This window comes from Pollicipes pollicipes, unplaced genomic scaffold (assembly GCF_011947565.3).
Source record: "Pollicipes pollicipes isolate AB1234 unplaced genomic scaffold, Ppol_2.1 Scaffold_4740;HRSCAF=5597_pilon_pilon_pilon, whole genome shotgun sequence".
Taxonomy (NCBI): Eukaryota; Metazoa; Arthropoda; class Thecostraca; order Pollicipedomorpha; family Pollicipedidae; genus Pollicipes; species Pollicipes pollicipes.
In genome coordinates, this window is record NW_023596545.1 from 11,228,951 (window position 1) to 11,287,595 (window position 58,645).

At 53.5% G+C, this 58,645-nt stretch overlaps 3 protein-coding genes across 9 annotated transcripts; 1 reads left to right on the plus strand and 2 right to left on the minus strand.

Annotated features, from left to right (window-relative positions):
- Positions 1-3,828: 3,828 nt before the first annotated feature.
- On the minus strand, positions 3,829-10,488 carry LOC119098771 (ATP synthase mitochondrial F1 complex assembly factor 1). 7 transcript variants are annotated; one of them, XM_037221807.1, is made up of 8 exons: positions 10,471-10,488; positions 7,954-8,142; positions 7,504-7,645; positions 6,800-6,862; positions 6,077-6,175; positions 5,591-5,686; positions 4,871-4,978; positions 3,829-4,324 (listed from the first exon to the last, which is right to left on the minus strand). In XM_037221807.1, exons 2-8 carry the CDS (start codon positions 8,139-8,141, stop codon positions 4,166-4,168), a joined length of 855 nt encoding a protein of 284 aa, XP_037077702.1. In that variant the 5' UTR covers position 8,142; positions 10,471-10,488; the 3' UTR covers positions 3,829-4,165. The 7 variants fall into 7 exon arrangements, with proteins under 7 accessions (XP_037077702.1, XP_037077698.1, XP_037077701.1 ...); XM_037221803.1 differs by lacking the exon at positions 10,471-10,488 and adding an exon at positions 10,008-10,030; XM_037221806.1 differs by lacking the exon at positions 10,471-10,488 and adding an exon at positions 10,001-10,017.
- Positions 10,489-11,899: 1,411 nt separating this feature from the next.
- On the minus strand, positions 11,900-15,828 carry Arpc3A (Actin-related protein 2/3 complex, subunit 3A). Its single transcript, XM_037222591.1, has 4 exons — positions 15,622-15,828; positions 13,362-13,535; positions 12,925-13,120; positions 11,900-12,494 (listed from the first exon to the last, which is right to left on the minus strand). Exons 1-4 carry the CDS (start codon positions 15,625-15,627, stop codon positions 12,337-12,339), a joined length of 534 nt encoding a protein of 177 aa, XP_037078486.1. The 5' UTR covers positions 15,628-15,828; the 3' UTR covers positions 11,900-12,336.
- Positions 15,829-32,901: 17,073 nt separating this feature from the next.
- Positions 32,902-54,914, plus strand: LOC119099056 (indian hedgehog protein-like; the record flags this gene model as incomplete). The annotated part of the gene is given in 5 exon segments (XM_037222107.1): positions 32,902-33,183; positions 43,391-43,400; positions 47,353-47,604; positions 53,808-54,283; positions 54,285-54,914. Coding segments are annotated over 5 exon segments (1,248 nt in total), but the record flags the coding sequence as incomplete, so codon positions are not given.
- Positions 54,915-58,645: the final 3,731 nt, after the last annotated feature.

Genomic DNA, 58,645 nt, shown 5'->3' on the forward strand with positions numbered 1-58,645 from the left:
ACACACACACACACACACACCACACACACACACACACACACACACACACACACACCACACACACACACACACACACACACACACACACACACACACACACACACACACAACACACACACACACACACACACACACACACACACACACACACACACACACACACACACACACACACACACCACACACACACACACACACACACACACACAACACACCACACACACACACACACACACACACACACACACACACACAACACACACACACACCACACACACACACACACACACACACAAACACACACACACACACACACAACACACACACACACACACACACACACACACACACACACACACACACACAACACACACACACACACACACACACACACAACAACACACACACACCACACACACACACACACACACACACACGCATATATACATATATATATATATATATATATATATGTATATATGTGTATTCATATGGATATTATATTTCTTTCGGAGTTGTTGGCACAGGCATGGCTAAGTCCTTTCAAGGCTGGTTTCAGCTCACTTTTCCCGGCGATCTCCCACACGATCCCTTCCACACTGTGCAGAGCCGTTACAATATCAGAGTGAGGCCGTGTCTCTGTACTGCTCCAAGATGGGGGCCGATTTAACGAATGTTCCAACAAGCGAGCCGCTCCATAGTGGCCTCCATCAGAGCCGCACGAGTGTCAGGGCGATGTCTCGACTATCAGTTTAGTTCTGCTGCTCCTCGGGCACACCCTTTTCCCTTCAGATGAGATATCTTTTCGTTGTGCTGCTCATCCTCCACCAAATGACACCGGTTCCACAACGTTAGTGCCACAGCAAGAACTCCTGCTGAACAGAGTGCTACGAAATTTCTTCTCCTGCCGCGACAAAACCCATGCTTCAAAAAATTACGACCGTGATTACCAACACTGCAAAACATGATACAGTCATTACTTATACGCGATATCTAATGGGAAGACGTATGCGCGAAATTGGCGCTATACGACAAAACTTTCCTTCAGAACTTAAGCCCGTGATTTTTTTTCTGTAAAAGCTTGTTATTTGTTATGCGAAGCATTTCTTCCACTGCAAAGGCTTATGCGCAACATTAGTGATATATGACAAACTTTTAGTTTGAAAGCTTATCCCCGTCAATTTTTCTGCTGCAAAAACCTCGTCATTATGTACACACTGCGTCACTTTTACTGCTAATGCATAGTCGTGGAGTGCAAAATGCGTGGACACCCAGCAGAGGTGTGAGAACAATTTGCAGGGTAAGGGGATATCCAAGTGGGGAATACTGAAATCAAGATTGCGGTGCCGATACGAAACATCACTGATTCATGATGTTGCGTTACTTCGTCGATTTTTCGTGCTTGGCGTATGAGTACAGGCTGCCATTTTGCTGACAGAGTCTCAGTGACAGCTGACGGCTATAGCTTTTTGACGTACCTGTTGACTTGTTCCGTGTAGCACCGAAACCTTAAATAAGTCACTGCAACACAACTTATGTTGCATTTTAGTGATCAGCAGATAGAGGGCGTGGGGAGGGGGGGGGGGGGGCGTAGTTTCACATTCAGCTAGGGGCCCTATTCACCCGTCACTTGTGCTACAAGCATGTCACATTTGGGGCAAGCTCCGTGCTGCACGTATTTTGGCGCAGGCCTGGCGCTTTTCCCAGATTAGCCTCGAAATTGTTTTGCAATACTACGACACTGCACTAGATGCTCTTTTTAGTAGAGGAAATGTGGCGCAGAACTATTGCCGTCGTGGGTCTTCAATAACAATATTTGCAACAGCACTAATGCATCGACACCATGAATTGGGCAACTCTTGTCCGACTACTCCATGCTGGCTGCCCTGTGTCGTTCAGTACAAACGTCACGTAAAGTATTGCTACTGGAAGTAAAATCGCTTATACAGGTTTCGCAACAGGCGCGCTGGATGTAACACATTTTGAGGATATTTTTTGTCGTAAAGCCCTAAGGTCACCTTTAAATTTTTGCAGTAGAGGTAATGCTATGTTTAAGGACAGGCTGCATACATCTTTGCTGTGCAAGTGCTGTCAGGTATATGCTTTTGCAGTTAAAGTTTTGTCAGGTGGAAGTCCCGGTCATAGAAGTGAAATCGCGCAGAAGTAAAACCTGTATGAGTTTTTGCAATGTAAGTAATTGGGAATGTTTTCGAAGAATCAGTTTTGCCATGCAGAACTCATTCATCTCGAGTTTAGTTTTTAATGAGAGTATTAGCACGCACAACTAAGGCACGCAAACATATTGTACTGTAGCTAAGATGGCGTTGAACTAATGTAGCACTAGCGCCCCTGTCAATAGTTCTGCTGTCGCGATAATGTCGCGTCCCTCTAAGGAGCCAACTCATTCATCTGCTCCATCCTTAAGACCAGGCTTTTCCAGCCCGCGGGTTGATTCCCCAAGGGAGAAATACGGGATATCAGGGAGAATTGCGCCCTCAGGCCCAACCACCATCAGGGAGAACTGCGCCGCAGCCAAATCACGTTTGGGTCAAGATGGCCGTCGGCGGCGTCAACAAGAAGGCGCTGACTGTAAGATAACGCGGTCCCAAACCCGTCCTAGGTATCGAATTTCTTCAGATTCGCGGTTGATCGCATTGCGTTTGTTCGTACGTGGCTCACAATGCATCGCATTTTCATGTAAATAGTCTTCCGCCTGAAAGACGAGCTACTGAGTGCCGAATCTCTGGCAACCGGTGATCACTTGCTTTGTGAACAAAGTTGGTTCGTCATAATTGTCGCGTAAACGTTTGGTTTCAACGGTCTGTTATTTCGGGAGGGAATTCGTGTCCCATTCGGAAACACAAAAAGATGACGTCGGTGTTTTCGGCGTCATAGCGGCTTTATCGAAATAAATCGCACCGCATTTGGTAGGGAATCTCTTGTTGAAATTATTATCACACATTCCCTGTGAAGGGATGTACGATACTTTGATGATACTGAAGAAAGCCTCAAATATGGCGAAATAACCTCACTCATAACTATTGGTATACATTTAAGTGAAAAAGGCAGGTCTAAACAACGCAATCCCTGTTTAGTAAGCACGTTCCTCAATGCGGCATTGATTACATCGTCGTACCTTGCAAAACACTGATTGCGAACCAATTGACGGCCGCTATATCTGGAAATCGCGCTCACGTCAGATATGAACGACTCGACGGCCGCATTTTTCTTAGCCTTGGTCGCCACATGGCTGGTGGAATGGAAGAATGCTGATGACGTTATTATGGCGCCACGGATACCTGGGCTACCTTGAAAGTCTCCCCAACAGTCCCCACATCTTCGCGGGCGCGTAGTTCAGAAACTAAAGGGCTTTGGGTCTTCAGAACGGCAGGGCTGTAAACTGCATCGAACGACGTTCAAGATAGCTATTTCAGTTCAAAACCCCACACAAATGTGGAACTCTCCCTTTCCATCGGCTAAGACCGTCGGAACCTCTTCCTTAAACGGACTGCAGTCCGTTTCATTTGCTATATTGCGTCAAAACAAGTCATTTGCTCACAAGCCATATTGCAACATGACGCGTTCACCTTCCGTACGAATGCCGCCTCACATGCACACTCGTCCAATTGGCAGCTGTCCTTGGACATCACGCGCGTGTCGGCCACCCCACCTTGCCGCCGCGCCTGGTCTGCGCTAACGCCCCGACGCGCGACGGCGCTGCGGGCCCGCCGGCTACGACACACAGCCCGACGCACGCCCTGCCGCCGACCGCGGGCGTCTGGAGCCGGGGCCACGAGCCACCGGGCAGGCCGGCCGCCGGTCCCAAGGCGGGTCCGACGGCGGTCCGCGCCGCCGCCAGAGGTGGTCTCCGGTGCAGTGAGGACGCGTCGCGCCGCCCGGCCCGGCTCTCCCCATGCGGCAGAGTCCGTCTCAAGGGCTGGGTGTCCCGCGGCGCCGCGCTGACCCACGGACGAGCGGCGCCACCGCACGCACACCCTGCACTCCCCTCTTGCAGCCGCCTGCCATCAGCACGGCAGCAGCAGCCGACAACGAAGGTCAGGCTGGGACAGCTGCATGAGCTCCGCTCCAGTGCGTTGCACACGGCGGGACGAAAACGACGGGCGCACGTACTGTACAGCCGCTGCCAGCTGACGGCGGGATGAGGCTAAGACAGCTGAATGCTCTCCAGCACGGATATGAGCTCCTGGTAGCGGAAGGCTTCCGGCTGCGTGGTGAACTGGTCCAGCAGCTGGCGGCGCCTCTCGCTCGGCCGGCAGTAATACAGCTGCATCTCGTTCGCCAGGCACTGCGCCTCGCTGGCGTTCTGACGGGGTGGGCCAGGTGTTGGGGCACGCATCGCCAGCGGCGCACAGCAGACATTCAGTGAGTCACACAAAAATGGAGCGTCAGCCCACAATGAATTTTCGCACAGACGTGCAGGGGCCTGTCGGACCTCGACTCCCAACACAGCACCTTACAGGGTGTTCTGAGAAAATTCTGAGGAGTCGGATCGATCGCATGATCCGCTGTATGACTCACTTTCCACATCTGACGCAATGGGGCAGCGCTTCATGGCCAGGAAGAAGCAGCCGCTCACGACAGCCCGGTAAGACCAAAAAGCGCTCACGGAACGCTGACACAAACCGGCAGTTACACATCAGCCGACGGAGAAGCAGGCGCCGCACCGCTTGTCGACATGCGACCCGTCGACATGACAACAACATCCTGTTGGACTAGCAAATGACGGTCCGTCTCCCCCCCCCCCCGCAAGGGATCAAGTCACGTCCATGTGTCGCCCGCACGCCGGCGGCATGCACCAGCGTCCCTGCCATCGTCCGATGCCCCCTCTGTGCGGACGGGCACCACTTACCAGCACGGTGCTGTCGTACTCTGCCGCCATCAGCACCACACCCTTGCTCTCGGCCAGCTCCGGGTAGTGCACCATCGCCATGCACTCTGGTGCGTTTTCCTTGTAGGCCTGGCACACGAGGCATACGCGTCAGCTGGGCGGCAGGGCCGCGCGCGCCGCAGCCCACGTCCGCATCGACGGCCCAGTATTTGGGCGCAGTCCGCCACGTCTCAGCTCTGAAGTCTCACGCGATGCCTAGCGTGAGACTTCAGAGCTGGCACGTGACGGACGAACATCCGCCCCCCCCCCCCCCCCCCCAGTAAATGCATGGTGAGCGCATATTCACTATCAAGGAGAGCACCGTGGAGCCCCAACAGACGAACTTGCGTCGGAGGCGGTACATTCGGTGAATATGTCTGCTTTACCCAGACCCACCGCAAAATAACAGAATGCGACTGCGGAACACCTCCCTAGCCGCGGCAGCAGAAGGGCAGGTGACTTTTTGCCTTTGTCGCTGGAGACTAGATCGCAACATAATGGCAGCACGTGAGCGGATAGAAACGCTTCGAAGTGCCGATCACCTAAGTCACGAGAATGATGATGGCAAGTACGGTTTTGGAGGTCATCGATTGACATGATGCAGCCGCGACGCACCGAGCACAGGCCACTGACCACAGACCAGAGCACAGAACACAGAGCCGGCGACAGGTGCAGCGGCGGCACGGCCAGCCCGCGGCTCACCTGGTAATTGATGAGTGGCGTGAAGTGCGCCTCGTTCCCGGCGAACTGCGCTACCACAAACTCGTAGCCCTGGTCGCGTGGCAACGGGAACAAAAACTGCCGCACAAGCAGACCGGTCCAGTCGCACCTAGCGCAGCTCGGTTACGTGATCCGACGCTGCGCGCTACAACACGCCCTCCTTTCCAGCGACCCGCTGTCGGCTAGCGTGTTAGCACGCTAATGATGCTAATAATATTGCTGGTATCATACCGTTCGTGATCACGACGTTAGCTAAGAACTCGAGGTGACAAGGTAGTCGAGAATGACACCGGGTGAAAAGATGACACACGACCTTTGGTTCCGTGCGATTTTTTGACCCGGGAGCCAACTTTAATAAACTAAGCAGCCCATCGCACACTCGTCTTAATCGATCTTGCGGTCGTCTCAAAACACTACTTGGCAAGTTACACGCGGAGTGAGCGCACATGAAGTACGCCAGAAACTTACCGTCGGGTATTTCGCAGCATTTTGGGCGATATCTTGATAATCTTTCGCCGGTATCACCGCCGACACGCTGTCTTTCGTCTTGAAATACTCTGTCCACAGCTGACATGTAAACCGCACTTATGAGGCGGACGTACATCAAAACACATCCAACACAGAGCGTAGAACGAACACAGAATAAGTGGAATATTACTGGCATACCCAGTATGTCGCAAGGACGGACATATTCGACTTTCTTGCAGTGATTAACACAACCAATTATTATCAGTACTTCACCAAGGGCACACAAAACGGTACCACCCCGGCCACCCGCGAGGCAATACTCGGCAACGTGGCTGAGGGAGAGGTTGATATTTGTTCATGCCCCCGCACCTGCGCTCGTAATTTACTGCCCACTGCTCCTCCTCTCGCTCAAGGACCAGCCAAACAGCATCTCGCCAGACGCCTGTCCGCTTAGTATCGAGGCGCCTCGGTGTCGCCCCGTCGGCCGGGCAGGCCCGAATGTCAGGGTTCGAGCTCGAACGTCAGCGGATTGGAGGCCATCGACACGTGGGCGCGGACGCTGCCGAAGAGCCGGAGGGGTGGCACTGCGGGTGTACGTTTACGTCCTTGACACCTTAGACGATGAACTTCGAAACGATGGCCACTCCACACAACAGATCGTACGAAATGTTTGGACGCGGCCGGGCTCCCCTGCTCAGGCTCAGCTCAGACCCATTCACTCACCTTTCCGATCTCCTCGCTGGACTTGTCCTGGATCAGCTCCAACTTGAGAACATCGTTCAGCATCTGCCGTCACATGCGGCACACACTGTCAGTCCAACAGCCCATACGCGGGCGGTGCCGCTGTTGGCGGCTGGAAGGAAGGGGAGGGGGAGGAGTACAAGACACTTTGGCTGCTTCGCAAAAGTGGCCCTAGTTTCTCCTGAGGATTCAATCACAAAGCGTCAGCAAACGCATTACACATTAATCGGGCATGGTGACATGTCTGGGGACGTTCGTCATGTTCAAAATTGGTAGCGGTAATGTCACACGATTAAAATGTCCAACGTTTATAATACCCACAGTCCACGCTCCGCAATTATGCCCTAATGAGACAGACACAAGCCAAAGATCGTGATCGGAGGCCGAGCAGCATCCTGAAAACACGGTATTTGAGCTCGCCTGGCATTCACCTACGTTGCGGCAAACTAACGACACTTAACAAAGTAAGCTATGGGTTTAGCTCAATGTTGGATCACTGAACAATATCAAAACGTCACGATCATGACGACTACAAAGTACGCACATGTCGCACAAAGCTACACACCAGGGAGCTGGGTCCAGGAGTCACCAGTCACAGAGACGGGCCGTGATCATTGGTCACAGAGCCGGGCCGGGTTCACTGTCCACGGAGCCCGGCCAGGCCGGGCCGGGGAGCGCAGACTCGCCTTAGGCTTGGCCTGGACCACCTCCGCGGCGGCCGGCTTCGGCGCCTTCACGGAGAAGGAGCGGGCGGCGGCCGAGTCTTGGGTGGCGCGGTCGCGCTCGCTCTTCTCCTGCACTCTCCGCTCCAGCTCCTCGGCGGATGTTCTGCAGAGGAGAACGGCACCGGGTGACGGCAGCCACGTGCGGCAGCCCATTCAGTGACAGCAGACTTGAAGATGGGCGGCACAGAACATTCATCTTCACCTCTAAACGTACTGGTGGCGGCAAAACGGGAGGTGACTCGAGAGAAACGTACATGAACAGAAACATGGCAAATGCAGCGGGCACTGCCATAATTATATGGCTTTACAACCGCACAGGTAACATCGTTCACATATGTCTGAAATTGCCAAAAGAGGAAATAAGCAATCCAAGTGTCTTAGTGTATCTGAATATTTACATATAATACTCACTGTTGGAGCTTGGCAATCTTCTCGGCATATTTAGAGAAATAAGGATTTTCATTTTTCAGTTTCTCTATATATTCTTCTGCCATTGTGGGCGTGGTATGTATCAAGCGAGGAGCAGGTAAACGAGGGAGAATGTTAGCAGTCCGGAGCCGCGCAGTCTGGCGCAAGGTCTGGACAAACATCCACCTCATTCTGAAAACCACATGTACTTGTTATTTAGTCTCTTGCTAGGAATCCATGGACAAAATTTTTTGAGGATGCCAGGTTGCTTTGTAAATTTAGGAGAAAAACAAAATACCAATTCAAAAAGTGCAGCCAGGCCTATCTGTCATCTCCAGTAGTGACAAACATGACTGTGAATGCAGTCATAGATCAGCTCACAGATCAACAGCAAGCAATCAACCACTAGTACCACAAGGAACATTACAGGTTAAAACATGGTCAGTAAGTGGTAAATGTTGCAGCTGCGCTTGACAGTTCTTCCTGCCTGGGATACTTTTCACACCCTGCCTTAAAGACATCAGAAACCCCCATAACAGCATGACCCTCATGCTGCAGAAGTAGCATTTCAGCTTCTGAACTATGACATGAACTATGACAGATTGTCTACTTGGGCCTTGGGCCTGCTTGGGCCATACTCAGTCTTAGAGGGCTTTATTACTTGCTGCCAGGTTAAGCCTAGGTCTGCCTGGGCTGCCCATCTGCCTATGTAGGACAAGGTAGGCCTACCCAGACATGTTGTATCAATTTATTCTGTGTTGAGTGCACCACACGCTCAAGATCACACCGATGTGATGCCTAGACCTTTCGAACACCTATCCAAGGTGACTTTGGGGAGTCCCTCTATGTAGGCATGGACCATAGCTGTACATAGGTTTCAGGTCAGAGGATGTTGTCTACATGGGCTTGGAACACATACCTACCTAAACCCTTTTTGAGTCCCACCATATCATGGATTTTGGCCCCACCTCCACCTGTCATGATTGGGACTTTACAACATGCTCAGCTGCTGAGGCTATGTGGAGTCACCTGGCTCTTATCCTGCCAGGAAGGGTGGGCACAAGAAATTAAGCACTGTACCTCTGGTTTCCCAGATGTGTGGTGGTTGACAGGTATGCATTAACTTATGCAATATAAGCAACATCTCTACCAGCTCTTGGTATACCAGGCACTCTACTGACATCTTTCAGGCCTCAATTTCCTCAGATTTTGAGGTTTGCTGCTCAATATGCCTGGACTTCCCACGATCTGCATAAATGGGACATCTGTCCCTTTATTCAGCTTCCCCCCATAGGATTTGGAATACTTGGGCTTGCTTGGGGTTGGTGCATGCTCATTTGCCACCTCTACCCACAAATATCATATGGTATATTTGGGACATCCAGGATTGAGGCTCCTACCAACATAAGCTTATGGCAGCAATATGCTTTACCTGATGTATCACATAACTAGCAGTTTGGGGTGCTTGACTGCCAAGGCCAAGGATATAACCCTACCCTGACTCTAGGGTATCCCTCCTCTGAACTTCGCTCTTCCCTGAAATAATAAATGCCCAATTGCACTTCTGCATGCTGAACTTCTGAATGTTGAGTTAGGTCAAACTTAAATATATATATATATATATATACCAGATAACACACCATGTGTAGTGTATTTAATGATGCACAACATAACCCAGCCAATGGCAGACCTCCCATTTCCTAAAATAGCCACACCAATGGAAGCTGGTGAGCATATCATAATATACTGGTGTCAGTAGATGCATCAGACATTACATAATACCGCTAGATCCCTTCTTTCAATTTATGAGGTACATCATGACAGTGAATGTTTTTCTTCACACCTGTCAATTGTCAGCGGTATCTTCGAAGGTCCAGGACATTTTTAACCACCTGAATCAATCAAATCTAGCACGAAAATCGTCCAATGTGACTATCAATAAATGTAAAAGATATTTATGGATGCCCCCAGCACCTTTGGTTAACTCTATGTGCCATGAAATGACAATCAGCAGCGTCCCCTCTCTCACACGCTAGACAGCCTTGCTCACACCCCACCTAACCAGCGCGCGTCAACAGGCGCATGAAAATGAGGTGCGACAATCAGCTGACTCTGAATCTCATGGGGGGGGAGGGGGGAGGGGGGCTGGAAGCACTTCTAGCTGATTGTCCATTGACGTCACAAAGCCAAGAAATAATCGCTATCCAGGGAAAGTTTCACAGAGTACCGTAGGGCACGGAGCCAGACGGGATCACACGAAACTTGGCAGAGCGTACATTATCGAACAGGATCGGATGGAACCGTATTGAGCGTAATGAAACCAGACGAGGTCGGATGACACCGGATGTGACCGACAGAAAACAGACGGGACAAAACGGAGGCAGACTGAACCGGACGGCGCTGGATGGAATGCGATGAGCCCAGATCGGACGGAACAAGATCGGAAGAAAAAGTCCTAACCGGACAAGGCGGCAAGAGACTGGTCGGCCTTAAACGGGACCTGGCGCGGTGGGACGGAACCTGAAGGAACTGGATATGACTGGGCGTCACTAGAAAGTGATGGACAGGATTGGAAGGAACCGAATGGTACCAAACCAAGGCGGACGGAACCGGATGGGACCAAACGGTGCTGGAACGGAACAGGAAAGAACCAAATGAGGCCAGATAAAACCGCACTTACCGGACGGGACCACACGGGCCTGGTCTGGCCCCGGCCTGCCCCCATTCTAGTCGCACCCAGTCCGTTCCCCGTGGTCACGTCCCTTGCCGTCCGATCCCGTCCCATCGTGTTAAGTCCTGCGTCGCCCCGTCGGGCTGTGTCCGGCTCTAGGTCTCGTCCGGTTCCACCTGATCTACCAGATGTCGTCTTCATCCAGAACCGTACAGAACCATCTAGGCCCATCTAGTCTTATCATGTTCCTTCCGGTGCCGTCCAGCCTCGTCACGTTCCAGTCTGCTCCGTCTGGTCTCGTTCTGTAACGCCCGAATTCATTCAGTAACATCCGTGATCATCCTCTCTCGCGAGAGGGAGCCACTGGTGCGTACCAGACTCGAAGGAAGCACGCGCTTAAAGAATGTGGGTGGGAAAGAGGGTAAAAGCACCACGGGCCAGCACACCCATGTCTCGTGTGAAGGAGGCACCAGCTGTATAACATGTAAAAATAACATTTCGCGGAACATAAAATGCGGATTTGCGGTCATAGATACAAAATGGTGTATAATCAGATCCGCACCAAAAAAGTGTCAGTAAGAGGACCCCCACATGCAGCCGAGCGACGAATCACAGAAAACTGATGAGCGGCGGAGGAGAGTGGCTGATGGAGACGGTGTGGCGCGCTCTGTCGCCCCCCCCCCCCCTTGGTCAGTGGCGGGTTCAGAGGGGGAGGGCATGGAACCATGCCCTTCCCCTTGAAGCGAATTGGCGAATAATCAAAATAGAATGGTGTTGGGGCATTTAACTCCTCATTTCGGATGGCCATTGTCTTAATCTCCATTATGTACCAAATTTCAAGGGCACTACAAATGCTCCCAAGTTCATAGCAGTTGTAGCGCAATAGATGGCGCTAGTTACCGGCTCTGTCGCGCGTCAGAAGCAGCAGACACCGCAGTGCCGCGCCAACATGCATGCGAAGGTTCTGCTAATATTACGCATATCTGTTTCGCTCTCTGCAGGAAACCAGGATCTTGTTTATATTTTGAGAAGTTGCTGTTACATAGGCCAATTGTAGTACCACCGATCATGTGTTGGGCGTTGGTTTTTGGCACACCAAAAGACAAGGAGCGACGCCCTTGCCTGTAAGACAATATCACTGTTCCACTAGCCTGCATCTTAAATCACTTCAATTTCAAACATAGCGCATACAACCATCCCTTGACAGTGCTTATATATGAAATCATGCTCATGCTTATGCTCTATCTCATTTTAAAAATACGTCTTAAACACTATCAATGTTCAGAGCCTCAATGTTTATTTTATTAATGAGACATCACGGTATAAATGAAGGCCATGTGAAACAGTCATGATCACTCTCTTTAAGTGCGCGAAGAGAGTGACCAGATACTGTTCCCTGCGCCAGTTTACACGCTCCTGGTAATACAGACCGCACCACCCCGCAAAAGCTCTCCACGGTCCACGCATTCGTGATGTCCGAGCGCGCACCTCGCCCACACGCATCCCAACAAGCCTTAATAGTCATAAAATAACCGATGGTCGCAGTACCGATACTTTCATCACACTCTGGACACGGCGCGCTATAACAGGGACGTCGCCATAAAACAAGAGCGCCGACACGTGCCGGCGGCAGAGGGCGCCTCAACGCTGGCAGAGCGCCGTCCGGGCAGTGGAGGGCGTCCTCTGGCAATAACGCAGTGCTGACGTGGAACACTTCACTGTCCGCGCACCGCCAGTGACTTGTCCATAAACTTCTTTCGGGAGAAGCAGAGCCACCACTTGGAGGGCTTGCCGTCGTCGGTGCTGAACACCTTCTCGCAGATGCGGAGGCCGGTCTCCTGGCGCAGCTGAGTCAAGTACTGGCGCATCTGGTCTGTAACACCACAGTCCCATTCATGATAGTGCTGTGGCGCCAGCTCATCTGCTCTGTCCAAGCGTCAACACATAATCAATCGAGGCTACGAGCATCCAAATAGCAATTCCGCCACTTTCAGCAACTGCGTGCTTTTTTGTACCGAAAACACTTCACGGTGAAAGACAGCATAAATCACCACTTCCCAGTGTTTTTCATGCAGGTCAATAGTAAAATATGCGCATCTGGACTATCACAAGGACGTGGAGTACGTGAAATCACGACTTCAACGCACAATGTAAGATTACTTCTGTCTCTGCACCCGCCAAACCCACAGCAAAGCGTAGGTCGGGCGAGAAATTGCCACCGGCATTCAGGCTGGGGGGAGGTCTGCGTCGGTATAGAGGTCAGCCGTCGCATTCGGCTGGCACGGCGGTGACCTCTCACTGACCGGCCTCGGCGTCGTCCTTGGGCTTGCCGTACACGGCGTTCAGCGGGAAGCCCGCGTCTCCGGGAATGTCGAACCGCGAGATGGCCAGCGTGTACATCTCCTGCTGGGCGGCGTTCTTGTTGGCGCACTTCTGCAGCCGCTTCAGGCACTCGGTGATGTACAGCGTGATGTAGATCAGCGTGCGGTCCGCCTCGCCCTGGCGGGACAGAAGCGGGCGTGGTGATGCGGGCAGGGTGGGTTACGTCAGATGCTGGATCACCTCACGCTGCAGACGACACACAGCACTCTGACTGTTGTGCACAGCCACAGCAGTCAGACTGAGTGACTGCTGACTGAGTGACTGTCTGACAGCCACAGCAGTCAGATGCTCACTCTGGCCATTGTGCACAGCCACAGCGCCGCTGTGCAGTGGACCAATGTGGCGGGTCTCAGCCCACCTTGATCTCGTACGTCCTGAAGAACACGTTGGCCTTGAAGTAGCCGATGGCCTCGTCGATGATGTCGGCGTCGCCGGTCTCGCGCGGCGCCGGGCCGCGGTACTGCGTGCGCAGCGGCAGCACAGCCATGTTGGCCAGCAGCACCGGCGGGCTCGTGTACTGCGAGTGGTACGCCTGCGGAAGAGGACGACCGCACTCTCAGAGCCCACATAGCATCGCCGACATTTCAGTGTAATTTGGGGTATTTGAGATCCATTAGCTACAAGATGACAGCAGCCCTGCATGTCTTTCAAAAACAAAATGCTTCATGAATACCCGACTAGCAAATTTCTCCCATTAGCATAAGAGAGAAAAACACTGGCAGGTCCTGGAGCTTTCCCAGAGTTTATGCATCTTGCTAGGGGCCCAAACTCCAAAGGATGCTCATTCCATAGTCGCGGGGGAGATGGACAGAGCGCGGTGAAAATGCTGTAGGTTTGAATCTGCGTGTTCAGGAGTTTTGAGTTCTTTGTAAATATGAATGCTAAAGGAGCCAGTGCTGAAGTCTTACAGGATGCTTGTCACATAGGTGGGATGCTACATAATGCATGACTGAACACAACATGAGTGACGGCTTCATCCTCTCTGAGGGTGCACAACTGAATGCAAAGGCAGTGTCAAATACCTGGTGTTCATTAATATGGGTAGCTCAATGCCCACAAATTCATGCATGGACAAGCTACACATTTTGATGTCAAAATTGATTGTCATATAGTCCCATAAGCACCACTGATATGATACTGAGGTATGCAACACGTTTCTAACAATTTGGGTTAGAGCCATGCTGAGAAGAGAACGCAATAATATGCATAATACAATTATGGTTGAAATGTGACAGCTTTGCAAGTCCTTTGCAATGTTTTAGGTGTAGGAAATTTGCACACAAGTGCTGCATTGGAAAGGCTGACATATTTATTATAAATGATAGGCATTTGAACCAACTGCTTCCTTGTGATCAACCATATCCTAAACATAGATGTTCCAACAAGCATTTAAACACACATAATATGCCCAATGATCCCTGAATGATTCAATAATACAGCTAGAGGGACTTGATCAGGGGTACTGAATTAAAGGATCTCATTCACTTATATGTGGCTGTGTGCTATCAATCAAAACATTTTAATCATTTTACGCAAATGGCTGAGAGCTCGCACAACCCTGAATCAACTGCAGAATTTCGAAGCTAAGCCTTGTGCCCCTAAAGTGTGACATTGTGCTTGGTGTGATCCATCCTGCCCTCTGATACCACCTGACCTTTAGCCAAGCCCCTCCTACCACCAGCAGCAGGCCATACCTATCAAGGGCAATCCCCAAATTCAGCAATGTTTGGACACATGAACTTTTGAATGGGCAGTTTTATAGGGTCAGAGCTCAACTGGTTGGAGCTGCAATGTCACAATGACAGAGGTGAGCTGACAGATTAAATAAAATGGCATAACAAAAAACCATCATTGCCCACTCCTGCAACTTCCAAGGACTCAAGGATTACAATAGTCCCTGAGCCAGTGGTTTTAGACTAGCAGTATGAGTTCACCTCAGTACAACATCTAATGTATTACACAGTACTTGTTGAATACACTAACAATGTAACACCAAAGCCATGTCAGGTTACAACCTATAGCAAGATTCAGCAACATTTTGAAACCAGAGACAGCACAACCTGGTTAAAGATAAGGAGAAGTAAAAAAATGCAAGATTTAAAAAAAAAATTTGCTGTTAAACAACATCACATTATTCTTAATTGTAAAACTCAGGCGACAAGCATCTACATTGCCTCCGCCTTATCTACCATCCCTTAAAAGGATGTGATGCTGCTTCAGTACCAGGCATTACAGCCATCCAACATTTTGCAACATCTTTCCCGGGTTTGTATGCTAGAAGCTGTGTGTTTCAAGTTACTACTTTGTACAGGTTAACAACAGCCTAGGATTTGTGTCTAGTGATGTGGCTTGTATATCACAAGTTATGGATGGTCATGCAGACATGGGCACAACAGCTGCTATTCATTTGTTGACCTTATTTGTGTCAGAGCAGACATGGTGCATAACATTCAAATCAAAATGTAAGCATATTTCAATGTAAATGCATACACAATTGTGTGATAGCAACACAATAAAACAAACTGTCAAAAACACACTTATAACTAAGCCCAACTGAACACTAACGTCAAAACAGACAGCAATATGGGGAGGGCAGGTAGAATGCTTGAATGACTCACCGGCATATTTCGAAGCTAAATGTACCGTTTGACAAAGATTTGGTGCGTGTCACACCAAACCACAGTTCTACTGAATGTTCTCTCGTGATCACTCCTAGCCGACTTCCGTAGGCACGTATGTCGGTTAGAAACGCTCCCAGCAATCAATCCCAGCCCGATAACCGGCGTCCCACCCTTCGTCTTATCCAGTGCCCAATGGCCATACGAGACGCCTTATCGCCCTCAACAAACTCGGGCGAGGCCGACTCATGCCCTGTTCGCACTTATTCTTCGCCATTGTTATCGTGCAGGTCACGTATACCCATTGGTTAAGACTGAAAGGTGATTGGACCTGTTTCGTATTTTGGCTAATATAAACAGCAAACGCTTGCTTGGAACAAGTTGAAAATATAAGCTACCAAATTCCTGCCATATTGCATAAAATCCATGATGTGGAGTAGTTTTGTGGGCGAGCTGCTCGTCTCCAGTTTGCTTCCATATCGCTTGCTTAAATCAAAACACGGAAAGTAGCCCCGTCGCTTCCCGAAAGGTCCTGAGTTTTGCAATTTGCATCCCCAAAAATGTAGATGGTGATTATGTTCCCCTGCACAGATATCGAATTTCAAAGTGATTGTGGGAGCAGAGTCGTGGAATCGGCGGAAAGTGGTTCGGCTGAATAAAAAACTTATCGGATTTCACCCAAGAGTACAGGAAGTGGGCGACGCAGAGTGCGTGTCTTTCCATCCTGGGTTTCAATTACCCGAAAGGCTCCTCGAGCGATGGCACCAACGAAGCGCCCGACTGTAGTGCTCAAAAGGCCCAAAAGGCTGGTCGGATCTTGTTTTCAGGGGACCCCGATTTCGGGGCCTTGCCCTCGAATGTCAAGCAGAGTGTCCATGCAACAACGCAAGTCTTTATGTCGCCCATATCCCGGCTCCGTTTCTGTCTGGATTGACCTTGTTGCTGATTTTTCACCAACAGCAACAAGGTCAATGCTTCCCTATGCTGAATGCCCCCTCCCCCCCCCCCCACCAAAATGCCCCTCTGGGACCCCTCAATGTGTGGCCAAGATGCAACACGGAGATAAAGAAACATATCTACATTATTTTCGCTTTTTGTACACCATTGGGTGGGGAGAGTGGGTTGAGGTGCGTCATGTCCAAGAATTATCAGGGTGATTTATTCCAAATCGGTGCGATGTGTCAGCCTTGAGTCTCCCAGCTAACGCACAGCGACTCCCTCTACCCTTCACTTTACTTCCCACCACATACGCGTAAGCGTCTCGGAATAAGAGGGACAAACGTTCTTTTCGCATATCGCTAAAAAACATAGCAATCGATGTAAATATGTGTTTAAGGGCTTACAACATAACAAGGCCAATCTAAATGCTTAATTGAGTTGAAGTGGCGAAGGCAGGGAAAAGGAGGCACAGGGGACATATGCCTCTCCCCCCACACCCTAGGCTCCGAGGGGCCCTTTAGACCCTCGACACCGACGATTAAGGGCGCAGTTGAGCGCCCGAAGGTTCTGAAAGGCTGGCCGGAGGTCGTATTCTGGGGACCCAGCCTGCAGGGCCGGGAGCACCAATGCCAGAAAAATGAACCCTCGCCCCAATCGGGGGCCTCCTGAATTGATAAGGACCTATATGTCGGTCAGACACCGTTAATACCGCACCATCGGCTCCGCGTCGGCATGGGCCTAAGAGCCCATTCCTTTAGCAAGAACAAGGGGGGGGGGGGGCAGCGATTTACATTGGTCGGGCTCCCAGCGTCTGTCAGCGACCCACAGCACTTAACAGGGGCCCTGCGATGGTAAAGGGCCGAGTCAGCCAGAGGCAGCCACCGAGACCGACGATCAAGGGCCCAATTGGGGAGGGGGGGGGGGGGGATTAAGGACACGAGGCGGCGGCCGGAGCCTTCTTCAGGCGCTCGGGCTTGTCGGGACGGAGCCTTGAATGACAGTCAGACGGCCTTTTGCGCCGATCGGGGACCCCCGAGCCGATAAGGGCCTATATGTCAGTCAGGTTCTACCAATACCACACAGTCGGCTCTGGGTTGGTATGGGCCTGAGGGCCCACTTTCCAAGCAGCGACAAAGCCGGGGCTGGCGATTTACACTGGTCGAGGGACCTGTATCCGTCAGGGGCCCACAGTGCCTACCAGGAGGTTCTGTGTTGGCAGGGGCTACATAGTCCATCAAGGGTAGTATTCAATGGGGCCAGAAGAGGAGGTCGAAGAGTCCACCGCAATTGACCACCAAGAGCCTGATTGGGGGGGGGGGGGGCATGAGTGTCTGAACGGCTGGCTGAAGGTCACATAAGGAATTTGGGCTCGTGGGCGGTGACTTTAAATAACCGCTGAGACCCATGAGACAAAGCGGGCATCTATGTCAGCCAGAGACCGCTAACACCGAACAGTTGGCTCCGCGTAGGTCTAAACCCTGGGAGCCCACTTCCCAAGCAAGAGCAAAGCTGGGCCCGCGATTACGGTGTATAACTGGGGGTCATGTGTTGGCAGGTGGCCCCGAGTCTGTCACGGGCTTTGAGGAGACTCGACGAGGAGCCGAAGGGCCCCTCGAAACCAAAGATGAAGGGCACTATGGAAGGCTTAAGGGGCCGAAGGGGCCGACGGACTGGCCGTAGGTCACAACAAAGACGGCCCCTGCCTGCCATGCTGTGACTTCAAGTGCCAGTCAGAGGGCCTCTTGCATCGATTGGGGATTCTTGGGACAGTGCGGGTTCTATTTTGGCTAGAAATCACCAAAGCCGAACAGCCTGCTCCGTGTCGGTCTGAGCCCTGCGCGCTCACTTCCCAAGCACGAGCTTGGCCGTGCCCGCGATGTGCATTGATCGGGTTCTCTGAAACAATGAGGGTATCGGTCAGGGGCCGTAGTGCCTAACAGGGGTCTTGTTTCGATAAGGGGTCTCAAAACGTCAGAGACTGTGTTTGAGGGGGTCAGAATAGGAGCCCCAAGAATCCCTCGGGACCAAAGAACAAGTACCGATTCGACGGTTGAAGGGCCAGGAGGAATGGCTGCAGGTCACATTAAAGACTTCCGCTCGTGGAACCGTTATCTCAAGCGTCAGATAGAAGGCTTCTTCCACCGATTGGGAACCAACGTTTCTCTCTTTCGGCTAGAAATCATCGACACCAAAAGGTCGTCTCCGTGTCCGTCTGAGCTCTGAGGGCACCTTTCCCAGGCAGGGACAAGGCCGAGCCTGCGATTTGCATTGGTCGGGGCCCCTGCAACAATGCGCGGCTCTTGTGTCGGTCAACGGTCCACAGTGCCCAACAGAGTGTTCTGTGTCAACCAGGGGCCTCGATTCGACCAGGAGAACATTTACAAAGTGCATTTGCGAGGAACATTGCATCATCTACAGGTTGAAGTAGAACATCCCCAGTAAAAAAGCAGGTTGTTTTTTTACTTCGATCCTGGCCTTCACTCCTGACCCTAGACCGATGGAATTTGTTGCAATCCTCAATTACATCGTTCGATTGTCAAACAACTATTTCAGAGATATTTGACTTCGTCTAACACAACGTTGTTGCAACAGATTGAATGATTTCATAAAAATGTCCTCCGCTGCTACACACGGCCTGAATTTGACCTGCCATGGATCAGCGACCTTATAATGTCATTGCCCTAGATCAAAATTTGTCCTTTTCAATTGCCTATATCTATGAAATTTTGCGCGGCTACACCACGCCGTTTGAAACTTATTTTGCGGAAACCTTCGGTGGCGGAGCAAATTGATCCGCACCCGAGCGCGTGTTGCGAACGCGCGCGTACTCCAGCCGAACTGGAATTATTGGTCCACCTGCGGCGATCAGGAATCTTATTGCGTCAATGAGGGCTCCTGCGTCAGTCCGGAGCCAAACTTACAGGTCAAAAAACCTCCCGCGTCAGCGAGGGGACCAATGCGGTGTGATGTACGTTTCTAAGGGCCTCTATATCAACCTGAGCACCCCGCCCCCACGTCGCCAGAATGGCAACCGGTAGGCACACCGCGCTGTGATAGAATGACGCTTTAACCATTGACGGGGAACGATAATGGGCCTCCTAGTTTTCTGATCCAGCGGGCTTCTAACCCAGAAAAAGTGAGGGGTCTCATAAGTGTTTAAAAGAGTGGGACAAAATTGGCTAAAAAATGAACAAGGCTAATCCATGTTTGCCTGGGCACGTTCATTCTTTTGCGGACTTGCCAAGTGCAACAGATTGCACCGAAAAGTTGTGAGCCTGCGTGCCCGCAATATAAGGTGCAAGAACAGCGATAGCCTAGTCTGCAGTTTCCGTAAAACCGAACGGCGTTGGTCATTGTAAGTACACCATCCGGCGGGTGCCGTGTGCGCGAGAGCGACCGTCATGAAATTATCATTCCGAGAGCCTTTCAAAACTGATCCGTGCCGTTTAAAGATTAGACTCGGGCATAGCTTTGTTTTAATGATGAGGCTGTCCTCTGAGCGTGTTGTGCTTCAGGATGCGCAATGCTGACTCTGCTGTGGGTCATCGATTGTTTGGAGAATTACATGCGGTGATTCGCCCCATCCTAAATGGGAACGTTGCCTGGAGCTTTTGAAGGTTCGCTGGCTGGTCCACGTCGATGTGGTCCTTGAAGTTACCCACCTATCATAAAGCGCATGGGCGACAGGTCGGGTGAGTGGGAGCACGGTAGCCTAAGCGTGATGTGGACTCCAGTGAAATCATTCTTCAACCACTTCAGGAAAGCCCGTGCTGTGTGCAACCGAACCCCGCCCTGGAGTTTCTCCTCGTCTCGACCAATGCCGTGAAGTCGCCATAGGGCCTCCTAGTGGATATCAAAGCGGTAGCGATGTAGCGTTGTGAGGCGGTATTAACAAGACACTCACTCTCGTCTTCAAAGGGGCAGTTCCTGTAGTGTTATGATTTGGCAAATGTGAAATCACCGGTGACAACCATGTTTCGCATCGCATCGCATGTTTTGTTTTTGGATGGCTATTCGGATGTCATCGCCGTCTTCATTGTGCGATAAATGCACTGGTTACTGTTCTTAATTTTTGTGTATTTTTGCATATACATATATGTATATATATATATATATATATATATATATATATATATATATATATATATATACATTGTACAGGAGACCATGCCGACGCTGGGAGACCCAGCTCAACTTTGGAGACCAGTCGTAAAACATACAAATCGGCATCTATGTTTGGGAGGTTTTGACAAGCTAAAACCGGTATCGGGATGCAACATACCGCATTTTCAGATATACGGCATATTGCAGTCTTAATACACCTGGATCGAAACAAAACATGCAGCAATATGCGGTGGCTGGTTTAATGGGGTTGGTTTTTATCAGAGTTTTATGAGGATTGGCCGTCATTTACCATGAACGTGAATGATGATGAATGAATTTGTTCGTCCCGGTGGCTCAGTTGGTTAGAGCGCCTGCCTTCCGATGCACCCACTCGTGGCGGGGTGGGTTCGAGTCGCTTTAGGGCGCTCGCTATTTGCGCTTGACAGGTATGGCCTGCGGCCGGTGGCAGCGGTCGCGCTAAAGGTCAGTTGACGTCAGAGGGCAGGACGGACCGTGCCGAGCATTGCGGCACTTTAAGCTTTCGCCACCAAATTCTGCCATTGACATGGAATTGCGCGATCGGATAGTAGGGGCCAGGGCTCACACAACAAGCACTGCTTAGCGTGAGATCTGATCCCAGAAATCCATCCATTCAAAGGGTTCGGATCAAATCTTTAAAAAAACATCATACTTCAAGAATATTGCGTAAACATCACCAACATTCCAGTTCAGGCTCCTTCGTCCTGTCACCGAATACACGGTACTGTGCTGGGAGACATATGGTAAAACATTGGTGGCAAAACCGAAGGTCTCGATAACACGTACAATTAAATGACATTGTTCAAAGGACACGTAAAGTTGATCAAATGGGAGAGCCGATGGGAGTTGTTGGGAGTTGCTCAAATGGGAGTTGCTCAAACGTGCGGGAGAGCGGAAGTCCCAAGACGACGTTTGTATTTTTAGACTTGTGAGAAGATTGCGGGTGCGCGCCAATGCTTAAATCCTAAAATCCGCGTGGTGTCCTGCTGCTGTTAAAAATTCCCCTTTAAGTTGGTATATGTGGCACCGTCCTCCATTGCCCCGCATTAGACCACCTTACCTCCTTCTGATGATGTGCATACTCTCCATAAATGAGCGTTTTCCAGCAGCTCATAAAACTGGTAACAAACGTACGTTTCGTTTTACCTTCCCTGAATATGCCTGGGCATCCCTTAAAGTCAGATACCTTACATACTGCGTTGTTCCATGTTCTTTCAGTCCATTAACACTTGTGTGTCCGACCCTTATCCCAGCTGGACACGCTGGGTTCTCGAAGGCTGACTAAGCTGCATGGGCCTGCTAGACTAAAACTGGACTAGCACGACCAATGCTGTGTAAATCACTCGATGGTGCGGAAGCATCCACCTGTTTACACAGCTTGCCATTCATAAGCGAGACTCTCAGTTCCAAACAAGTTGGTCTTTCACCTTTCTATAACTTCGCAAAAACCTGGCGTATTGTAAAACTGAGTACACGCAGACTTCTTCAACTAGGGGTGCCTGGGTGCGGGCACAATTCAAAAATGGAACCAAGCTAAGCGCGCAGCAGGTAACGCCCTGGATGCCGTAAAACAGTGTGACATGCTCTCGATCTTTTTACTTCTGCGCGCCCTCGTGGATTTTTTAAACTCTAGATCAAATCACGTACATATCAATGCATCGCGCATGTTATGAGGGCGTGGGGGGGGGGGGGCAGGAGCACCTACGCGAGCACACCTCTGTTAAATCAAGAACGTGCTACATACGGGGCGAACGTCATTCGATGCTTCGGGTATCCGCTCTCACGGCTATGACGGGAATGTGAGCATGACTTCACTTGCCTAACTGGGGATCAGAAGATGCAGGCATCGTTCTCCTCATTCGTGGTAAAATGGCTGCTCTCTTAGAAGTCGTGGGGAAAAAGTAGAAGAAAATAAGAATACCCTTATGCACAGAAGAGATTGAACTAGTAAAGGGAAAACGTACTCAAATTTCAGCCGCGGGCTTTCCTCAGTTAACGCACATAAAGCAAATATTACATTCAAATCATAAACGTCCTGCGGTAGAGAATTTTAGAAAAGTATCAACACTGCTCTCGGGCCGCATAATATCGAAAACTCTATTGAAGAGAAATTGCATTACCAAACGTTGTCATATCGGACAATTATTAAAAGGCTCCAAGAGGAAGTCGTGGTGTTCAGTAAATGTTGATTTTTATTATTTGAACCGATTCTTCGATTTTTAGCTAAGCAACATCTTTGAGTACTTGCAGGATGGATATTTTAAGCGAGTTTGTGTCGAAGATTTCCGTATAATGTGCGTTAGTGAAGTTGAGTCTTTATCCATCCATCCCTCCGAATCGAGCGCCTTCGTCACCTTTTTTGCATCTCGAATGCGCTCGTCAGAGCGCTTACGGACGGTGCGGCATGCCTCGTCAATGGAGGTGTTTGAGCCGTGTATGCATAGTTGGCAAGTGATGAGGTGAACGACGTATTTTGTGCGACACTTCCCTACCAGCCTCGCTATGCAGAACATGCCTTGCGTTTCCCAGCGGGATGGCGGATCGAGTGCTGAGGTGGTCAGGTGTCCAGCTGATGCTCGCGCTCTTCCAGGCAACGCGTACTGGTAACCCTGGCACTTTTTTTGGTGCGGCTACCTTCCTTGACAAAGTGCCGTCTATGAACGGAGGACTAAGGTATCTGGCGGCAATAGTTTTGAGTTGTGGGTTCGTGGATGTCTGCGTAAGTCGTGTGGAGCATGACTGCACAGAGAGAGAGAGAGAGGGAGAGAGAGAGAGAGAGAGAGAGAGAGAGAGAGAGAGAGAGAGAGAGAGAGAGAGAGAGAGAGAGAGAGAGAGAGAGAGAGAGAGAGAGAGAGAGAGAGAGAGAGAGAGAGAGAGAGATATATATATATATATATGTGTGTGTGTGTGTGTGTGCGTGTGTGTGTGTGTGTATATATATATATATATATATATATATATATATATATATATGCATATATATGTATGCATATATTTACTATATATTTATATATGTAATAATCTTATGTTGGTTGAATTATTCAACTCTGAGTCATCCTACACTGAATTATTCTTTGTTGAATTATCCGATGTTCATTCATCCCACGTTGGATCATCCCATGTTTAATCATCCTATGTTCACCACGACGCAAAACTGTGGGCGCCACATCCAACATTTACCCCATAGACAATACTGTCAAGGAACGTATCCTAAGCGATGTAAATGCCAGGGTTAACCACTACAGGTTGCCTGGAAGAGCGGTAAAACACTAGCTACGCGCCTGACAACCTCAGCACTTGACCTACCACCCTGCCCAGCTGGGAGGCGCCTGACAACCCCAGCACTTGACCTACCACCCTGCCCAGCTGGGAGGCGCCTGACGACCTCAGCACTTGACCTACCACCCTGCCCAGCTGGGAGGCGCCTGACAACCTCAGCACTTGACCTACCACCCTGCCCAGCTGGAAACGGACATGCGATAGCTGCACACTGGGGTGGGTGGGAAAGTGTCACGCACACAAACTGAGCACTTCATCACCTGCCAACTGTGCAAGACCTCCTTCAAGTACCCGCATTGGCGAGGCTTATTTCGCTTTTCTCGGGAACGCTTTTTTATTTCGCTTCGGGAACGCTTTAACGAGACCAGAAACTTTACCTTTGCAGACCAGAAACACTCCATTCGGTGATTTCTCGATTACCACCCATAATGCGGAAATAGTCGAAACAAGGTCGTCCAAGATGTTCATCTTGAAGACATGCAAAGACGATGCTGGGTCAAAAATCGCAGAATCAGTTCAAATAGAAACATCGGGCCTACACTGGACACCACAATTTCCTCCTGGAGCCTTTTGGTCCCTACAGTGGAGTTACTCGATATAATGCTACCCGAGAACAGTGCGTAATACTTTTCTAAAATGTCCTGCTGCAAGACGTTTGTGATTTGAACTGGACGTTCCCGCTGTATGCGTGTACTGAATAGAGCCCATGGCTGAAATATGGTATATATATATATATATATATATATATATATATATATATATATATATATGTGTGTGTGTGTGTGTGTGTGTGTGTGTGTGTGTGCGTTCGTGCGTGCGTGCGTGCGTGCGTGCGTGCGTGCGTGCGTGCGTGCGTGCGTGCGTGCGTGTGTGTGTGTGTGTGTGTGTCTGATCATGTACATAGTTTTGAAACGTCAAATAATTAACCATACGCAAACGCAACCTAACAGTGTGATAGCAATTTGCCTATACACATTCGCGTCTTGCACCGCTGCGTAATACAAACATCCGGAGGAAATCACTGACCATCTGACTATTTATTATACTGGTAGCAAATTAGAGCCACTATTGTCACTGATGAAATGTCACATATGAAATTACATAGCATACTCAAAAAGCATATCATGCGTGCAAACCAAACGGCGTGAAATATCAAACAGCTGTTGGCTACATTTGTCCTCGTCGAATTTCATGAAAAGAGACCGTTGGTGGGTAGAATCCAGCTTGCTAAGGGCCCTGCCAGCGGAGCGTTATACCGCTGGCCTCTGTGCTCAGCATTGCTGAATGCACGCTGGCCCTGGTCAGAGTGACGCATCATATCGTGACGCCTGTAGCACGCGCACGTGGCAGACCTGGTCGGAAGGGGGGGGGGGGGGGGCACAGCACGGGCCGTCGTTGTGTGAGCGGACCAGCTGCCGTCGAGCCGCATCGGCCCAGCAGAGGAGCAGTCCCAGCCTGTTACCGGGGCGAGACGCCTGTGACACGAGGCGAACTATCGCTGGGCATGCGCTTTTCGTGACGCTTAGGACTATTGGAAACGTAGGCTGTTCAGCTGTTATCAGCCCAAACATGCTGTTGACATAACATATGTCTTGGTTTGCTAGTGAATACGCAAATTACTTAAGTGGCCTGTATCTCAGATGATGATACTTGGGTTGATTTGGCCTGTATTCTTACCTAAATCGAAGACATCGAGGTAAAATCAAAGATTGGGCTTTGAGAGTGACATGCAGCTTGCAGAGTGCTGTTGGTAATTTGTCTCTCTGGTGTAGCCTGAAAAAGAAAAACGATTCAAGGCCACTCAGGGCCACGCTAAAACAATGCCACAAAGGTTATCGTATTGACGATTGTGCGGCTCCTGGACTTGAGCAATCTTGATTACAATGGAGATCTTGTCATATGATAGGGTATTTTACATTTCATGTGATAAAAGCTGTGTTTGATTCCACTGAACCAGACTAGATCCGACGCATGGCCTCAGTGATCAGGGATGTTTCCGACTCTGACCCCGAACAGTAGGGTTTAAATTTGACACAACTTCCATTTCGACTGCCGGAGGCATGATTCAACCCCTGACTCGGTTTAGATGAAGTCGTTTCCCGAGCAGCAGTTTAGGGAACAATCTGTTCCAACGACGTCAGAAACCCCACTTAAAACATTTATTTGATAAGAAGATCGATATAGTACTGCGTTGCGGCTGGTGCGCCTTGAGCCGTGTAACGCGAGTCGCAACACGCTTTGCATACTTACGGAAGGATGGCGTGACCACCCACTTAAGCAACCAGAAATGATGCCATATTTCTAGCACGCTGTCTGAATACCAGGCTCCATCATAAACATTCATTTGCAAAAAACATGCTGGCCTCTGATGCAGAGCCCATCGGCAATTCGTTTACCACACTTACAGACAAGATAGGTCCGATTTGCTGGCGACGACCCCTGCGCATGAGCCATTGCCATGACGAGCCGGCGGATGAATTACGGGCCGGTGGATAATCACAATTTTCCATGGGTACATTCGAACATTTTCCGTGTGGAATGGGTGCACTGTGTGCAAAAGTGAAAGAAAGCGTGGACGGATTGTGCGTGCTCTGCGTTAACGATCGTCTGATATGCTCTAGGATGGAAGGCATGCAAGAGGATGTGCTTTGTAAAGTTTTTCGATTGGTGGGAAAGTGTGTGCTACTGGTCTGTTCTTGAGATAGCTGATGTTTAAGATTGCAGAAACATGATGGCGATGGTCATGGAAGTACCAGGTCCGTAGCGTACCGCTCCTGGGTAGTTTTTTAACATAACTTGGAAGGCAAACTTAAATTTCGGGATTTTGAGATCATCTGTACTGTAAAACATGCACCGTCAAGGCCTAATGCCTAATATATAAACTTAATTATAACAAATAATAATAATTATAAAAATAATTAAAAAAATAAATTAGAAGGCTAGTACAGGGCCCCACCGCCCCACCCCCTCCAAAAAGTCCAATCGCGCCCAGATGGATAGGCAATCGGTATCATCTAGGTATGTATGTGCGTGTATATAGAGGTGTAACCATGCCCCTAACATGGGGGAAGATAGGCCAAAATTGAAGGGGTCTACGTGGCATCTGGGCACAAGATGAACTGAAGATGACCTGCTGAATGGGAAGGATAGAAAAAATGTGTACTCTGCGGAAGGGGGAATCTATCTTGTGAAACTTAGAGGGGACCTAAGACTATGCGTCACCCCCCCCCCCCTCCCCCGTCATAGTGGTGACACGTATGTCTATATGAACCTAGGTGGAGGGATGCAGTTTCCTATTTAGATGCAGAATTTATTCCCCCAACGGTAAGAAGAAAAAGGCCCAAATCCGGGAACAGCCCGTTTGCTGGTATGCTCTGGCAAAATTTTCGTCATCTTTCAATTTTCGTCGCCCCCCCCCCCCCCCCGCCTCCTTTCCCAACCATTGTGCGGAGCTGTATTCGTCCTGCGTAACTACTCGCCTATCTAGAGAACTTACCACCACATGGCTGCCTCTGAGTGCGGCTGGTTACCTCCAGTTTTGATGTGCACCTCTTGATGTCCCTAAAGGATTGCTAGTGCGTGCAAATGGAGTAGCTAACGCATGAAAATGTGATACAGAATAGGTTTGGTTTTGGAAACCTTGGCTTTCGAGCTTTCGACTGGTCCATGTTTAGGTCTTTTGGTTTTAATGATAATTATTACTTATGTATTTCATGAAATGACACGAACACAGACCAACTTAAACCCAGCGTGGTTTGTTTTTGTATACGTTGTTTCAGGTTTTATATTCAATTAAATGATCATTACTACTCGTTGAGCTTTCGCCAAAGGGGACAGACCTAATCCGCGTACTTCTCAGACTTCCACCATGTAGCTCCCAGCTGTTTCGAGCTCGTTATTTCATAGTCAATCATTGGGTTATAGGAATATTGCTTATATATATATATATATATATATATATATATATATATATATATATCTCTCTCTCTCTCTCTCTCTCTCTCTCTCTCTCTCTCTCTCTCTCTCTCTCTCTCTCTCTCTCTCTCTCTTTCTAAGCTGCCTCCCACGGCCGTGCGCGGTGGTTCAAACGCCCAACTCCAGCACGTGGTAGGCACCTGTGCTTGAGTCCCAACTCCCAAAGGCGACTGGTTGTTTGACCCGGCATTGGCCAGCTGGTGCAGGTGAAACAGTCCCCGCCGTTATACGGTGTCACCATGCCAAAGCATTGGATGCCACGAAAAAGGCTCCCCTGAACCGATACAGGCAAAATCGTCTGCCCAACCCCAGTACGACAGACACAATACGACCAAGGTAGCAGTCTCAAACTAAAGGCTTATACATTTTCGCGAACCGCTGATATGTATGCTGTAGCTCAGCATAAGCAGCGATCACTAAACATAAAGGAAGGCAACATTATTCTTCTTTTAAACGTTTGCTAGTGTGTGATCAGCAAACTTCGCTGCTTGTCGCAATCTTCTGGTGAACACAGAGCGCGGAATCGTAACATCTAGGCAAACACATTGCGCGCACTTTACTGCACGTGCAGCTCATGGCATCGCATTGCTTTGCCCCTACCCAGCACCCGGACCAGATGAACCCCTGTCCCTGTAACCAGAGCTGTTCACGAAATGCCTCCCGCAAACTAATGGCTTTCTGATCGTCGTTGTTGGCCGCAGTGGCAGCCGGACATGCCCGAACGTGCCTTAAATCGGCATTATCCTAAAGACCTAGGATGTGTTCGCTACGCGCCAATAATGTTCTATTATACGTGACGTCACGTAAAATCTTTGCACGGCGTGCTCGAGAAGCAATAAGCTTTCTGTTTGCATCTTCGCAACTTTCATAACAATTATTATGCGTGCGAGACACTAACTTTATATTCGCACGCACTGCACGTGGTTCTAACAATTGTAAACTGCAAAGTGTGTTGTTTGTAACATGTACCACAACTTTTCATCAGCAATGGTCGGCCCTGGACGCGTAAAATGAATGGTTTATAGCTGAACATGCTGTGCCATTTCTGTCACACTGCGGCTGGGAAACGGGAAAAGGTGTTGCACACCTGGCAAAAATTATACGCGACGTTATGCAGAATCTTTGACGTCTAGGTCGCTGCAAACACTAAAAAGCGAGGGATCTATCAGCTATGACGTCATAAATGACGACGGCATAGGTCATCCGGGTCGTCGCAAATGCAGCCGCACTCTCTGGTGAATCCCTTTCATTGGATCATGCATTGAAACGGCTGAGAGCCGCACATGGCCGACGCGCAGGGAGTAGGTGGAATTATTTATATCCTATAAAGCGGAAGCGCAGTGCATAGCGCTGGTTAGTGAGCGAAAGTGACATAAAACGGTCACACGTCATTTATGCGAGGTATGGTAAGCTTAGCTCGCAGCGTTTAATGATTTTCTCGCGTTTCGTCAAATGTTTAAGCGATATGTCGGCCAGGCAAATAGCGTATCACGTGTACAACTGAGAAGTAGCTTTCCATAGGTCTATGTGTTTAACATGCGCCATGCTGCCGGTTGAACACCGTTCGCTCGGGTGGGTAGGGGTCAGTTTGACCCCCGATATCTCAAAACCATATGAGGTAAAGACACCATATTCACAGGATAGGATGACCCTTTTTAGTTTTAGAGGGCTTTAGGTTCTTTGATATTTTTAAGTGCGTAAGTCATGACCTCCCGGTCAAATAAGATCAAACAAGATCAGACTCCAGATTGGTGTTCAAAGCGCCCCCGGACCACTCCATGCAAGCGCCTTGAATCTAGATACCTGTTCTACGCAAAAGTTGACTGGTGCTCATTCAAGGTCAGTGACCTGTTTTACCTTTAAATGGTGACCAAAAATCCTACGAAATTGTTTTGAATTTTTGCAGTTGAATAGACTTCAAGCATTACGCTAGGCGGTATGCTACTAAAAACCGAATGTCGAGTTAGGCCGTTTTCAGCCAGTAGCCTACTCTGATCTTTCAGAAGTCCTTGGAAGATGTTTGCTGCGGCCCTGTTGTTTAAAATTCAAAATAATCACCAGAAACTACCGCATACGGCAAGGTCTAGCGTAAAAAAACGGGCTGCGTTTGACCTGGGTCTGCTCCTGCGCGCATGCCTCCACGTCAATGGAATTTGTGTAGCTCTGCATCTCATTGCGCTAGTGAGTCAGAAACAGATCCAGAACAGTGAAACAGTGAAAAAGATCCGTCTTTCAACTACCTGCTGTTATGGAATGTTTGGTGCGGCTACGCTGCACCGTTCAAAAATTATTGTGCAAAAACCCTCGCCAGATCAAAGTGGCCCCCACCCGGGCGTACGTTAGGATATTATGCACAAACAAGTGTAGTCGACCTAGTCCATGAACAATCTTTATGAACTGTTTTCGACAGTTCAAAATAACACTATAAGCTTGAAAGGGAGTGCTCTGCATTTTAGTGAAACAGCCATTTTGAAGATTATTTGGAGCAGTTTGGAGCCCTGCCCTTCCTAAAACTCAAAACTCTACTATTTCTGAGCTTGACACCCGCAAGCTTGCACAGACTGCTTTGTGCGGACTGTTTAAGGGTTGCCCAGGTATGTATGACACCACAGAAACGTCACACAAATATTACTATCCCAGTTGCGATGCGGTGCCCTATGGGAATATAAACTTAATGGTAGAAATGTGTTTGCGTGGCGCAGATAAGGCGGATTTCTGGAAATAAGACTAGGAATCGAATAATTTATGGATAACTCGATAACTGAGCATGTCAATGCAGGGAAACAATATAAAATCACGGAGTGATATGCCATAATATCACGAGAAAGAGTAGGTCGCGTGATGTCGCCAATATAACTGCTTGCATTCATCATCTCTAGCTTGATATCGATAATAGCTCTCTATTCTTAAGTATCGATTCTTCTTGCATCGACATGCATGTTTCTCATGTGCACTTTGTTTAGCTATGAACAACAGGGTGTTTTTGTCTTCTTTCAAAAGAAGACTCTTTCGTGTTCAGATGTAAGTACCACTGCCTAGCACTCAGCGCGAGCCCGTCGCGAGAAGTGTTCCCGTCGCTATGGAATTTCAATTTTTGCTGTGTACCCTATCCATCTCGAACTTCATGAACCATTGCTAAAGAGACTGCGGGCAGGCAGACAGAAAAACCAATGCTATATACACAAACAGAAGGGAGCTTTGGGTACTAGTCACATGAAGTTTGCCTCAAAATTAGCCCAATGATTTGCTGTTTATGCGTAGCATGCGGTGCTGCGATTTACATTACGAAGCGATTTTCTCCAACGTGGTTCGAGGAAACTGGCTAGTGAACTGGGCAACAAGGTATGCATGCTTTAAGCGCCTTGAAAAGAAACCAGGCGTAACTTGAGCCCAAGAAAGTGAAGGGAGCAGAGGCATTGCTAGCCTTCAAAGTTGAAGTGTTTGGCCCTCCCTGCTCCTTCACTTTATAAGATGCCCGTTTGATACCAGTCAGCATTGCGTGCATATCAGAAACTTCTATTTATTTTACACGTTTTAAGCCTCAGTCGGGGCCACGGAAGAAAGTGCGATTGCAAATGGATATGACACTTCGTATCCACAGAGCACGCACCATCCATACTTCCGCGACTTCCAGGTAAGGAGATGAACGTGGTTGCAGAGGGTACATTTGGGCTCACCCAGCCTGTGATCTCCCCGACGGGAGGTGAGCTCCCCATGATGACCGAGGGGGCTGTGGTGGCTGAGGCAACGAACCTAGCGGAGCCGCCCATCTTGTCTGCAACGTGCCATGACGTGTTCAATCAAAGGTACGAGCGTTGCACCGGTTCCACCGCGTGGTTCCTGGCGAAGGAGGCCTTTCACTCGACCCGAGACAGCACCATCGACTGAGGCCCGCGAGAACCTGAGGGGCCTCGGTCGCCCGTATGGCGAGAGTGGGACGAGCGACGACCCGGTTTGACCCTGTGGTCCGAATTACACCTTGTCTTGAACGTGTTCCCTTTTTTGGCCTGGCTGTAGGCCTGGTCTGGCCTGGTCTGGGAGATACGTACCTCTAGTGAAATTTGACGACCATGCCAAGATCGTTATCTACACGAAATTACCCACGCTGTGTCGCTTTTACAGGATAAACCTATACTTGTAGTGAATGATACAGATATAACATGGAAGTAGTTCTTACGATATTGCAAACGTAGTGTGTGAGAGTCGGCTCAAGGGCTCGAAAAGAAGGATTTTCCAGTGGTGTGAAATTAATCATGTATCTCCAAAGCAGGAATGTAAGAGATAGTTTTAGTTGCCTGAATACCAGTTTTCATAATTAAAACAATGTGAACATCAACAACTGACATATACAATGACAAGGGCATGTTCAGGTTTTACAAAAGGTGGTGCACAGGACCTAGTTTCAAGCCAGTGAGCGGGACATTCCGCCGCTTCCCGGGGTCTACTGACCCAGACGTGGTCGGCGCGGCGCCGTTGGCCCCAGCCGCTACCGCTGGCGGCGCTCCGCCAATCAGCGGTCGGCTCGGCGAGACCGCCGCCGATGACCGGCCGGCGCGGCGGCGACGCGCCCCGGCCGGCCCACAGACGGTCGCCGGCCGCCGCGCCACCGCTGACCACGCACGCGGCGCCGCACGCCGACCCCGCGCGCCCAGCCGCCCACGCAGAGGCCGTCCCGCCGCGGTATCGCGCGCTGCTCAGATCGTCAGGCGCGCTGGTTCGGAGCGCTGCCAGGTGTAGCGTGCGTCGCCGCTGCCTCCGCCGGACGCGGTGCGCCAGAGGTGCTTCTGTGAGCGGGAGGGGTGTGCGCAGCGGGTCCGCGCCGAACCGTGCGCCGCCGCCGCCGGTCGCCCTGGATCATGCACCGGGCCGGCTGAGGCCGCGGCCGCGATGAGTGCCAGCGACGAGCCGTGCGGCGCGCGCCGGTCCGACTGGCGGGCGCGCCTGCTGACGGCGCTGCTGACCTGGCTGCTGCTCACGGAACCGTCAGCGCGGGCCTGCGCGCCCGGCCGCGGACACTACCGGCGCCGCGCGCCGCGCAAGCTCACGCCGCTCGTGTTCAAGCAGTACGTGCCGAACGTCAGCGAGCAGACGCTGGGCGCGTCCGGCCTGCCCCAAGGCGCCATCAGCCGCGACGACCCGCGCTTCCTGCAGCTGGTGCCCAGCTACAGCGAGGACATCGTCTTCAAGGACGAGGAGGGCACCGGGGAAGACCGCGTGATGTCGCAGGTAAGTCCGCGTCGGCCGACAGCGGCCAGCGGCGCACGGAACCGACAGAGGCGAGAAATGTTCGGGCCCGCCAAGTTGACTCTGATGTCGACTCGTGGTGCATGAAGCCGATTCTGAGTCATCCAGACGCTGCCGTGCTCATCGCATTGAACTCCGTTTCGATCTATTTCGGTGTCGATAACAAATTGCCTGCACACTTTAATGGCACACTTCATAAACAGACTAGTGTATGGGCTACTTTCTATCAATATTTCAGCACGGCGAGAGAAAAGAAAACGTTTCGTTTACTTATCGAGTAATCTGCTGTAATCAGCGGGCTCGTCAGCGCCTCCTTTTAAAGTTATGGCATTACATTCTTCGAACACTTCTACGTATGTAAGTTTTTCAAATAGATAACTTTCGAAATTAGACTGATTCTTGGATCAGTTCCAACTCAACCTTATGTCAAGACAATCGCGACGGTCACTTCGGGGATTTTGAGGTCCCCCTGCCCGCCGCCAGGCTGGCCAGTCTCCAAGCTCGCTCTGTCCCTGCTCTGCCCGGTGTCAGCCTGGTCAGCCGCCGGCGGCCGGTGTCTGAGGTGACGCCCGGGCCACCTGCGGCCGGCCGCTGTCCACCCCGCCGCCTCAGGTGCGCGGCTATCGGAGGCAGACCTCTCGAGTGCGGCGCGCCGCCAGTGGACGCCGTATCGGACCCGGCGAGTGCACCTCGGGCGGTGTTTACCGGCCGATAGGGCCCGCGGCCCGCTCACACCCGGCCGCCGCTATCGCTGTGCAGGCGGCCGACCGGCGCGCTTTGATATCTCAGCTCTCCACGTGTCTTCTGGCAACGGAACCACCGGAGTCCAACCGTTCTCAGAGCCAAGCGGTTACCCACAGGCCGATCGTGGCCTGCCTCTTCTTGCTAATGTGGATGAATGACGCATAAAAAGGCTACTGACGTTATTGGGCATCGCAGCCAGCCGAAATTAAGATTATTCCGCCTGAAAAGACTGAAAGGGGTAGTGCAAATGAATGCGGCGAAAGTTTGGCCTGCTGCTCCGTGCTAGCGGTGGCTTCCGGTGGCACGACACCTGCTGTAACCGGAGCCGGCGACAGGGCTGCGCAGGCCCGGCCGCCGCACGCCGGGGTCCAGGCGACAGCGTGTGAATCGGCCCCGGCCCCGGGCCCCGGCCCCGGGCCCCGGCCCCGGGCCCCGGCCCCGGGCCGACACTGACTCCAGGTCAGCCGTCTGATGTGCAGACCCGGGGGCTGGTCAGATGCTCGGACCCGGACCCGGACCCGGACCCGGACCCGGTCAGGGTCAGAGCCCGGACCCGGGTCAGGTCAGCGGTCTGAAGTCCGGCCTCCGGCTGACGTCAGCCAGCGTCGGTCATCTTCCGGCGAGCATCTGTATCTGGTCATCTTCCGGCGAACAGATAAAGCTCGGAAGGATATCGGGTGACTGTGACGGAAGCCGTGTAACTGTGACACCTATCAGTTGAAGTCTGCTATCCTATAGTCGAGTCGCTCGGGCCGATAAAGCTGACATCTGTAGACTGGGCTGAGCTGTTTTCCACCACCAATCTCAAGGACGGGTCACACGGACAGCACCGTCACTCTCACGTCAGAACGGAGAATGGTGCGGTGAGCGGGCGATCCAGTGCGGTTCCGGAGCTCACCAGAGCGCTGTTGGACAGATACCTTTTTTGGTTGGTCAGGTTCGTGTTCACATTATGCGTATGTTCGCTTCATATCCACATTTTACACATTGGTTCTTCTTTGCAACTGCGTGAAAGCCACAAAGAGGAGAGCTCTAAAGCCATGTGTGTTTTTTTCTACAAAACTAAGAATAACAAAAGCTCGAAATTTAATAGTGCAGCTGATATTGTTCAAATTGAGAGCGGTTACAACATTGATGGTACACTGTGTATTCGCATTTAGTTAAAAAGTACCCAACATTATATCTCCAACGATAAAGGAGCTGTGCACCAAATACTTGGCTGAATATACAGCATTTCAGTTTGCGTGAGCATTTTGGTCTAGTCTCCATAAATATATATATATATATATATATATATATATATATATATATATATATATATGTGTGTGTGTGTGTGTGTGTGTGTTTAGCTGCAGCCCCTGCGCCTGTTCAGACTGGAAACATCTGTGTGAGAGCAACGGTATATCTGTCCGAGAAGCCCCGAGCTGCCTCCGACCCTCCGGTGACTTCTATATTTCCCTATCAGTGAGAAAAGTCGGGAAGCTGCATCCACGCAGTTGACTGATAGCAGTAATTGCGCAGCGGTCGTGTTTGCCCAGGTATAGCGCGGCAGAGCACGATCGTAACAGGTGCGCCGTGTTTGCCGACATTGCGTCACCCGTACGGCTATGTGCCCCGTCATTACACGTGTTTGCGCCCGCCTTACTGCTGCAAACGAAGCGAACCCGCCAGATGGCTATTTCCGCTTATTTGCAGCATTTTTTCGTGACATTTTTTCCTTCAGCGAGCTTTCATAACGTCAATGAAGACAAATTATGTGCTCAACACATTTTCCATGCTTTCGCTCCCGGCCCGACTGACCAGCAGTTCACGGCTGCGAGAAACGCCACGGAGCGCGACGGCGAGACACATTCCGCTGCGGATATGCCGCGGCTGCAGCGGTGGCCGGTCCTGCCGTGGTGCCCCCGTGTCCGCTGTCCTGGGCTCAGCACGCTGTTGTGGACCACAAAGGCGTGTTTGCTCACCGCTCAGATCGCTTTGTCGGCGGCGGTCGCCCTTCCGCTCGGGCTGTTGGCGGCGGTCGCACAGTGTTTGGACGCGGGCGTGAGGTCCAGCCTCCACGCGCCGCCCGCGGTGGCCATGGCCACCTGTTTGGACGGCCGCCGCTGTGCTGGACCTGGCGCGTGAGAGAGCCGCGCGGCGGAGGCGAGCCGCTGCCGGCAGAGGCCGGCGCTGGTGACGATGCCAGCTCGGCCTGACCACGCTGCCGCTCCGGGACCGGCTCGGCTCAGCGTCCCGGATCCAGGTCCAGGCTCCAGATCCAGACTCCAGATCCAGGCTCCAGTTCGCGGCGTTTGTTCGGGTCCGAGTGGTCGGGTGATCCGTCCATGTGAGGGAGAGGGTCAAGTCACGTGCCTCCCATTCACTCCAGCGAAATAACGCGCCAGTGCTAAGACATTCCAGTGGGAGAGGCATTCCCCTGGTGGTGTTGAGAAGAGGGCGGCGCCGACTGTGCGTGTGGTGGGCCGGCTGAACGCTGCGCCCCACTGACCCCGACAGATCAGACGTGCCTGATGTCGAGCTGCGCCTCTACTGCTTCGAAGCAGTCGTGCTGGCCCACCTTTTAAAGGTTCAGACTACGCGTGGCGTCCTAGTGACCAGTCCAAGAAGAAGTTAAGTTTTCAGTGACAGACCACAATGACTCGCGGCTAATCAATGGTCATATCTCACCAGTGCTCGCACCATGGACCTGCTGCAAAACAAGCAAAAGTAAAGTAGCAAAACAGCTCAGCTCAAAACACCTGCAAAGAAGCACAACAGCTCGCACTCCGCGGCCTGCGAGACACCTGCGGCCGCACACCGGCCCCTCGGGCAGCTTTGTGCTCCAGAGCTCGGAGGTGTTGCTCCAGCCGAGGGCGGCCGGAAACGGCAGACCGGGGTCGCCGGCTCACGCGGCGCTCGCGCTCGTACCGCCGGGGAACCTGACACCGGGATGGGCCCACTGGCTCGTGACGAGGCGGCGACAGGTGTGAGGCTGGCCCACGGCACCCGCAGTCAAGGGGCTGCAGGCCGAAGGGTAGGAGGGGGTACCAGCAGTCCTCCCCACTGATGAACGAGCAGGGCTATACATGTCACTTTGGGGGGGGGGGGAGTTTGCCATCCGGTGAATGAAGCCAGAAGCAACAAATGCGGAATTCGACGAAAAATGTCGCAGGTGGTTTTGATCCCGTTAAGGGCAGCAGTGTTACAAGATAATGGCATGACAATGCAGGAATGGGGAACCACCCGGGAAACTAGGAAAACTACTCGGCCGATGGCACTGCAGGCGAATGACGTATAAAACTTGCCGTTTTCCGCAAACACACCGAAGCTCACGCGCGGCTCCGGTTTTGTCCCCATGGAGTTAGCTAGGGAGTACTCTGAAGGTCGACTGTGACATTCTCAGGCTCAACCTCAGGTCATGATGAGTCTATGATGGTACCGCTGGACGTTACATTAGTATGTGCCGAAGGTATCGGGCCGTGCACTGGTCTTTGTCGTAGCCTCCGGGTGGTGTACTGGTCTGTGCCGTAGCTGCCGGGTGGTGTACTGGTCTGTGCCGTGGCCGCCGGGTAGTGACTGGTCTGTGCCGTGGCCGCCGGGTGGTGTACTGGTCTGTGCTGTGGCCGCCGGGTGGTGTACTGGCCTGTGCCGTAGCCGCCGGGTGGTGTACTGGTCTGTGCCGTGGCCGCCGGGTGATGTACTGGCCTGTGCCGTGGCCGCCGGGTAGTGACTGGCCTGTGCCGTGGCCGCCGGGTAGTGTACTGGTCTGTGCCGTGGCCGCCGGGTGGTGTACTGGTCTGTGCCGTGGCCGCTGGGTGGGTGCCGCACTGGTCTGTGCCGTGGCCGCTGGGCGGGTGCCGTACTGGCCTGTGCCGTGGCCGCCGGGTGGTGTACTGGTCTGTGCCGTGGCCGCTGGGTGGGTGCCGCACTGGTCTGTGCCGTGACCGCCGGGTGGTGTACTGGTCTGTGCCGTGGCCGCTGGGCGGGTGCCGTACTGGCCTGTGCCGTGGCCGCCGGGTGGTGTACTGGTCTGTGCCGTGGCCGCTGGGTGGGTGCCGTACTGGCCGCTGCAGCCGCCTCGCTATCTGCCGCCGTCGTCAGGCCCGCTATCAGCTGCTCAACCGAGCGATACTGGCTCTGGCCGACAGCCGGCCGGCTTCCCGCACTCACGTGCAGTGTGCACCTTGTCGCGGCGGCACGCGCACAGCCACCCTGCCCTGGCACCAGGGCTGCTGCCGTCTGACTGTCATCGGAATGTCAGACGGCAGCAATGTAGTTATCCTCCTCCGACGGCGGTATAGATGTTATTTGATAAAGACACACCACTCCCTGAAATAGCTCATAGTCAACTTTGAGACCTCAGTGCTATTGACAGCTTAAGGAGGCTTGCACTCCTACTACCTAGTTACCGAAGAACAACAAGCAGTGCGGGACTACTCGACCGCGTCTGAGGGCTCTGCAGTGCGAAAAACGTACTCTAGATGGTTTTCCACTGTCCGAAAGCGCTCTGCTCCTGTTGGAGCGAATCGTTATCAGAGCCGATGCATAGACATACAGGCATGTAAGCCGAGAGGACATCATTTTTGAAGCAGGTTAAGGGCCTGGTGCTGCGCTGAAATGGTTTGTTGCAGCATGCTTGTGATCCAGCACCTCCACTTCACTAGAAACGTTAATCGCTGTCAGAGAAGCTGTCCAAACAGTCATGTTGACCGTCCACTTACCCAGAAACATAACCTACCGTTCCCCGCACAGAACTTTACGCTGTATCCGGGTCCAGCGTCCGGAACCGGACACAGCGCCGCGTTTTGTTCGCTGAACGGCGCCCAGGATCGGCTCCTGTTTCCAGCGCAGTCGCGCACTTCCGGACCACACGGCGGCTGATGGGGCGGGACACAGCCCCCCTGCACGGGGCGGGACGGCTCCTGGGGTTCCCACGGTCGGTTTACCACCGTGACGGATCTGATGTGCGGCTCTCGGCGGGCGCCGGTGACGGATTTACAAGCGCGACGTGGAGGTCACTGTAGGCCGCTGCCGACGCCGACCGGCCAGCGGCGCGCGAGGCGGCCCGCCTGCCCGGAGCCGTCGGCCGAGGCCCGGTCCGCGACCTCTCCCGCCCCGGGCGCTGGAGGGTCAGCAGCCAGGCGAGGTCCGTTCCCACGGCTGCAGGGGGGGGGGGGGGGGCTGACGGGGCTCGTCACCGGGCCGAATGGTTCCATTGTGTGTCCGGCCGGGGGTCCGCCGCGCTGGGCCCGGCGCTGGTGAGGCCTGTCGCCAGACGGACGCGTTTATGGCGGACAGGTATGCTCCAGTCCGCCGCCGGACCGGACTCTCCCATGACACCGTGCTGGACGGGGGTTGGGCAGGGCTGCCGTCACCGACGCGTCCTTCCACCCAACCTGCCTCAACCCTGCGCGACCAGTACACTGGAATTCAACACTGTAAATAAACCCTGCTGGCCAGTTTGCTAGGTAAAGCAACAGTTTTTATCACGATATTAGGCATGGCACATGAGTGGTGGTATTGCCTTTTTGGATATGCACAACGCCCACATACCAAGACTACCGGGCTCAATCTATCATGAAACACAGGCACGGCGCTTTTTTCCTCGCCATTGGCATGGTCTATAACCAGCTTATTATACGTCGGCGCGCAGTAATGATCGTACTGTGCATAAGAAGCCCGGTTCACGTACCCAAACAGATGGCAAATCAAATATACAGAATGAGCCTGGATTAGCAGAGCGGTTAAGAGGCACGGGAGCTCTGAAAATACGGTGCATGATCACCCCATGTTTTTTTTAAGGTCGGTCCAACGCTCTCTCGTGTCCAGCTTGTGTCATACCATATGAATATTCTTGTTGCATTTTTAAGATTGCCAATTGTGAGGTATATTTCTAATAAGAGGAAACATTGCTGTATTGCTTACATTTTGACACTGGTTCACTCGGATGGCCGAAGACCTTGAAACACTTGTACTAAACCCTGATACCTGAGCTCTTACTGCAAGCCAGTATTGTACCGTCGCGCTCACACCATTTTTGTGAAATCTAAATATAAACAGGCTCAAGGTCGCTTATCTAGTTTTTCGCAAAAGGACCTGGTAAGGATACCTATGGGTATCACAAATCCAAACAACATTTTCAGCATGTTTCTGATGGCACGTTCAACTCCAAGGACAGTAAGTGGTAACAGGGAAGCTCGTAGCCAGGGTCGGGCTTCAAACTTCCCTGTTATGTACTGTATGTAACTGTATACAGTGTGGGCCTCTTCACCCGGGAAGGAGGGTACGTGGCCCCCCTCCCCTTCTCTCTCGCAGTGCGTGGTAACAGTGATGGAACCACCGCTGGTCCGGCCGGAGACTGCAGCGCCAGGCAGGCCGCAGCCGGAGACCTCACCTCCGCACAGGAACGCAGCACCGGCGCGACCGGCGCGCCGACCAGTGGACCTTTCCCACGGCCGATTCCTCTGTTTGCCTACGGCCGACGAGCCGTGTTTGAGCGCCGTCCGACCGTTTGTTTTGGGCGCGCCTGCTGCGTCTGACGACGACCCGAGAGGATCGCGGCCGGCAAATTGTGCTTCGCTGCGGCTACATATCGTACCCACCGTACGGCATCGTGGCGGTCTGTTTCACCAGGCTCTGTACTAACCACACGGTGGCGTGGCGGTCTGTTTCACCAGGCTCTGTGCTAACCACACGGTGGCGTGGCGGTCTGTTTCACCAGGCTCTGTGCTAACCACACGGCAGCGTGGCGGTCTGTTTCATCAGGCTCTGTGCTAACCATACTGTGGCGTGGCGGTCTGTTTCACCAGGCTCTGTGCTAACCACACGGCAGCGTGGCGGTCTGTTTCACCAGGCTCTGTGCTAACCATACGGTGGCGTGGCGGTCTGTTTCACCAGGCTCTGTGCTAACCACACGGCAGCGTGGCGGTCTGTTTCACCAGGCTCTGTGCTAACCACACGGTGGCGTGGCGGTCTGTTTTACCAGGCTCTGTGCTAACCACACGGCAGCGTGGCGGTCTGTTTCACCAGGCTCTGTGCTAACCACACGGCAGCGTGGCGGTCTGTTTCACCAGGCTCTGTGCTAACCACACGGCAGCGTGGCGGTCTGTTTCACCAGGCTCTGTGCTAACCATACGGCAGCGTGGCGGTCTGTTTCACCAGGCTCTGTGCTAACCACACGGCAGCGTGGCGGTCTGTTTCACCAGGCTCTGTGCTAACCACACGGCAGCGTGGCAGTCTGTTTCACCAGGCTCTGTGCTAACCACACGGTGGCGTGGCGGCCTGTTTCACCAGGCTCTGTGCTAACCATACGGCTGCGTAGCGGTCTGTTTCGCTAGGATCTGTGCCAGTGGTGGTGTGGGCCGTGGTTGTTATATTGCTGAGATTGAGGGGACGAATCAGGATTGGTGGTCAAGATGGCACTTGTGGGGACAACTTGACCTGAAAATGGTACTCGAATGGGATATAGTTATATATATATATATATATATATATATATATGTATATATATATATATATATATATACATATATATACTTATCACCAGGTCAGTGCCTTTAGCAATGGTAAAGCCAAGGGGAGCTTTTTGAGTCCGTGCCCTCCCTTAGAGTTTACAGGGGGCTTGGTGCCGCGGTCCCAGTAGGTACCTTTTGGCAGTTCAAGAGAGCCGTAGGGCTTCTAAAACATAAATCAGGTCAAAACATACAGTCTCTAGTCACCGAAAAGGGACATCTTGCCAGGTGCTCTTTTGACGAGATTTGTCCACCTTCCGGACGTAACGTTGGCACGCCCCTAGAGGCAGCGACTCTGTGTTGGACACTAAAGCCAACATCTGTTCGTATGTGTACCTTCGCTCCCGCCAATGTATTTACGCAGTACATCATCCCATGTGGAATCTGTCATTAGGAAAAGGTAGCAGCTGAAGAGTGTCCGCAGAAGAGCCACTTGCTGAGCTCTGCTCATGGGCCTGCCATCGGAGGCACCGAGCGGAGGGACGGGAGAGTGACCCGGGTAGGGGAGCGCAGAGGCCGCGCGCGCCTCGTCCTCATGGAATGCCAATCGAGACGTAAGCTGCGCCTGGTAATGATGGGACGGGGCCAGTCGCCTCCGGCCATTTTATCCCGGGCGCTCGCGGACACACATCTGAGCCAACTGACGCCGCAAGATGGCGCCGGCGGCGGCGCGCGCCGGCCGGCCGCCGGGCGCCGATTGGCCGCCGCCGCCGCCGCGGCCCCGCCCCCTCGGTGCGGGTCCGAGAGGCGCGCGGACGGACCCTGTCGGACCCCCACCGTTCGGCGCGCGGTCCCCTTTTTACCGGCTGCCCCGGCCCGCGGAATGTGCCGGGAACAGGCCGGCTGGCGGCTGGTAATGTGTGCCAGCGACGCAGGCTGCCAGGACAGACTGTCGGCCGGCGCCGCACGTGACGTGGCGAGCCACCGACCGGCGCCGAGTGGGGAGAGCGGCGCTGAAGACGAAGACGAAACACGGCTGAAACGAGCTGAAGACGAAACACGGCTGCTAGTAATGCCGCTCAAAATTCAATGAAAAGCAATGGAGCCGCGTCACGGTTGATTGACAGCTGTCGGTAGCGGCGCCTCTTTCGCTGACGCGCCGGCCTGTGAGTCAGTCTGTGTCATGATTGACACCTGCGCAATACAGCCATCCCAGCGTCTGTGTCCAGAGGCGGTACCCGCGACCGGCGGCTCGACCCAGCCGGGTCTGCTCTCCGCTGATCTACGGCAGGGTGGGAGGGTGTGTGGCACCTGTAACGTGCCGACTCGGTCACGCCCCATCATTACTGCCAATTCATAAATCTCTCAGCCCTTTGCACGCTGCAAATTTATCACCAGCCGTAATCATGCGCAACAGTTATGCAGGTACTCAGGGCGAAAACATGGCGTTTTGCGCCCTTGTTCATAAATCACATGTGATAGCCGGGAGTGGGTCTTGCAGGTGGTCGACAGCCTCCGCACCTAGGTGGTAGAATAGAGAAGTTGCAAGCTGGCTTAGTGATAGACTGCGTCAGAAGGCAAAACTTTGAACTAAGGACGTCCGTACACGTCATATGCTCAACTGTTGTTTCACGTCCCTTCCATATGGAACGCAGGCCCGCACAGGCCATATTAAAACTCATGTTTTAACCGACTTAACAACAAAAAAAGCAGACCGCTTTTACGGAATAGCTGCAGTAGGGGTGCTAGAAGCGTCAGCACCTGCGCCTGGAACGGCGCTCGTGACTGGCCGGCCGCTGACGGGGAGCGCGCTCACCTGCGCCTGGGACGGGGCTCGTGACCAGCCGGCCGCTGACGGGGAGCGTGCTCACCTGTGCAATGAAGCCGGCGGTACTCAGAGGAGCGTGCGTCAACAGACAGACAGACAGGTCGGCCCGTCCGCTGTTCATCATAGCGAACACCGCTGCTGACGTTTGACCAGTCTAGGAAGAGTAGAGTTCAGAAGAGAACAGAAGTGTAGAGGTGTGGAGTAGAGTTCGCCGGACTGTGCACAGGAGGCCTTACCGATACCATGCCGCCGGTGGAATGCAAATGAGGGTCAGTTAGTAAACGCAGAAGTTTTTGCGCGACGCGTCTAGGGTTCCCATATTTTGCCTGGTGCACGTGTGTCGCACCGCCCTGCAGTCGCATTTTGTAATGATAACTTAAGAGTCACACATGAATTACACGCTAGCTTTCGCACCAGCTGACTTAAGAGGGTTGGTTCCCTTGGTCCTGAGTATGCTAAGATGCCCAGGGGATACAGGCTTTGCTGCCGTGATTCTTATCAAATGCGCCCACAATTTTGCCTAAAAAGTGTTCAGTCTTAAGGGGTAGATACCGATGGCCAAAGTAAATTTGAGTGACGAAATTTTCGTAGAATTTGGCGCTTTTGTCAGTACTTCTTTGGTTTCCCTTAGATGATATTTGCATGTGCTGGTAAGTAATAGCTGGTGAGTGCAATTAATCTTACCTCACCAGCATGGGCGCATTGAGCTACCACCAATTACTTAAACTATATAACACTGAACATAACAACTTCAAGAGCGGCATGCAGGCCGAGTGTTGGAGGAATGCGAGTGTGGTACTGTTTAGTACGTTTTGAAGTGCATATTGTATTTATTTCATGGCACTTTTGGCGTAGAAACATGCATACTTCTTAATCTGCTTGTGTTTTAGCGTGAAAGTATATGTATGTGATCATTAAAGTATTTAATGTGTGTGATTTTTAGCGTGAAGTATTTAGTGTATGTGATTTATTTTGAGTGCCTATGCTTGTTTGTGTGCATCTCATAACGCGTTTGATGTACTTGACATAATGTTCATGAAAAATTGCGGCAGCGGATTTAGTGTGTAGATATACTAGTCAACTCGTAGGTGAAGTGACGTCTGAGAAAATGGGGGGGGGGGGGGGCAAATCCATTTGAAGTTGATTCTTGCCACGTGTCGCCACGGGGTTTATGTTGAGCATTTTCGCAAGGATAATGTGCATTGGCACCATTGGCACCATTGGCACCTGCGACCTTTCGTTTCTGCGCCTATAACTCACATAAGCTCACATATTGGATGATAAACTACAGCAATATCCGAGCTTTGGTTGTGTGTGTAGCTTAACATAAGCTAGCGCACAGTCTTCAACAAGTTAAAAATTTGATTTTACCAAAGCATTCTTGTTCGGAGGCCACTCGCTTCCCCGTGCGATTCGGTATGCACTTCCATGTAACGTGCCACAACCACTCCGACAATTCCCACGCTGGGAAAACCGAGTTCTCGTCGACAGAAAGGGAAAGGAGGCGCCGGAAAGCGATCGGCGCGAGGGTGTGCGGCTGGAGTCACTGTCGGCGCGCAGCGGGTGTGCGCCGCCCCTCGGGCGCGGTGGGCAGATCAGCCCGCTCGCGTCGCCAGATGAAGGGCGCCGCGGCGGCCGGTGCCGACACTAAGCCTCGCTCCGTCACAGGATGACGAGGCGGCTGTCAGTGTCTCCCCCGGCCCGCCAGGCGGCCGTCACAGGCGGCCCCGCCCCCCGCCGCACGGCCAGTCAGCGGCGCCGTGTCGCCCCACACGGGCCCCCCGCATACCGGCCCACCTCGAGGCCGCCGCCGACAAGCTGTTTGCAAACACTCAGAGGGACCGGACGCTTAATGACTGAGTGGCGACCGAGCGTCGCGCGCCGCGAATGGAGCGGGTGGGGGACGCGCCGGCGGCCGCTCATCGTGACCAGCCGTGACCAATCTCCTCGGCCCGGTAAAAAAGCCAGCTTCGGGAGGAAGCCCACGACCCATACAGCTGAGGCGGCGTGTTTGTCTCGGCGCGATCGCGACCGAAACGGAGGCGCTTTGAAGCGTGCCGCGCCCCCTCTCTGGCCCCGTGTTGGTCTGCCGCGCGCTGTGTTGTAGTTGATTTGTCGGCTTTGTGGCGTGTTGACGTTCTTTCAAGAGGCCCTCACGTACTGCGAGACCCCGAGCCTACCACAACATTGCGGTATGCTGGCATCCCCGTCGGGACCGGCATTGTGCTCAGTCCGGCATTGACACCGGGGTAACTGAGGGCCGTCAGCCATCCTGGAGGACCACACAAGCGGAGCACGCCCGGTCCGACCTGTTTAACACCGATACAAACTGCTCGACAGCGCGGGCGGTGTTCAATTACCGCTGCTGGCAGCCCCCTGCGGTGTTCCCTCCGCCAAACAAAACCCACCCGGCCGCCATAATGGGACAGAATGCTAATTGATAATTGTAACGAGCGGCCGGGTGCCGGGGGAGGATCGGTATGTCCTGTCGGCCGACCGGCCAGAGCTAGCCGTAAATCGCAACTGCCGGCGGCCGGACGGTTAGGCGAGCCGGCCGGGCGGCCCGCTGGCCGGAGGCCGAGCGACCGGCAGAGCAGCCGTGACTGCTGGCCGGAGCCGGTCAGGGGCCCGCCGTCCGGCTGCGTCGGTGCGAGCGGGACCGGCCGCTGTGACCGGCGCCGCCGGCCCGGGGCCCGGCTGAGTCAGCGCAGCTGCACCTCCTGACCCGGCCCGGCGCTCGGACACAATGGCCGGCGCCGCGCTCTGCCCGCCCGCGCCCGCTAACCGATTGGCTATGAGTGGCCGCGGCCGCCGGAAACGGCGCCGGAAGCAGCGGTCCTGCAGCCGGCGGATTCGAATCAGGCCTGTGCGGCTCTGCAGCCCGGCAGGACCTGCCGATGGAGATCACTGGACCGCCGGGCCGGATCCGGAGCCCCGTTTGTCGGCCCCGCAGCCGGTCTGATCCGCGAGTCTCGTGCCGCCGACTCGGTCCCGGACTCGGAGTCATGGCTGCTGATGGGCTAGGGACGGCTCTGTGGAGACCAAGCGTGTCAGACACGGCCTGCGGCGGCTTGTCACTGGCGCCGCTCACCGCTGTCGCAACCGCGCGCCCCAGGCCAGGCCTGTTGATTTCACACGGGCTGCACGTGCACCAATTGTGCTATATTACGTTGCTGTTCTAAATTGATTTCGCCATGCCTGTGGCCACCATAGCCGCTTCGCGTGCTTCGAATTATGACCTTGCATCAGACGTTATTTATCGGCCATTCGGTCAGCCGTGTAGTCGAAAGGGATGCTTAATTTGGAAGACGATATGGTGTATGGTGATGTAAGCATCATTAACCTATTATTATACGGGGATGTTGTGACTTGATGGTAATGGAAAAGTTATGATGTTATTGTATATGCTCAAACAACATGCTTATCTTATTGTGAGCAATTCCAGCAACGAATTTCAAACAGGTTCAGAATGACGTGCGGGTGTACGCGTCCCCGCGAATCCATTTATAATAAAGGCAACGTCTTGGAGACCTTTCTGCAGATGCATTAAAAGGGCGTGGAGTCTTTCCCCTCAAAGTGGGCGAATGCGTCCGTCTTTGTATTTAGTCAACACTTTAACATTTTTACTCGGAAAACAAGAGCGTGATGGAGAAGCATCCCCACGTGTCCCGACTATGACAAACATGGTTGCCTGCATTAAGCAGTTGATCGCCCGGCCTGGGCAGTCACACTCTTCACTACGGCGGCGGTGCCGTTCCACTGCGCAGAGGCGACTGTCCACTCCAAGCCTTTCCGTCTAGCTACTGTGGTGACTGGACATTGTCTGTGGGTGGTCACCGTGCATTTCAGCGTGAAAAAGCTGGTGGCGGGCGCCCTCAGCCTCGATTATGACCTGCACTTGCCTAATCTTCTGACCTTCCGTGTGCATTGCTCATCGGCTCCCGCAATCCGTTATTTTACAACATCCACAACATCCCGCGCTCCGCACCTCCAGCGCCTAACTCGGGACCTGCTTGCCCGGATGGCTGGACCTCTGGCGGGGTGGCTGGTTGCCATCTGGTTGGTTGCTGTTTGATGGCTGGCCAGCCATCTGCTACCGTGTTGCCGCGCTGCTACACGGCCCGCCCGCCGTTCCAGCGCACCAAGCCAAGCTGGACATGCTGGCGATCTCGGTGATGAACCAGTGGCCGGGCGTGCGGGTGCGCGTCATCGAGAGCTGGGACCTGGGCCGGCTCCACTCGCGCCAGTCGCTGCACTACGAGGGTCGCGCCGTCGACATCACCACCTCGGACCGCGACCGCAGCAAGTACGGCATGCTGGCGCGGCTGGCCGTCGAGGCCGGCTTTGACTGGGTCTACTACGAGTCACGCTTCCACATCCACTGCTCCGTCAAGTCAGGTGGGTGCACTGATGCAGCGCCAGGTCGCAGCGGGCTGCTGTCGTGGTGCGGGCCTGATGCGCTGCGCTACAACGCAGACAGCGCGCGTAGGAAACGGGCGGCAACGTCGCCCTCATATTCAAATGTTCCACGCTCACGGGTGAAGGAGACCGACGCCATTCCTTGTAACCGGCGATCACCCGGTTACGCCCGCACTCCAGACTGATCGGAAACTGGTAAAACACTTTCCAAAGACGATCAGGGGTGCTCTAGCGGTAAATTTGGAGTTCTTAGTCATTTTTCTAGGCACCGTCATAGGCCCAATGTTAAGATTGTAAATTATTTGGGGCTGTTCCCTAAGAGTGCGCAGATAACTACGCCCGCTTGCCCCGGGCCCTGCAGCTGCGGGCCAGAGTAGTCCCGGCCAGCTGCTCAGTCCGCCCGCCCAGTCACCAGCCGGCGGGAGATGGCGCGTGGACGGGGGCTCAGCCCGCCGCGGGTCCCCTGACGTCCCGCTGTCCGTCCACCCAGCCGCCAGTCGAGGCGCGGCCAAATGCAAACAAGCCGCTCAAACAGGAGCGCGATCGGCGCGCAGGTGCCCGCCCCTTCGTCACACAGGCGGGCGCACGGCATTCGTGGGCATCCGGCGAGCGGTGCGGCCGCCGCCAGCCCTGTCATTAGGCCGGCTCGGATTGATTTAAATTGGCGGTTCGGCGGCGGTGGCCGGCGCGGGCCAGTGGAGATACCCCGGGTGGGAGCCGCCGGGGTCAGCGCTGGTGGCGAGCCGCCGCCCGGCGCGCCGCCGCTCGCCGCCGCCCGGCGCCACCCCCGCCGCTGTAATCTCGCCGCCCGCCCGCATAATCACTTATACAATACAAAACCGTTTGGCCGGGTCATTTGTTACCCGCTCCAGCGGAGGGATAATGAGGTATGGCCCACGCGGCGGGCCGTGTCTGCGCCGCTGCCGCCGGACGGTCCTCCCCCGCTGGCGTCCCATGGACTGAGCGGCGGCGCCGGCAGCAAGAGCGATGGCGGCGGCCCGCTGGCCGCCAGACGGGCCCAACCCCATAATGGTCTTACGCTATAATCGGTCATAATCATCCCGCTTTGATTTCTTGGCGCAGGTACCGTTTTTATACTGCCGCGCACGGTGAGCTGGAACTGGCAATTGAGTTTATTGGATATTTTAGGAGGGTTTAACTGTTGAGAGCAGACAGTAAGAGCCGTGTTTTGGCAGTTTTATTTCAATTACGCTGTCGGTAGGAATTTGCAAGTGTTAGCATTTCATTTTGCACTTCATCTGATATAAGCCAACGGTGTCCTGTTGTGTCTGTTTGAAATGCGGGTAAATGTATGTTCAATACATACATGGTTGTTCCGCCAAGAAACATTCCTATCTTAACGGCTAGAGCAGGCACGCAACCAAAAGTTTCTGCAGGCAGGCAGCCAAATCTTCTCCCAGTGCGAAACCACACTTTGTAGTGTAAATCTCTTGGCTCAGGCGGGAGGGGGTGGCGTGGGGGAGGGGGCCCGTCCCTTTAGGCCTTCATTTGGCTACGCCCGTGGGCTAGAGCCGTGTTTACCCCCTTGACGTCTTGAAGTCATTAAAAGGTGTAACTGATGAATTACCTGCCGGAAGCTAAACTTTGATTATGCCGTTCAAAGGCAAGTGCTGCGGACAACAAGTAACCTATGGCATAATTTAATGTGCTGGCAGGAAAGTTGATTGATGATCATGTGGCCTCTTCGGCAACCGCCACCGAGTCAGAGACTTGTGAACATTTCAGGAATAGGTTAGACTGAACACTCCACCTGAGATCTTATTTTTTATAATGGGGCAAGTATCGAGCTTTGTCATAAGATTCAGTAAGTTACCAAAAAATTGACAGTCAGGGCGGGAGGGGGTGGGTTGTGGTGTGCTTCCATAAAGTAAAATATCGAACTAGTAACTATCGACCATTTCATGCGAGACTTTCACGATGAGAGGTGAACTGAATCCACGGATACTGACGGCCCACTGAATCCCTACGGCTCACTAAATCCCTCTTCAAAGCCGATGGTATCCGATAGGCCTTGTATCAGGAACCTTACAATTTGGGAGTAATCCGTTGGTTTGCTAAGGCGTTAGGCGGTAAAGCGGTAAGCGGTCTTCCGTCTCTAAAGTGCTTGGTAGCGGGTGAATACTTTCCAGTGAAATTAAGAAATAAACATAAGTTATATAGGCGAGAGCTTCTTTTCTATTTCACTCGAGCCAGTGTTCATATCAGCTGGTAAGACAGAAGTAATAGCTTTATTCCTCGGAGCAAAACCGGGAGAATGGAGATAAAGCTGGTTTGATATTTCGGCAGCATGCTTTTATCGTAACAATAGCAAAAGGGAATTCTCCAATCACAAAGTTTAATTACCAAGTTTCTTTCGTTGCACGCTTTTGTTACCTTTGTTGACAATACTACGAATATTGCGTTATTGATTACCGGACCGCGTCCAACGGCCATACACAAACATTCGAACGATTCATTTTTTATTCTGCTGAGTAATTACTGATTCTAACCAACGTTTGTGCCCCTTTCAATTCCAGCTACGGGTTAGACTGACCTCAAAACAAATGGGCTGACGTTGGCCCCAAATTCAGCTTTGCTTGCATTGAAATCGGCTCAACGTAAACAAAAACAAACAAAAACCTGCAATAACACCACTGACACACTCACATCTCTTGTAACAAAACTTTTCAGAGTCCGTCTTTGATGGCTTTGAAATGTAGATCCGGTCACATAGCTGATCCTGTTTAAGAGCATCAGCTGACGCGGCTGATCGGATAAGTGAGCACAGCCACGGGCATCACTTGACACTTTCGACCGATGTCATCGTGTGTCAACTGATCGGATAGGTAACCACCACCACGGGTACCACTTGACGCCCTCGACCGGTGTTATCGCGTGTTAACTGATCGATGTTAACACCACTGAACGGGTGTTTGAATGCATCACTTATCCCCCTCGTCCAATGTCAACGTGCATTACTCCATCGGCGTTCACACCCCTGATCGGTGTCACGACCGATAAGTCTCCACTCTGTGGACACGGCACCTCCCAGTGTCGCCCGCATTGTCGCCAGCCATCGTCTCGCGGTCCGGTCAGCTGTGGCCCGGGACAGGTGAGCCGGCGAGGGTACCGCCGGACAGCGAATGTGGCGCAGGGCGCCCCGCTACAACAGCCTCGGGATTCCGAGCCGCGCCTGGCGTTCCAGGCTCATTTGGCCGCCATGATTCGCATTCGCGCTAGATGTATTACAGAGGCCACTGGCGTTGCATTTCGGGACTAATTTGCGTTCATCACTGCGGTCTAAGGCGCCACCCGTGCCGAAGCGCGGCCGAAGTGGGCGACGCGGCGCTCGCGGCCTGCTCGAGGTCCCGCCAGGCTGCCAGTCGTCTCGCTGCCGCTGGTGTGGTACCAATCAAGCGGGACCAACACCAGCAGACCGGCTCGGACGGCACCTCCCACCGGGACCGACACCAGCAGACCGGCTCGGACGGCACCTCCCAGCGGGACCGACACCAGCAGACCGGCTCAGGCAGCACCTCCCAACGGGACCGACACCAGCAGACCAGCTCGACGGCACCTCCCAGCGGGACCGACACCAACAGACCGGCTCGACGGCACCTCCCAGCGGGACCGACACCAGCAGACCGGCTCGGACGGCGCCGCCGCACCTGGGCCGCGCGGCTGGACCGCCCGCCGCGCCTGCAAACAGCGTGTCGCTTTGTGGCCGGCGATGAACGGCCTCAAATAACTAGATTTACACGCCAAACGGCAGCCGCCCTGCTATTCCGGCCGACCACCACGGGTGCATACTAATTAATTGCCGGCTGATTTGCGGGCCGCGCGGCGTTCTCTCTCGTCATTAAGGCGGCGGCGGGTCTCGCGCCGCCCCGCGCTCGCGGGGCCGCCTCGGGCGCCCACTTAATCGCGCCCAGTTGGCGGCCGGTTAATGGCAACCGACGGCCGCCGAAGCCCGCGCCGAGGCGGCCTGGTTAAGGCCGGAGCCGGGCTGGAACGGAGCCCAGGGCAGGCTAGACGGAGCCGGCAGCGGGCTGAGTGGAGCCGGAGACGGGCTGGAGGGAGCCGGAGCCGGGCTGGACGGAGCCGGCAGCGGGCTGGGTGAAGCCGGAGACGGGCTGGACGGAGCCGGCAGCGGGCTGGGTGGAGCCGGAGCCGGGCTGGAGGGAGCCGGAACCGGGCTGGACGGAGCCGGCAGCGGGCTGGGTGGAGCCGGAGACGGGCTGGACGGAGGCCGGGCAGGCTGGACGGAGCCGGGAGCGGGCTGGGCGGAGCCGGGAGCGGGCTGGACGGAGCCGGGGGACGGTCTGGTTAAGATTGAACCTTGGCTGGGCAAAGCTGGGAGCGGGCCCTTTAGAGCAGGGGAGGGATGGACGGATCCGACATCGTGCTGAACGGAACTGGAGTCGGGATGGAAAAACCCAACCCGGTGATATGTTGGACAGAGCACACATGACAATGGCTATTGAAACAGGCTGGATGTCGGTCTTTCCTGGAGACCAGATCCTTCCATCGGTCGCTGTGTGGGCGGCCTCCTCGTTACCCCAGTGTCAGCCCACCAAAGGCTAGCGTTGCGACAGCCCTGAAGGCATCGTGCGTGCGGCGGCCGAGGCTTGGCACACGACATCGGTTGTCATGGCAACGCGTTTTTCCGCGCCACGGGGTCACTACTTTTAGGGCAGACGTCATGTTGAGCGCCACAGGCCGCTGATGTGAGACGGATTCCGACAAATGCGGGCTGGCATGTTCTCCGTGGTATGCGTGCGGTTTACCTTGCATTATTCAAGCTCATTTGTACAAACAAGACCCAGAGTGAAGCTCTACACTGCCTCTCTCTCTCTCTCCCTCTCTCTCTCTCGCTTCCTCTCTCTCTCTCTCTCTCTCTCTCTCCCTTTCTTTTCTCTTTCCTCTCTCTCTCTCTCTCTCACTTTCTCTCTCCTTTTCTCTCTCCCTCTCTCTCTTCCTTCTATCTCTTATCTCTATCTCCCTCTATCGCTCTCTATCTCCCCTCTTCTCTCTCTCTCTCTTATATCTTCTCCCTCTCTCCTCTTCCCCCTTTCCTCCTCTCTCTCTCTCTCTCTCTCCTCTCTCCTCCTCTCTCTCTCTCTCTCTTCCTCTCTCCTCCTCTCTCTCTCTCTCTCTCTCTCCCTCTCGCTCTCTCTCTCCTCTCTCTCTCTCCTCTCTCTCTCTCTCCTCTCTCTCTCTCTCTCTCCTCTCTCTCTCTCGCTCCTCTCTCCTCTCTCCTCCTCTCTCCTCTTCTCTCTCTCTCCTTTCTCTTCTCTCTCCTCTCTCTCTCCCTCCTCTCTCTCCTCTCTTTCTCCTCTCTCCTTTTCTCTCCTTTTTCCTCTCTCCTCTCCTCTCCTCCTCTCCTATCTCCTCTCTCTATCTCCTCTCTCCTTTGTATATCTCCTGTTTCCTCTCTCTCCCCCTCTCCTCCCTCTATCATGAGAAATGAACATAAGTGATCCCTCTATTGGTGACACGAATGTTGGCGGCGTAATGCGAGCATATAAAGCGTGGACTTAAGCATCGACGGACAATAACAAAACGAACGACACAGATTCCGAACAATTGCATGTACGGGCATTTGTATCGATAGGCGCCTGCGATAGGAATCACTGTGGTACTTGCATTACCAGCTACAGGGGTTTATGCTTTCAGACATCTGAGCCATGAGCAATCGTGAAAATTGAATAGTTATTTTATCTGAAAATGACTAATCATGAACATTGTACCCTAGCGTCAACACACGGGTAACACCCTTGCGCTTAAGAGCATAAGAGCGAGCACACACGAGTAATACGGGTACTTGCATTGGTGGTTGCGCTTACAAGCATCTGCTCACGAACATTGGTCAACGAACATCGGCGTTCCGTACATGTGGTGCACGTGGATACGTCTATGCTAACATTTCGTTGCTGGTAAGCTTGATGGTGAATCAGAAGGAATTTCACAGCTTTCTGGCGACGTGGATGATGCCAGAATCGTATTCTGAGACCTCCCAAATGTCATCTTTGATATCCCTGACTTCGCACTGCTTACAAATGCACGCTTTGTTGGTGCTCTCACGTTGGGGCCGCAGCAGAACCAGTTGTCGCCGTGTTGCCTCGTCGTGTCCTCTGCTCTGCCGTCGTGCTGACCTCGCCCGTTCGTCTGCCGTCCCGCAGAGTCTGTGGCAGCCGGCCGGTACGGCGGCTGCTTCTCCGGCGACACGGAGGCCGCGCTGGCCGACGGCCGGCGGCGCCGCTTCGACCAGCTGCGGCGCGGCGACGTCGTCAAGGCGGTGGACGAGAGCGGCGCCGTGGTCGACAGCGAGGTGATCCTCTGGCTGGACCGCGACCCGGCGGAGCGACGGCTCTTCCACCGGCTGACGACGGCGTCTGGGCGCCGGCTGGCCCTCACGCCTGGCCACCTGCTGTACGTGCTGGACGCAGCCAGCGCCGCCGCCGGCAACGTCACAGCGCAACACGCTCGCGTCACATTCGCGAGACGCGTCATCGCCGGCGACTTCGTGCTGGTGGGCGACGGCGGGCGCGTGGAGGCCGAGCGCGTGGTGGACGCGCAGCCCGTGGAACTGAAGGGCGTGTTCGCGCCGCTCACGCGACACGGTACCGTGTTGGCCAACGGCGCGTTCGCCTCGTGGCTACGCCCAGGTGGACTCGCAGCAGCTGGCGCACTGGGCGCTGCTGCCGGCGCGCTGGGCGGTGAACGCTAGAGAGTGGGCGGCGCATGTGTGGCGTCGGTTGAGCGGAGGCGACGGCGGTGTGGCCGCGGCCAGGCGCGCCCCGCCCTCGCCTGGCGTGCACTGGTACGTGCGCATGCTGTACGCCTTGTCGGACGTCCTTTTGCCCCGTGATATGATGTTTGACTAGGGCGCGCTAGTCAGGTGCGGCAGTCGGCTGGCGTTTGCGTGGCGCGCGGGAGAAGTACGCTGTGGAAAGCCTAGCCCGCCCTAGGCGTGGGCGTTTCGTTGATTCATCGTGTACAGTGCACAGACCATACTTGTCCATTTACTCATGTGCTGAAGAAACCAATATTATTTATTTTTGCTTCATGCGCCGCCAAGCTCATTGCTCACAGCGGGAGTTGGGTCGCTGTGCTTGAGTTAGTGTTTTGTGATGGTTCTCAGAGATCGGCGGTGAGCCTGAGTTGAAATGTGCGAGAACAGAGCTTGTCTTCAGCTTCCTGCATGACCGTAGCATTGCTGAAATCGCGAATCCGCCGCGGGTTTTCGCTTCTTGTCATTTTATGCCAAAGCTGACGGCTTATCTGAAATCGCCTTCGCCAATAAACCTATATGTGATCTTTCGAAACGGACCACGGAAAACATCCCGCTCAAGTCGACTGGGGCGATACCATCCGGAAATCCGACCGTCACACCAACGTCACAGATGCACGCGTGACGCAGTGACGACGCCCAGTGAGCTCCACGGCTCAGCGGTCCCGCAGCCACCCGGCTCGCCTCAGCTGGATATCTGGCCGAATGATCCAGAACCAGCTGGACCTCACGGCGACCGCTGACCGGTCAAGGCCTCTGCTTCACCGGCAGACGTTTGGTAGCCATTGTCTATCGTCTCTTGCAGCTTAACCATTCTGAAGCCGAAGAATGCAGCTCCTCCTTATTTGCAAATACAGCACAAACGGAGTGTCTTACTTCGGCTGGGCGCCACGTCCCACTGGAGGCGGCTGGGACTGCTAATGGGGGCCCCCATGTCGCAGCCCCAGAGCCGGCCGGGCGGGGGGGGGGGGGGCGGCGGCAGCGACACACCTGTCCGGGCTCGAGCAGCGCCAGCACCAGCTCGACGCAGTCCTGGCCGTCGGCGGCCGCCTGCTCCAGCTGCTCGGCCGTGGTGCGCTCGACCAGCGTCAGCAGCCGCTGCAGGCACAGCCGGTTGCTGAGCTGCAGCAGCGGCAGGCACTCCTGTGGCCGGATGGCGGGCACCGAGTCGCTGTACATGAAGTGCAGCAGCACGCGGAAGGTGGACTCTGTGACGTCACGCAGCGACACCTGCCGGAGCGGGGAGGCCGGAGTCAGCGCGTTCCGCGAACGCTGACGTCGGCAGTGCAGCTGTGCTCGACGCCAACAGCAGAATGGCGCTACAGCAGGATATACGCGACGTTAGAAGTTCCGAGCGGGTGAGGGGACATAAGGAGATGCAGGGCCACTTCCTGTACATCGAAGCTTCCCTAGACTAAGTTCCGGCCTTTTGATTGGATGGGGTTTGTGGAATCAGCGCCCACACAAAGCAGCGAACGCTGCCTGAGCTGTGACATCCACCATTGACCTCCACCATTCGATCGTGAGATTCCGAGTCAACGGCCTCTGGCGCCACCTGACCTTTAGCGTGACCGAGTCACAGTCCTTGTCAGTGCAAACAGCGAGGGGCTGAAACGACTCGAGCCCAGCCGCAGATCGGCACCCTGACCGACTGGGCTGTCCGGACGGGCTTTGCTTGCTACAGGCAGATCAGGGATAAACAAGCAGCATCACTGGCTGCCACTACCATTGAAGGAAGATTCCAAATAATCGGACGTGTGGGGAATGCGCAGCTGGCGGAAGGCCTCCTGTATCTTATACGGCATATTGATGTATTGGAGTTAAAATCACCATCAATCCCCATGCGAGCGCAACGGCTGACTGAACTGAACCAAGAGAAGACGGTGCCGCGATGGTGAAATCCGAGCACAGAGAGGAACAGAGACCCACAGTGTGTCAAACCTAGCCCATCTTCAGGTGAGGGGCAGAGTTGGGTTAGAACGGAAAGAGGTATGAGTCGCCACGAGGCACCGAAGCAACTTTTTCCCTTCTTTCCATTCGCCTTTCCGCTTTGGTATTTTGTGGCAGTTCACTCTTTTTTCTTATCTAACCCAACTCTAACCTCAACCTGAAGATGGCCTACGGTTGAAACATTGGTAAGTCTGGATTCTTCTTTCTGCCCGGCTGTCACCCACGCCGCTTCGTCCTCTCTTAGTTCAGGTCAGTCATACCTCATCTTCACACATAAACTCTGTATGAAGAGCCCCAAGCGCGTGAAGCCCTATGCCAGGCCTCACCGGTTCCTTTCAACGCAAATATAGTGTGTTAACACCCAAACAACCAAACAGCGGTGGCAGACAAGCGCTACTGAACAGTTTCATACGGCAGACAACACGCCTCTGGCTGGCCATGCAGATGCTGTTGTGTCTTCCACCCTACAAGTGTTTAATGGCTGCACGTCTGTAAGTTGTAACCACCATATTTCCAGCTGTATGCCCTATTTGACGTTCACGTATCGTACCACACATGAAGATGGCCGAGCTACACTGTAAGCGTCAGCAACACAACGAGGTTACACAAGCATAGAAAACCGCGTACCAGCGCACGGCGTGCACAAATGACATAGCGCTGCCAGAGCTGCACTCACGATTTTGGCCTTGCTCTCCCGGAAGTTGCCGGCGAACATGACCTGCATGACCTCACACCTGGCCATGAGCAGCGGCCGGTGCGCGGCAGCAGTACCGTCGTCCAGCTGAAACAGCACGTCCGAGAACATGCCGCCGTCCAGGCACACCTCCACCAGGCGCGTCTTCAGACTCTGAAACACCGCCGGCCGCTTCGTCAGGGCAGGCCTGGAGGCTGAAGTCTCGGTCGACGGGAGATCCGGCTGGGGACGGAAGATCTGGGTTCGAAACCGGCGCGGACGCCAACCGGCGTCAGCAAACCCCAAAGCCCACGGCCGGTGGCTGGGAAAAAGTTGGGGGTTCAGGACCTAGAAGGCAGTAGCGTAAGAACAGGGACAAGAAGACGAGGAAGGTGGACCTTCGCGGTGACCCCTGTGCTACGGAGCACGGTGATACCTGGTCTGGATTCCATTAACTGGTCCGGAAGCATCTCGAGTACGACACGTCCAATTGATACGAATTTTGTCCGTTTGTGCTCGTTATATCGCACTGACCATCAGAAGACCTTCGATTTTGAAAACCTCTCACCCCACCTGTTTTTTTTTTACAATGTATCCACTACGATGTCAAACATATCACTGCGATTCAAAACATATTCAAGCAGCATATGAAGCACGATGAATGTCACGAAGTCCCTGACGTCATATTCATATCGCAGCCATGTTTGGACGTGTGGTCGCCATCTGTGCAGTCGATGCGCCCTAAGGCCCTTCCCCCTCCCCCCTCCATGCGGCCGCCAGCCGCCGCCCCAGACAGCCGGCGGGGCCCCGAGCGCGCGCGCTCAGGGGCGGACACAGCAGCCCCGTGGCCGGGGGTGTGGACTTGGCGCCCATCCCACCCACTGATCACCGCATACGCGAGCCGGCCCTGGCCCCGGCTGGCCTGGCCCCGGCCAGCGCCGCCCTCCGCGCAGCCCTGCGGGCCTCTGTGCGGCCCGGGGCCTGACGCAGGCCCCGGGCCGCACCGTCTCAATTGCTTGGCGTCGCCATTGCTGGCGGCGGGCCGAGGTTGACCTCAGGCCGGGGCCGGCCGGGGTCGCGCACACAGCCGGGGACCCAGGAGGGATCACCACGCTGAGACCAACCACCCGCGCGAGGTAAGCCAACTGCTCAGACATTCTGCGGAATGTGTGATGCGAGGACGCTGACGACGCCCTGTGTCGCTAGAACTGGCTGAAGAGGACTGTCGCCTACAAAATGCAAAGATAGGGTCAAATTCGTTGGGCTCAAGCCTCCAGCACGATGTACAATTCTTGAAACAGCGTCGTCTCGGATGCTGAACCGCGCGCCCTGTAAGCGATACCGAGGTAATATAATTGGCGAGGATATGTTATCTATTCGCGATGTAGCTCCTCCTCGAATCACGTTTTGGCACGTCGCTTTCATCCCTTCATGATATATGTCCCCGTGTCGCCGAAACTCATACCCCAGAGGTCTCTTATGTATTCCTCAATTACTCCATCGAGAATTCTCCCTTTGACTCCTCCAGTGCTCCTCCAAGGCACCCATCTGTCTCGCTTTTCCGAATACTCTCCCAGTATTCTCAAACTGCCCAAAGCAGCACT

Excerpts from the sequence above, each read along its gene's own strand:
- LOC119098771 (XM_037221800.1), bottom strand. The coding sequence starts at position 9,947 with ATGGCACATAGAGTTAACCAAAG. Across the intron at positions 6,863-7,503 it reads TGGTCCAGGCCAAGCCTAAG|ATGCTGAACGATGTTCTCAA; the intron begins GCGAGTCTGCGC and ends ATGTGACGGCAG. Across the intron at positions 5,687-6,076 it reads ATGCTGCGAAATACCCGACG|TTTTTGTTCCCGTTGCCACG; the intron begins GTAAGTTTCTGG and ends CTTGTGCGGCAG.
- Arpc3A (XM_037222591.1), bottom strand. Across the intron at positions 13,121-13,361 it reads TCAGGACGTACGAGATCAAG|GGCGAGGCGGACCGCACGCT; the intron begins GTGGGCTGAGAC and ends CTGTCCCGCCAG. Across the intron at positions 12,495-12,924 it reads CAAGGACGACGCCGAGGCCG|ACCAGATGCGCCAGTACTTG; the intron begins GTCAGTGAGAGG and ends GTGGTGTTACAG.